The sequence below is a fragment of the Cyprinus carpio genome, chromosome A10, assembly GCF_018340385.1.
Source record: "Cyprinus carpio isolate SPL01 chromosome A10, ASM1834038v1, whole genome shotgun sequence".
NCBI classification, from domain to species: domain Eukaryota; kingdom Metazoa; phylum Chordata; class Actinopteri; order Cypriniformes; family Cyprinidae; genus Cyprinus; species Cyprinus carpio.
In genome coordinates this window covers 6,371,483-6,443,571 of record NC_056581.1, presented here as the reverse complement: position 1 = coordinate 6,443,571, position 72,089 = coordinate 6,371,483, and the positions used below count along the sequence as shown (strand labels likewise).

General features: G+C 38.3%; 4 protein-coding genes and 2 long non-coding RNA genes across 8 annotated transcripts in view; 1 reads left to right on the top strand and 5 right to left on the bottom strand.

The window, feature by feature from the left end:
* Positions 1-12,846: 12,846 nt before the first annotated feature.
* On the bottom strand, positions 12,847-14,839 carry LOC109070556. Its single transcript, XR_006161040.1, has 5 exons — positions 14,519-14,839; positions 14,203-14,266; positions 13,954-14,019; positions 13,705-13,749; positions 12,847-13,610 (listed from the first exon to the last, which is right to left on the bottom strand). It is a non-coding gene; the product is annotated as an uncharacterized LOC109070556 (long non-coding RNA).
* A 4,487-nt stretch (positions 14,840-19,326) lies between these two features.
* On the bottom strand, positions 19,327-23,006 carry LOC122146414 (cell wall protein AWA1-like). Of its 2 annotated transcripts, XM_042764878.1 has the most exons (4): positions 22,846-23,006; positions 22,577-22,632; positions 20,961-22,480; positions 19,327-20,741 (listed from the first exon to the last, which is right to left on the bottom strand). In XM_042764878.1, exons 1-4 carry the CDS (start codon positions 22,863-22,865, stop codon positions 19,374-19,376), a joined length of 2,964 nt encoding a protein of 987 aa, XP_042620812.1. In that variant the 5' UTR covers positions 22,866-23,006; the 3' UTR covers positions 19,327-19,373. The 2 variants fall into 2 exon arrangements, with proteins under 2 accessions (XP_042620812.1, XP_042620811.1); XM_042764877.1 differs by having other exon boundaries at positions 19,327-22,480.
* A 6,068-nt stretch (positions 23,007-29,074) lies between these two features.
* On the top strand, positions 29,075-30,682 carry LOC122146516. Its single transcript, XR_006161039.1, has 3 exons — positions 29,075-29,302; positions 29,427-29,618; positions 29,789-30,682. It is a non-coding gene; the product is annotated as an uncharacterized LOC122146516 (long non-coding RNA).
* A 12,169-nt stretch (positions 30,683-42,851) lies between these two features.
* LOC109053448 (cell wall protein AWA1-like) lies at positions 42,852-46,308 on the bottom strand. 2 transcript variants are annotated; one of them, XM_042764876.1, is made up of 4 exons: positions 46,158-46,308; positions 45,998-46,053; positions 43,248-45,922; positions 42,852-43,127 (listed from the first exon to the last, which is right to left on the bottom strand). In XM_042764876.1, exons 3-4 carry the CDS (start codon positions 45,241-45,243, stop codon positions 42,904-42,906), a joined length of 2,220 nt encoding a protein of 739 aa, XP_042620810.1. In that variant the 5' UTR covers positions 45,244-45,922; positions 45,998-46,053; positions 46,158-46,308; the 3' UTR covers positions 42,852-42,903. The 2 variants fall into 2 exon arrangements, with proteins under 2 accessions (XP_042620810.1, XP_042620809.1); XM_042764875.1 differs by having other exon boundaries at positions 42,852-45,922.
* Positions 46,309-65,215: 18,907 nt separating this feature from the next.
* On the bottom strand, positions 65,216-67,142 carry LOC122146334 (mucin-19-like). Its single transcript, XM_042764553.1, has 3 exons — positions 67,138-67,142; positions 66,509-66,699; positions 65,216-66,379 (listed from the first exon to the last, which is right to left on the bottom strand). The coding sequence occupies exons 1-3, from the start codon at positions 67,140-67,142 to the stop codon at positions 65,895-65,897; spliced, it is 681 nt and encodes a 226-aa protein (XP_042620487.1). The 3' UTR covers positions 65,216-65,894.
* Positions 67,143-69,198: 2,056 nt separating this feature from the next.
* Positions 69,199-72,089, bottom strand: part of LOC109080226 (V-type proton ATPase subunit B, brain isoform-like) — a 13,573-nt gene continuing 10,682 nt past the window's right edge. The window contains exon 14 of the mRNA XM_042764873.1: positions 69,199-70,192. Within this exon, the coding sequence (XP_042620807.1) occupies positions 70,056-70,192 (137 nt within the window). The 3' untranslated portion in view covers positions 69,199-70,055. The remainder of the gene's footprint in view (positions 70,193-72,089) is intronic.

Below are 72,089 nucleotides of genomic sequence, written 5' to 3'. Positions count from 1 at the left end.
TAGGGATACAGAGACATAGTTTTATTCAACTTTCACCTAATTATATATACTGTCTAATCAATGAATTCAATAATTCTGCATTAGACTGCCAGATCTGTCAGTAGTTTCTGAAATTGAAAATTATACATTCTGTTTGTTGTCAATATTCAACAGTTCTGCAATAACTTAATGAACTCAGTACAAAGGAAAATATGTTATTTTCAAAAACCATGTGTAACAATAAATAAATAAATAACTGAATCTGACTTGGGTGGAAGCATACCAGGTCCTACCTTAAAGCTACTGTAAGTTTTTCATCGTGAAATGTCAGAATCATTCTGTTGGTTCACTTACTTCTAATAAAGCGACTGGCTTATGTTTCTTTGACGTTCCCCTCCAAACGTGTTCCGAAAGGATGCAAGTTGTTTGGTACGAAATTCCAGGGAAAGTGCTTATTGCTTTACGGCAAAAACAAATGCACGTGTACAGCTTTGGTACAGCTTTCCTCCATAAAGATAATTACGACAGCACTTCATTTACGACAGTGAATTCCACTCACTAACTGTAGAGGGCTCTAAAGTAGCGAAAATACACAAAACTACATGCAGTTGCTTTGAGTTTACTCGAAAGTGTGTTGAGCAGTGTCGCGTATTACAGTACACTTTAAAAGTATCCACAAATTCCAGACTATAATAAATAATTAAAACAACACAAATTTATAATATATAAATAAATCAATTTACAGTAGGCCTACTTTACCCTCTAACACAAAATGACTAATTTTATGACTAATCTGTGCATTTACTAAAATCATCAACTACATATTTAAAAAAAAAAAAAATAATAATAATAATCCCTACTTCAACTGCTGCCTGCAATTTTTAAGTATACTCAGACTGGCTGTACAAGTCATTTCCACTTAAATTATACTAAACTGACTTAAAATCTTGTTGACTAATGAATGGAATTGGTTGAATTAATTTGATGAGTTAAAGTAATTAAAAAAAAAAAAAAAAAAAAAACACGTTGACTTAATGCTCATATCAATTTTATTGAATTTATGTCAGTGCATACATTGAGGGAAATGTTTAGAAATGTGGGATGTTATTGATAGATCCGGTTGCTTTGACTTTTGGTGGGTAGCTGTTAAATAATGTATATCCGATGCAATCAGTATAAATATACACAAATATACACACTTAAAGGTCATGTTACCCTGTTTTCTAATTGATAGATACATTTACCTTTTTTTCCGCCCATTGCAATACACTCCAGTGATTCCTGAAATAACTATCAGGCCATTAACCTTACTGCCTGTTGTACTGTGTGGTCACCCAATCAATCACTGCTCTACATGGTAATTGTAGTTTAATTGCAAAACAACTGCCCAGAGAGTGTGTTTCTTTATAGCTACCCTGTAAACCCATTTGTAACTATGACATTATGCATGACATTTACCTGCAGATCTTTCAAATAATTTAGACATGGATGTGGGGGAAGAAATATAAGTTCATATAATTAACAGAGAATGTTATAATCGCATCCAAGACACCCATTACACAATCAGAGTGAGGGTGTGTGGTGAGTATCAACACAGCTGCTCAAAACACCCGTTGGTATTCAACACATGTAAACGCTGGTAGACTGACAATTACCATGCACCACTGAAAATGCACACTTCGCTCAAATTCAGATTAGCTGCTGGATCTGCCTCTTCATTATTCACAAATTTTACATTTGAAGATGCTTCTACAACAAAAGCACATGCCTGTTTTTCCTCCTTAGTCTGCTGGCAATTGCTCAAGCCCCTCTCCTTCACCTGTTTGCAGGAGACGAGACCATCAATCAGAAAACTAGAGAGCTGCAGAGGAATCTGACAACACTCACCTGTTCTCTTGAAGGTGAACTGGCAGCATATAGCCAATTGGCTTTCCCTCTTTCTCCTACCATTCTGTATTCTGGTCTTTGATAATTTTGAATGGAGTCTGCATGGAAGTTGTTTAAAAATTTGACAACCCAGAGATCTTGGAACACTGCTGTTGGAAAATCCATCTTAAGATGGTAGCTTAGCAGCTCGACCATCACCTACATAACTTACATTAATGCAATGTCAAATACAGCAGTTGAACGCAAAAATGCATTCTGTGTGAACAGCCACCATGTGTTTTAACTCTGCTGAAGCATATATAATCTGAATCAAGTTCACACACAGAAGGACCCCCATTCTGTGTTGCATTGCGAGCCTCTTTTTCTCTAGAATTCATATACACTTGATAAGATTGTTCACAAAGGCGAGAAAAGAACTCATTTTCCAGTTAATGTCCCTCAACGATATTCCAGCAGAATGAGGGTATGAGATATACCCCCGTTCTGGAAAAGCTGATCACTTTCTATGCTTCTGCCGCCCAGAGCACCCTTCTCAACATCCCATTTATTTAGACTGAATGCTCTGCTTTAAACTGAATGCTCTGCTTTCCTCCATTGAGAGGAAAACAACCTCAGAGCTTTCTCCCTATCTGCCATCCCATTAATCAATATTTGGAAATGATTTTTGGTTTTGCCTGGCAGAGCCAACCTTTGTTTGGCCTCCTGACTGTTCCCCAGTCAGCTACGTGCCTTTTCTTCTGCACAGTGGTTGATGATCGAACGCAGCTCTCTGGCTGATACCCCTTTGGTTTGCAAGGCTACAGCAGCTGTCAGTAGTGCGCTTTTAGGTAGTAATTTGATAATACACTAGAAATAAAATGGGCTAAAGCTGGATTTCAGGCTTAAGTGTTCCTCCTTCCGTCGCCATTGTTTTTGGTCTGACATGTGAACATGAGGTCTCAGCTGTTTGGATGAAAATGTAATTGATTCTGTAATCACATTTAACTCTGCTTTGTGCCCCCATGTATCAAATGAACTAAAGTCGAAGATAAAGAGTCAAAATGTTGATTCAAATGTTGGTGTTTTTTTATTAAAGGCAGGGTAGGTGATTTGGTTTGAAAAAAAAAATTATGCTGGTTGAAAGTTTCTTCACATCCTAATAGCAATTACTAAGTTAAGTGGTCTAAAAGCATTTGTATGTATTTATATCATCTGGTGTAGTACCACAAAATTTTCGTCCAATCATATCCCTTGGTCCAAGAGCTACAATAGGTTGTTCTGCCTGCTTTTCAATGCATGTACAGTATTTGCATTCCTCCCCACACCTTGCTTGTGCAGATATGATAACATCATCAGTGTGGTCCATTACGCTATTGCAGACAGAGCGAGAATGGAAGGCGTAATTATTGTAATATTATGCGTCTTGTACTGTAATGTTTTCTAACCAATGAATGAGGCATGCTAATCTGACAGTGTTGCATTCAACCCTCTGCTAACGCCGTCTCTCATCGTGTCACTGGTTAGCCTCTGTTCTGCCTGTGCATGTTCATGTGTTTTAGAGGAGGCGTGGCTTTGGAGAGTAATTTGCAGAGAGGGTGGGATCTTATGATTTCAAAGCTAGATTGCTACTCCATTTGAGTGTTTATTTGTTTTTGATTTGTGGTGGTTTTTAAGTGTCACCTGGTTACATAAATCATCCAGATTAATAATTGACATGTTCATTGATTTTAAGCTTGGAGTCAAATCCAAGCGTGTGATAATGTGTTTCCTATTGTACAGTGGGTATACAAAAGAATCAGCCCCCTTTAAAATAATCACATATTGTTGCTTTACAGCCTGAAATGAAGATGGAATTTTTTATTTATTTATTTTTTATCTAGCTGTATTTACTCTTGTAGTATCCGAGTAAAAGATATAACACCAACATGTCAGGAAAAAAAAAAAAAACGGAATCATTGAGTTGGAAAAAGAATCACCCCTTGTGTGTGTGTTTTCCTTTCTTTTGAAGCACCTTTTACTTTAATTGCAGCCTTTAATTGTAGTCTGTTCACCCTTTTCTCCTTCTGCCACTGTGTGCTCAGTTTTGCTGTGTGCTTTGGTTCATTGTCATGTTGGAAGGTAAACCTTTTTCCCATTGACAACTTTTTGGCAGAGGGAAGCAATTTTTTGACATTTTTTTGTATCCATCTCCTCCCTTATGAAATAGAAGCTTATTCAAGTGTGCTATTAGTATACTTCTTTTAAACTAAAAATAGGAAAGTATGCTTTTAGTTTACTTTTTATGTACTCCTCAGAAATATACTTAAAATGACATTTAAGTATACTTGACTTATACTTACAAAAAGTCTAAATATATTTGAGCTATACTTGTGCTCCTAGAATCTGTGTTTTCATTGTTAGACAGTAGAGGGCGCTAGTACACATCTTCTGCACAGAATGTCCAAAAAAAAAAACGTGAAAAAAGAAGTGAAAAAGAAAAAGAAACAACAGTTACTAACACGATCATCTGACATGAAACAGCATCAAAACTGTAACATTATGGAATAAAATGTCGACTGATGAAGAGGTAATAATTATAGTCAAGTTTTGGGGCGACTCCATCTACGTTTTGATTATCATTCTGAATCCAATTCATAGTCTTTTTTCAGCTTTTACTTCAAAATGTTTTTTCTTTATTTTTTTATGAAACTTACCCACATTACAGTGTTTAAAAAAAGAATGCATGAAGCCAGAATAAAATGTTTTTGTTTACAAGCAGATACCCTGTTTACTTTGGATGTTTTGTATGTTTAGATATTCATATAACAAAATATATACAAATTAAAACCTAAATAGGGACATAGTAGTATACTTAAAGTATGATTTAAAGGTCATTTAAAGAAAACTTACGAGTATACAGGTGCTGGTCATATATTTAGAATATCATCAAAAAGTTGATTTATTTCACTAATTCCATTCAAAAAGTGAAACTTGTGTATTATATTCATTCATTACACACAGACTGATATATTTCAAATGTTTATTTCTTTTAATTTTGATGATTATAACTGACAACTAAGGAAAATCCCAAATTCAGAATCTCAGAAAATTATATTTTATATTATATTGTGAAAAGGTTCAATATTGAAGACACCTGGTGCCACACTCTAATCAGCTAATTAACTCAAAACACCTGCAAAGGCCTTTAAATTGTCTTTCAGTCTAGTTCTGTAGGTTACACAATCATGGGGAAGACTGCTGACTTGACAGTTGTCCAAAAGACGACCACTGACACCTTGCACAAGGATGGCAAGACACAAAAGGTCATTGCAAAAGAGGCTGGCTGTTCACAGAGCTCTGTGTCCAAGCACATTAATAGAGAGGCGAAGGGAAGGAAAAGATGTGGTAGAAAAAAGTGTACAAGCAATAGGGATAACCGCACCCTGGAGAGGATTGTGAAACAAAACCCATTCAAAAATGTGGGGGAGATTTACAAAGAGTGGACTGCAGCTGGAGTAAGTGCTTCAAGAACCACTACGCACAGACGTATGCAAGACATGGGTTTCAGCTGTCGCATTCCTTGTGTCAAGCCACTCTTGAACAACAGACAGTGTCAGAAGCGTCTAAAGACAAAAAGGACTGGACTGCTGCTGAGGGGTCCAAAGTTATGTTCTCTGATGAAAGTAAATTTTGCATTTCCTTTGAAAATCAGGGTCCAAGAGTCTGGAGAAAGAGAGGAGAGGCACACAATCCAAGTTGCTTGAGGTCCAGTGTAAAGTTTCCACAGTCAGTGATGTTTTGGGGTGCCATGTCATCTGCTGGTGTTGGTCCACTGTGTTTTCTGAGGTCCAAGGTCAACACAGCCGTATACCAGGAAGTTTTAGAACACTTCATGCTTCCTGCTGCTGACCTACTTTATGGAGATGCAGATTTCATTTTCCAACAGGACTTGGCACCTGCACACAGTGCCAAAGCTACCAGTACCTGGTTTAAGGACCATGGTATCCCTGTTCTTAATTGGCCAGCAAACTCGCCTGACCTTAACCCCATAGATTTTGTGAAGAGGAAGATGCGATATGCCAGACCCAAGAATGCAGAAGAGCTGAAGGCAACTATCAGAGCAACCTGGGCTCTCATAACACCTGAGCAGTGCCACAGACTGATCGACTCCATGCCACGCCGCATTGCTGCAGTGCAGTAATTCAGGCAAAAGGAGCCCCAACTAAGTATTGAGTGCTGTACATGCTCATACTTTTCATGTTCATACTTTTCAGTTGGCCAAAATTTCTAAAAATTCTTTCTTTGTATTGGTCTTAAGTAATATTCTAATTTTCTGAGATACTGAATTTGGGATTTTCCTTAGTTGTCAGTTATAATCATCAAAATTAAAAAGAAATAAACATTTGAAATATATCAGTCTGTGTGTAATGAATGAATATAATAAACAAGTTTCACTTTTTGAATGGAATTAGTGAAATAAATCAACTTTTTGATGATATTCTAATGATATGACCAGCACCTTTACTTGCAGTATAAAACTACTAAACTAGTAGTTTACTGAGACTATACTTCAAAGTGTACAAAGTATTTGATTAGCAAACTATCAGTATGCCTATGTTCACTTTTAGTATATCTGCAGTACAAACTAAAAACATAGAGGTAAACTAGTTGTGTACTTAAAGTTTGCTATTGTTATACTTAGAGAATACTTTTGTACACTAGAAAGTGGGCCAATTTAATCCCAAGGAGTACTGAAACAGTACACTTACAAGTATACTACTAGAACATTGATATTTGTATACTTGCTACATAAAGTATACTTAAAAATATACTTGAAATTTACTTAAGTATACTTAATAAATAAACTTGAAGTATACTACTTTTTGGTAAGGGCTGACTTGTGCCTGTCCACATCTTTATCCCGGAGATCTTTTGTAAGTGCGTTGCCACCCATAGTTGATTATTTGCTTCAGTTGCATTACCAAGGACTGAAATGCTCCAGGAAAAGCTCTTTTCATGCTGAGTTAATCAAAATGACCACAGCTGATCACAGGTGAAAGTCAAATGGCTTTGTGAAGGTGATTAGCTACACCCGACTGAGTTTACAGGTCATTTTTAGGAGGGGTTTGGCTTTTTTTCAACTGATTCAGGTTTTTTTTTTCTTCTTCTTCTTACATGTTGGTGTTATATCTTTGACTTGGATGTTACAAGTTGCACTGAATAAATACAGCTGGATAAAACAAAAACTGTGTCCGTCTTCATTTTAGGCTGCAAAGCAACAAAATGTGATTATTTTAAACTTTTCTATACCCACAGTATTATGCAAGAACAAAATGTGTTTTTTAGTTCAGAAAATTGTTATTTTGACCACACAACTCTCTTGTTGGCATGCAGGTTTATTACTGCAATGACCAGCACTAAGCTAATTGTATTACTTTCCCTTTACTTCTGGCCAGTTTCATTACACCCCAAGCGAGCTCTAATGTACCTGCTGAAGGTTTCCATGAATGCCTCAAATGTAAATAATTGGCGGAATCAGGCCATCTAATCAGTCATCTGCTAGGCTGCTTAAAAAGAGCCAGATCACTACTCTCCATATGTTTGCAATACTGAAGCTCTGCCAGCTCTGTAAGATCTGTCACTGTTAAGACGCACTCACATATTTTTTTATCTGAGCATTGTTCCAGCTAAAGCATTACTACACAACCTTGAAACATGTATCACATTTCTCTATGCCTGTGGCACCTTTTCTGGGTGCAACTCGCAGTCAAAAGAGGCTGCAATCTTCTCTGAGTTCAGTTTCAGGGCAACATAAATTTGATTTTTATTGTTGGCTGTATTTTTTTTCTTACCTCCTCTCACAGGCAAATGGACAGTGAACAACACAGGATTGTTACAGAAATCTCATGGCCAAAACATTTAATTTTATTGTACAAAAGGCATTGCTAGACCCTGATTTGCCCCTGTCTTTTATTTTGGAATCATGAAAATCTGTACTTAGTTCATTTGTCAGAATTTTTCAAATCTGTGATTGTCTCACTTCATTTTGAGTAAAAACAGAGGTTGAAACACCCCCTCAGCAAATACTCAACCTTGCTGTAAACTAAAATCTTTGAATCCCCCTGGGCATGAACTTTCAGAAACTGGATTTATTTGTATTATTTTTTGCTTCTTTATTTCATTTCTTCATGTTACATGCAAATACTGCCACCTCAGTTATTTAGATTGCTTAAGTATTTTGTATTAAGTATTTTTTATTTATTTAATATCTATACTGATGTCTCAAATCCTCCACATAGGATTGAAATTAATCAACCTGATTATAACAGCAATACCAACTAACAAAGTAAAAGTTAAATATTTCTTATCATTGCAAGAAGCACATTAATACAACATTTTTGCCAGGGACTTCATTTTAAAATGTATGAGCAAAAGGGCAGCAGACTCACAAATACACTGACATCATTAGAATCACTGAGGATGCTAAAAAATATAAACATAATCCAGGAGGACTATTGCAATGAGAGATTGCACCAGAGCCCCAGGACACCAGGGAAAGTATGTGACTTAAAGTACATGGATATGTGATTAATGTTTTTATAAAGTAGGGCAAATATTGTTGCCAAGAGAGCTCATTGGGATTGTAAAGCTGTTAGGGAGGCCAGAGAAGATAATGATGATAACTGTATCATAGCACACATTAAATATGGTACACTTTACATCTCTCCATATATAGATTGTATTATGATGAATTGACACCTGAGAGGAAGAAAAAAATGTCTTTGCTTTTCCCTCCGCTCTTCTCATGTACTTCTACACCCACCATGCAATTTGTTGTTATCATATGACAAATCAAAAGGTGATATGTCATGACAATAGTCCATTGCTATCTGATATTTGCCACCAGAATGTGGCCACCTCCTGAGGACTACTGATACATCTGTTCATGATAGTGACCTTAGTGTTTGGCAGACGCATGCTGACCTATGGGACATGACAATGAGGTCACACTGAAGCAGCAGGACGAATGATTCTAATGATGATTACAAAAAAGAGAGATGAGCTGCCAAGCGGAGCAATGTATGCCAGGATTTGTCCCATTGCAAAAGACAAGAGTGGTACAAGAGCCTTTCTCATTCACAAAACCTGTTGGTTGGCTATAAAGAGCCTGACAGATGCTCTGAAGTGAGCATTTAGTCAGAGAGTGGGAAACAGTCTATATGCTGATTGTGATTTATCAGATTCAGATTCAGATTCAGATTCAAGTAGCTTTATTTGCAAAAAAAAAGGGTCACAAAGTATCTTTACATTGACAAAGCATAGAAACATTTAAATAGACATTTAACACAAAATATACATAAGAATAGAAGTATATAGCATATAGAGTCTATATATATATTTATACAGTAAAACGAAATTAATAATAAAAATTATTATAAAGAGACAGGAGAAGGAATGGATCCTGTCATGTCAGTGTATGTGTTTTCTTCCGGCTGTGACTTGTGGTTCTGTTCTACTGCTTGTCCTTTTATCATGGCAGGACTTGACATACTGTACCTTACAGCCAGGTTAGAGCTTGTTGAGGTTTCTCCCAGAATGTACGGCAGTTTGTCCTTTTGTTGTATCTGGCTGAAGTCTTTGTGCTGTTTTGTGAATTAGGGGAAGAATGTTTCCCCTTATTTGTGTATTATTAGGGCATGTTAAAAAGTGCAGTTCTGTTTCCACTTCATGTTGTGTGCAGTGTGGACACAATCTGTCTTCTTTTGGTAGCCAGGTCTGTCTGTGTCTTGCTGTCTCTATATTGAGGTTATGGTCACTGGGTCTGTACATGGTCAGGACTTTTCTTAGTTTAGGGTCTTCCACTGTGTTTAGGTATTCTGCCAATTTATATTATCTGTTTAGAGACAGATAGCATTCTAATTTACTTTGTTGAGCTGTTGCTTCTGTCCAATGTTTCAGATATTTCTCTTTCTGTGTTGCAGCCAGTTACCTCAAAAAGGAAATATTTATGATTAATTATAACTGGTTATAATTAATAATTAATATTTAGACTGGATTTTAGAATTAACCTTAGCAGAATTGATATTACAATTATTTGATCTGTCCGTCCACCGAGCAGACACTATAATCATTTATCAATTGTAGGAATGGTTATTTTCCTGGCCAAGGAAGAATAACATTTCTACTTTATGCAGTACTTTAGCATGTAGCAAGGAATCAAAAAATTTACTAACTTCAAATTGTGAGCAGCACCCGGAGACAAATCAATTGTGTATATAAGGGATTTAATAAATGAACCTATAGCTAACATATAACTAAACCAAGCAAGACACATATATGTATATATACAGAATGAAGGAAAGTAAGGAAGAGAGAGGTAAGAGCAAAAGAATGGCAGTATTTCACATCAATTAACCACAACCTAATGAGAATCAGCAAAGAATCCAAAATCACCTTAAAAGGGGCTCAAACTTAAACATGCATCTAAATAATTGTAAACGGTTACTTGCATTGGCTTCATTGCTGAACAAGAGTCCTGATGCGGTAGACACCCGGGGTTCTTGAGTTATGGCCCATTTGCACGTTTATTGCTGGTCTGGAGGATTGGTGCAGTTTTACCCCAAATATGGTACAAATAGTATGATGCATTTCACGATCACATACAGTTGTGTACCTAATCGTTTGAGGAATAAAGAGCAGGTCATTTTGATACCACGATCAAAACATCTAGAAGGTCTTAAAGCAAAGATACACTCATATACCTGAATATATGCATTTAGAGTCTAATTAATACAAATAAAGAACTATAACTAGGCTAATATAATAGGAAAAAAATACAGACAACACATGCATATAGCAGATACAATTGTAACTGATGAATTATAGTCTAAATATAGAAAATGTCTTTATATGTGTGTGTTATGTGTATTGCTTGCATTAGGGTAGTTTGCTGGTCAGCCAGGCCATTGGAGTCTGACACCCGGGGTCATTTACGCCTCTCTGGGAATGTGTTTAAAGTTCGATGGAGAGACAAGAGTGGTGAAGCTGTTTAGCATCTCCTTGATAGTGGGGGGAACCATTTGCAATTCAGCACTCATATAAATGTAGAATGTGGGACCATGTCTGTAATTTATATGCAAATGTCAAAAGGCTAAAAGGAATCTCTAAGCCATAAAACCCAAACAATCGTACATGATCCTAAACAGATGCTTCAATGTTTTAATGATTTGATTTAGTCTAGCTGGGGTTTTGGATTGTAAAGACAGTTCTGACAGCAGCTGGCTGAGGGGGCTTTCCTCTGGGTTCAGTTCTCGGTAGTTTAAGGCTTTATGGTGGAGGGTCTAAGTATGACTGCTTTTTAGGTGCGCATGGAATTGTATTATTTTAATTATTAGTGGGTACAGCCCTAATTCTGCTCTGCAGGCATTGTGTGGAGTTTTTCGTTGTACACAAATAATATTTTTACAGAATTCTGCCTGCAGAGTCTCTAATGGGTGTATGTCCCATTTGGTGAAGTCTTGGTTTGTGAGTGGACCCCAGACCTCACATCCATAGAGTGCGATTGGTTCTATAACTGATTGGATTATTTTCTCTCTCTATCTTTTAGACAAGTTATTTTTTCCACAGTTCTGCTATATATATACTGAGCACAGTGCCAGAAGTCTTACGGCAGTTCATATAGAAAGCATTCTTGTGTTTAAAAATTGTGTGATGAATAGTCTTGTTATGCATTTAAAAGTGGGACTTTTAATTTGACACAACAGTTTAAAAATGCAGCATTCAATCATGAGCAAGAAGCGTTTGTGTAGAAAACAATTAAAGCAATGGATCCTCTGCAGTGAATGGGTGCCGTCAGAATGAGAGTCCAAAACAGCTGATAAAAACATTACAATATTCCGAATCCACAAGTAATCCACATGACTCCAATCCATCAGTTAATGTTTTGTGAAGTGAAAAAGCTACATGTTTTCAGCTGTTTGGACTCTCATTGAGACGCCACCCATTCTCAATAGAAGATCCATTGGTGAGCAAGGGATGTAATGCTAAATTTCTCATTTAAATTAATCTACATCTTGGATGGCCTGATGGCATTTTTGGGAGAACTATTCATTTAAAGAATAGAGCAATGGAATGAAGTAGTCCACCCTCTTATCATTATTGTGTTATATTATTATAAGACATTACATATATGGTAAACTTTTAAAGTGGTAAATTTGAGGCGACAAACAACACATTCATCAGTATTTTAACCCAGGAAATAAAAAGTGAAGATGCGTGAAAAAATTCACAACTTTTCTTCAGTTCATTATAGTTTAAGAACACTGCTGTCCAGCTTCAAAGGATACTAAAATTACAATTCTTTCATTTTCTGTCGTCATCATTTTGTCACCTTGGAACGTAAAAGTGTTTTTTTTTTTTTTTCGATTTTAAATTTACCCAATCCAAAATTCAGTTTAACCATGTGGCTCATACTTGGAACCTCATGAGGGTGAGTAAATGTTGAAATCATTTTTAGTTTTGGGTGTTTTGGTCATGGAAGTGTTTTTTTGGGGCAGTTTTGGTCATTCCATGATCATGACTTCTAATTTTTCAGCCGTTCAGTTTTCTGGTGTCCTTGGGGTCATTGTCCTGTTGTATAACCAATTTCAGCCAAGCTTTAGATGTTGGACAGATGACCTCAAATTTGTCCCTAGAATACTAATTATACAGAGGAGTTCATGGTGGACTCAGTAACTGGAAGCTGTCTGGATCCTGTGGCTTCAAAACAAGCCTAATTCATCACCCTTCACCAATATGCTAGATATCTCATCCTAACTTTTGCTGCTTTTTAATGAAACATTTTGTTAGGGTTGTGCTGAAAATGACATTGATCCCAAATGACATATTATTTCCATCACTTTGTATCTTTAGATGCAAACCCATGGAAAAAATTCCAGCAAAACTCTAGCAATTGCCAGCAATTTTATACACACAGCTGGACACAATGGAAAACATACACTGCATGTCCTATAAAGCAGCATCTTGACACAAGATAATTATATAAAAATGAGAAAACCGGGCTGAACCAGATCACAATTGTCAAATTTCTAGTAAATGCAAAGCAATATTTAGGATTCAGTCTTTAAATTCAGCTCATGTTCTCTCTGTTTATTGTACAGTGTTATGACAGTATCATCAGACATTAACATTCTCGTATTATTTATTTAATCAAATCAATACCAGAGCTGCATAATTTCATATGTACAATGCCATGTTTATCCACACTGTTGCCCACTAAATGTCTCAGAAATGGTAAACGACAGGATAGCCCAGTGAAAAATGGATTCTTTGTTAGATTTTATGACTAATTTATGATTTTAATGACCACAGCGCCACTCTGTGGTAGCACCCTCAATGTCATGTACAACTGTTCAATTACAGTGGACAAATGTAATAAAAAAGATAGAATTTGAGAATTTTAACCCAAATTTAAAAGCCAGATCTAATATTACTATGGGTCAAACACAGAGGGTAATGTTTTAATATATTTGTCTTTTGTCCTCTGACTGAGAGTCTTTTGCAGTAAGGTATATACGTATATATATAAAAAAAGTTATTAGCCAGTCAAACACTGTGGCATTACCAACTATCACACGGACAACATTTATGGATTAATGCTGTCTGTCAATGTCCCAGAAGCTCTCCATCGGCAGTAAACTTCAAATGTCATGAAGCTGCACACCATCTCTCCACAGTCTGTGTGAAAAGAAATGTTCCAAAGAGGCCGGAAAGTCGGAAAAAAATACCTTGAGGAAAGAAAATAAAATAAAATAGAAGAACAACCATTGTGTGTAAACTTTTGACCACATCTGCATCGCCTAAGAGATTATTTAACATTACCTCAATCATCAGGGCAACGTGGTTGTAGAATCCTGAGAGATGTTCCTTCACATTTCCCATAAACAGCAAACAAACATAAACATTTTTACAAACATTTATTATTCCTACTTTACAGGGAATAAAACACTATCAATTATCAATTAACAAAAATAGATAAATATCGCAAAATTTATTTAAAATGTTAAATATTAAATAATAATAATAATAATAAATAAATAAAATAAATAAATAAATCTCATTTTGCCTTACAAGCTTCTCTGTATTTATCACGACTGGCACAGAAAAAATTACTGTCCTCATCCTTTGGTTTGTTACCTGTAAAATATACGATTATTAGAGGGGGTCTGTAAATGCACAGGTGGGAATATTACTTGTAAATGGAAAAGATTTAAAGCAGTTAAAAATCCATGGATAGTGACTTAATGGCATTTTTAGCTTATCATGTGTGATCAGGGTGAGCTGACTGGGCAACAGTTCATTAAAAACTTCTAATATTACCTCTTCAGTACTGGTCTGTGTTTCCACACTGTAACATATCTCCAGTAACAAAACTGTACTGATCCTGCAAAATGAATGAATAACTCCAGATAAGTATAAAAATATTACATATTATGTACATTCAATATTACAAGATCGGATCTATGAATTTTGTTCAGTAGCGTTAAATTTAATCTTAAATCGTTTCGTTATAATAATTAATTTTAATAAAATGTTGTATTTTAAGCAGCCATTTTTTTTTTTTTTTTTTTGGTCCACACACGCGATCACATTCTGATATCAATGCAGTCAGAGATAAATTAAGCGATTAATTCACCTCCTGTGTTCATATAGTAAGAACTGGCGCGTTATGGTGAAAGCCGCACGAATGTCAAGACTAAATTAAAAATAAAGAAAGCTTCTATCAAGAAATACTTGATTCATCGTCTGCAGTTCAAATGTCTCATCTGTAATCATTCAAACGTGGCGCTCCTTTGTTCTCTTCTTGTTTGTTCCCTCATGGAATGCATCGCGATTACACAAACATGCTAATTATGAAGTAGTGCGCCATCATGACGTAGTATTTTGGCGCATGCGCATTAAGCAAAAGACACTGTGTGGCTACCTATTATTTCTAGTTTTCCATTTCTATTCATGTTCAAGTTGTTCTAATTCGTTGTGTAGTTAGTCCAAAGACTATGGTTAGACTCATTCACCTAACTTAAAGTCATTTTTACAGTGCAGTGTAGCCTATAATATAAACCAAATGTAGGCTATTTGAATGCAAATTAATTTGGTTGAGATTTGTTGAACTTTTGCTTGCAATTAATGCACTTAAAGGTGTGTTTAAGTAACTTAGAACAACATAATGATATTGAAAGTATTACATCTGTACACAGATGTAAATTACAGGTCTATTACATACAAATACAGTACAGTACAATTTCAACAATAAGTTTTATTGGAGTATAAAGAAAGTGTATTGAAATTCATTTTTATTTTTATTAATTGCATTAATGGACATAGTATATATTATAGACTAAATAGTAATACATTTAAAATACATTAACAAATGTAATTTGGAGAACACACTTAAGTTGAAATTAAAATCAATTATTTTACATGTGCTTTAGTATATTGATAAATATTTCAAAATAAGTGCACTTATTTAAAACAATAAAATCATAATTATGTAAAATGTATGTTTAAAGGTGCCATGTGTCATGTCTGGCAAAAAAATCAAGTCATACTCCACATTCCATACCAGATGGGGGCAGTATGCCTCAATAAAGTGAATTGGTCTACTCTAGAGTAACAAACGAGAAACGGCATAGTCTCTATGCTCCGCCCCTACCTTCACAACAACCCTAGAGCCATAGCTGAAGCCTAAGAGGACGTTTTGCCTCCATCACTTGGGTGATGTCAAGTGATTTTGAAACATGACATCTTCTAGCTACTCCCCTTCACCTTTACCAGTGAATATGTTCATATTCGTTTTGTTCATATTACATTTTGAGTTGTATATACACATTATTTGAATTAAATTAATTTGACAGACAGCATTCTGTCAACATCATTGGTCAACATCAGACAGCTGATGTTGACCAAGCTAGCACCAACCAACGTAACCAGAGCTGCCAACTCTCAAGCATTCACCGTGAGACACACGCAATTTTCACACGCTTTTTTTAGCTGCACATATACAAGTGAAAATAGGGACAACATCTATTTAGAGTGTTACGTATGCTGCCCGCCTGATGCTAATTTAGCAGCATATATCAAGTTTGATTTTCATTAGCAAAAACTTGACCGCTCTGAATATAGTGAGTGAGTGCACGCGCGGCCGGGGTGCTCTCTCTTTCTCTCTCTCTCTCTCTTGGGTTCATTATCATCGAAGACATTTCAAGCTTCTTAGGTAATGTTACATTTTAGCATCAGCTTGGTAGAGATGGGCTTTGGTAGATAACAGGTGAAAACCGGATCGGATCTGTGGGTAAGTTATAGCTAGCTAATTATCAAATGCAGCTACGGTTAGCCATCGCTAACATTAGCACGTTTATCGAACAGCCTTCGATACATTTCTACGTTATAACTTCCCGAAAAAAATACGCAAACATATAAAACAAACTTCTAGCGAAATACTAACAGCATCTTACTTACCAATCCAAAAGAAATGTTGCAAGTTCGGAGTCGAACCTCATTTCTTTCAAGTCCATCAGTTGTCTCCAGCGATGGAAAGCAGTTCCGATGTTTACTCTGGTTCGGCTCCTTTTCTTATCGGATTTGATTTGTGATTCCGAGCGCGGTTGTGTCCCTGTAGCGGGTGGTGGTGGTAGGTGTCTCTTGCCAAGGGCTTCAGCCATCCTTCCACTCTCTTCCCTGAACTGAAATGAAGTAGTGGGCTGTACTTTCCACACGATTGACATCAGGTTCAAGTACGCCCACAAGCCATGCGAGTTATTCGTGTATTGCAGGTTGGCTGGTGGTTATGTTGCCTGCATACTGCCTCCCATGTAGCCTAGTAATGCTAATGCTAATTAAGGTTGATATCTCTGCAGCACTATAACTTGACATTTTTTTAATGACATCATCGCCCTTATTTCTTCTCATTCTTTTGATGCGTGTAGGTCATTTTTTGGATATTTTTTACCTCAATTTTTACACATGGCACCTTTAAGTAATACTTAATTAGACATTCATAATTTTTTATTTTTATTTAAACTGTTTTATTTCAAATCAAAGCTAAATACATGTAGAAACATCCTTGTGGCGTGGATGACACAGAAGAACATACACAGTCGTTATTTTTGTTTTCTTCACTCACAAAAAGTGTTCCCGTCGCTTCATATAACCCATATAACTTCATATAACCCTATGTCCACTACGCTTTACTTCCGCCACCAGTCTGACAGAAGAGCGAGGCAAGCAAGGTTGTAGCAATGGCGAGTAAAGCCTGTGTTATACTTTCAATGTGCGGAATATGGACGCGTATGCGGACAGCGGAAGTAAAGCGTAGTGGACATGGTCAACCAGTTCCTTCAATCAAGAGTGACCAATAGAAAAAGGCCTTTCCTCCTGGTGGGTAAAGACCACCCACTGAGATACAGCTTCACTCGCAAGCAAAAGATTTAGACCTGAAAAAAAAAAGAACAGCAGAAAAGGGCAACATTTGCGGTTTTGTGCTGAAAAGTGTTTGAAGTGCACAAAAAAAATAAAGATTTTCAAAGATTTACAAGCACTGCAAATATTTTTATCAGTTTCTTTATTTTTGAGCCTTAAAAATGTTTTTTTTTTTTTTTTCTTTTTTTGCAATCTTTTAAAATGACAAAATAATTAGTTTTACTCTCAAACACAGTATGTTTGATCAAATAAAAAAAGAATGAAACTCCATATTCGTTTACCTTTTCTCATATTTTTATAAGCTTGTATTTTGGATTAAATTTCTCTTAGACAACCCAAAAGATAACACTAGCACGAGGCAAAAAAAAAAAAAAAAAAAAAAAAAATGGATAGTTATGACTTAAATTCTAATAGAATGAGCTACTCAAGGCCCTGATATACTTCAAACGAAATCGAACAACAAACTTATATGACGTCATTTCGAACAAAGTCAGGCTGAAATGAAGTTCATTTTGAGTTCGTTTCGGCAGTTCAAAACAGCTGACCAAAGCTAACTTTCTGGGGGAGTTTGTTTTGGCTCTTAAACACCTTTGAGATACCATTGGTCCATGGCGGTTACGCAATCGGTGGGTGTGTTCTGAAACTCCACCTTCTTTGATGTGCAACTTTTTTTTTTTGCTGGTTCATATCTCATTCAACGGAGGTCAGGCAAGAGAACAACATTTCCTAGTCACTAGCAACATAAATACAATGTGTCAAATAGCTGAGCTGGCACAGATATATCCGCACCTGCACGATCGCTCGCAGACATACTTCAAAGATTCAGAGAAAGCATTTAATTCCTAGAAAGAAATTGCAACGAAGCTTGGTGTCGACGACCCGTAGTTATGCAAAAGCGACACAGAGAAACATCCGAGACAAGTTTTCCAAAGCCATGAAAAGAATGAAAGGAAAGAGTAAAGATAAGGTAGCAAGTACCAAATACATGTGTTTCAAATAAATGGTACACCATACTGCTGCTGCTGTTTTTCTTTCAATAAGCAAATTTAAAGGGTATAGCCTACAATAAATGAAATGCCAGACGAACATACAATAATAAACCTTTGTTTTTATCAAAAGTAAATCATGACACCACATAAAATATAAAAAGGTATACCAATTTATCCAGTTTAATATAATAAATGAACACTAATAAAATAAAGTAACAAATCATGACTATTTATTTACAGTATTTATCATGCTAAAGTTTTCAGACTAAAACATCCCATAAAAGACTGATTATGGAAATAGAATGGTTCTTTCGTATTGCAAACATGATACTTGACTCTGAACTGCTGCTAATCATTATTCTTTAGTCTATAATATTCTGACCATTGGTGCACGTCTCACACCTAGATTGCCTACACTTCATCACTGTTGTGTTTAGGGCATAGACACAAGCAGCGTGACATGTTTACATTAATCTACACCCCACCTCCAGCAGCATGGGGGTGTTAGAATGTTTAAAAACAGTCTACCGTCGCTCAGCCATTTCAAATTTCGTTTTGCTCCCAAACAAAGAACGAAAACAAACTTTATCATTTGAAGTACATCGAGGCCTTTAACCATCCTATAGTAGCATATATATATATATATATATATATATATATCTAAGAATATATATATATATATAGACCCTGTGACCGCTCATTTTGCCCTTAACCTAATGTGTATAAAATTCCTACTGGATGACACGTCGCTGCTGCACAAAACAGATTGTTATCACAACCAGGACTGCCTGTCACAGATTATTTTATATAAAAGCTATTACTTTTACTACTCAGAATTTGAAATGTTGCAGTAATGAAAATAATTTGAGGCTGATATAGCCTCAAATAACACTGAAATTTTAACACCATGATTGAACCTACACCAGTTTCACTGATATTTTTAAAGTGGCCCTTGCCACACATTTAACATGCTGCAAAAAAAAAAAAAAAAAAAAAAAAAAACACAACCCACACACACACACACACACACAACAGCTTAGCTTCCAACCTTTATTGGAGTTTCAATTCTGAAAGACATTTGCATCATAGCAGTTTACCAGAGCTGCCTGTGGAGGTAGAAATAAACTGCTTCTGTGAACTCTGAGCAGTACCAGGACCAGCAACAGCTTGGGGTGAGGACAGTGATACACTTGCATAGGAGGAATGAGGTCCAGGGGCAGACCGACTTGTGGCATCTTGAGGTTGAGATGATCCACCATAAGCAGTGCTTCCCTGTAGGATAGCAGTAGAGGACCCTGCCTGGGTGCCAGAGCTGCCTACAAAGGTAGAAGCCAGCCGCTTCAGAGAACCCTGAACATTAGTAGATGGACCAGCTTGGGGTGAGGACAATGATAAACCCAGATAGGAGGATGGAGACCCAGGGGCAAACTGACTTGTGGTACCTTGAGACTGGACAGAACCACTGGAAGAGCTGCTCATTCCCTGTGAGGCAAAACCAGTAGAGGCCCCAGACTGAGCCCCAGAGCTGCCCTGGTAGGCAGATGTAAACTGCTTCTGAGAAGCCTGAACAGTAGATGGACCAGCTTGGGGTGAGGACAGTGATGCACTTGCATAGGAGGAATGAGGTCCAGGGGCAGACCAACTTGTGGAATCTTGAGGTTGAGATGATCCACCATAAGCAGTGGTTCCCTGCAGGATAGCAGTAGAGGACCCTGCCTGGGTGCCATAGCTGCCTACGAAGGTAGAAGCCAGCCGCTTCAGAGAACCCTGCACATTAGTAGATGGACCAGCTTGGGGTGAGGACAGTGATGCACTTGCATAGGAGGAATGAGGTCCAGGAGCAGACCAACTTGTGGTATCTTGAGGTTGAGATGAACCACCATAAGTGGTGCCACCCTGCAGAGCAAAAGGGGTAGAGGACCCTGCCTGGGTGCCAGAGTTGCCTGCGAAGGTAGAGGTAAGCTTCTTTAGAGAGTCCGGAATAGTAGACTGACTGTCAACACCTTGGGATGGGGTTAATACACTTGGATATGAGGGAGAAACAGGGGCAAATTGACTTGCACTACCTTGAGGCAGCAGTGATCCATCATAAGTGATACTTCCTTGCAGGGTGAAGGGAGTAAAGAACCCTGCCTGGGTGCCAGGGTTTCTCGTGAAGGTAAAGGAAAGCTGCTTCAGAGAACCCAGAACAGTAGATGGACCAGCTTGGGGTGAGGACAGTGATAAACCTGGATACGAGGATGGAGACCCAGGGGCAAACTGGCTAACGGTATCTTGAGGCTGAGGTGATGCACCATAATCAGTGCTTCCCTGCAGACTGAAGCTGGGTGATCCTGCCTGGGTGCCAGAGCTGCCCATATAGGTAGAGGCAAGTTGCTTCCGAGATCCCAGAACAGTAGATGGACCAGCTTGGGGTGAGGACAATGATAAACCTGGATATGAGGATGGAGACTCAGGGGCAAACTGGCTAGTGGTATCTTGAGGCTGAGGTGATCCACCATAACCAGTGCTTCCCTGCAGGATAAAAGGAGTTGAGGACCCTGCCTGTGTGTCTGGGCTGCCCATTAAGGTAAAGGTAAACTGCTTCACAGAACCTGGATCAATAGATGGACCAGCTTGGGGTGAGGACAGCGATAAACCTGGATACGAGGATGGAGACCCAGGGGCAAACTGGCTAGCGGTATCTTGAGGCTGAGGTGATCCACCATAACCAGTGCTTCCCTGCAGGGTAAAAGGAGTTGAGGACCCTGCCTTTGTGTCTGGGTTGCCCATTAAGGTAAAGCTAAACTGCTTCACAGAACCTGGATCAATAGATGGACCAGCTTGTGGTGAGGACAGCGAAAAACCTGGATATGAGGATGGTGACCCAGGGGCAAACTGGCTAACGGTATCTTGAGGCTGAGGTGATGCACCATAATCAGTGCTTTCCTGCAGACTGAAGCTGGATGATCCTGTCTGGGTGCCAGAGCTGCCCATATAGGTAGAGGCAAGTTGCTTCCGAGAACCCTGAACAGTAGTAGATGGACCAGCTTGGGGTGAGGACAGTGATACACTTGCATAGGAGGATGGAGACTTTGGGGCAGACTGACTTGCTGTATCTTGAGGCTGACGTGATGCACCATAAGCAGTGCTTCCATGCAGGATAAAAGGAGTTGAGGATCCTGCCTGGGTGCCAGAGCTGCCCGTGTAGGTAGAGGTAAGCTGCTTCCGAGAACCCTGAACAGTAGTTGATGGACCAGCTTGGGGTGAGGAGAGTGAAATACTTGCATATGGGGAAGACACAGGAGAAAACTGACTTGTGGTACCTTTAGACTGTACAGAACCACTGTAAGAGTGGCTCATACCTTTTGAGGCAAAATCTGTAGAGGCCCCAAACGGAGCCCCTGAGCTGCCCTGGTAGGCAGAGGTAAACTGCTTCTGCAAACCCCGAGTAGTAGATGGACCAGCTTGGGGTGAGGACAGTGATACACTTGCATAGGACTGAGACCCAGGGGCAGACTGACTTGCAGTATCTTGAGGCTGATGTGATCCACCATAAGCAGTGCTTTCCTGCAGACTGAAGCTGGATGATCCTGTCTGGGTGCCAGAGCTGCCCCTGTAGATAGAGGTAAGCTGCTTCCGAGAACCCTGAACAGTAGTAGATGGACCAGCTTGGGGTGAGGACAGTGATAAACCTGGATACGAGGATGGAGACCCAGGGGCAAACTGGCTAACGGTATCTTGAGGCTGAGGTGATCCAACATAAGCAGTGCTTCCCTGCAGTATAAATGGAGTTGAGGATCCTGCCTGGGTGCCAGAGCTGCCTGTGTAGGTAGAGGTAAGCTGCTTTCGAGAACCTTGAACAGTAGTAGATGGACCAGCTTGGGGTGAGGACAGTGATACACTTTCATAGGAGGATGGAGACTTAAGGGCAGACTGACTTGCTGTATCCTGAGGCTGACGTAATGCATCATAGGCAGTTTGGGCATGAGATGTTGACTGAAAGTTGCTGGAACCACCTTTGACAAACTGAAGTAGATTCAACTTAGACTTGCTTTTCAGGGGTTTGTTAGGGAACAAACTGGAGCCCACTTCTTCAACAGGCAAAATCCCAGTCACATGGACCTCTGACACAGAAGACTGGACTCCATGAGGTGAGAAAGCATCAGAAGGCAGACCCCACCCATGATGGGCATCGGAATATGTTCCATCTATAGAATTAAACAAAACAGAAGACTTTTGTACACAAGTCCCACTAAACGCACATTCCTTGAAATAAGATGGGGGGTGGGGGGCACAAAACTCACCTTTAAATCCATCAGCATTCCTCCAAAACAACAAGAAGATTACTGGCAAGGGTAACCTAATTATCACAAAAAAATAAATAAAATAAAAAAAAAAATAATAAAAACACACACACACACACACACACACACACACACACACAAAAAAAAAAAAAAAAAAAAAAAAAAAAAAAAAAATAACACACACACACACACACACACACACACACACACACACACATTACCAAATTGGTACAGTCATTCACAAACACAGACTGAATGAACAAACTCACCTTGTCCACCTTTGATCCATGACAACAACAACAACAACAAAAAACACAAATACTCCAAAAATCCAATGTTCACGTTTTCAAACCACCAGATAAAATCAACAAAACCAAGCATACATGCAGCTGGAGGTAAGTGTATTTTACAGGCCTTCACCAGTCCAATTAGAGCAAATGACAAATTATATGAAATACTGTTCACCTGGGAAACTGGTTGTTAAAAGATAATTGATGCTTGTTTTGTGAAAGCTCTGATACCCTCTCCAGTTTAAACATTTTAAAGCAGCTAATTAATCCCAGAACATTACTTTTACAGTGTAAAATATTCTCATACACCTTATACAAAATATACCACATCATATTATATAAAAATGTGTTAATTGGATTATGTGTTAATTATATTAATTTTATCAAACTAATTTTGATATTAAAATCATTAGTTTGCGATTAATTATACCTTTTGTGTCTATTTTGTTATTTGGCTATTTTATTTGTTTATTTATTTTTTACTTTTTTTGCTCAGTACTCTCTTTTGCAAATATGGAGCATAGATTTGACAGAGTTATGCTAAATTATGTGGAGATTAAAAACAATCCTTTACCTTCTGTTATTGTCTGTGGCCCCGTCCACACGGAGACGCATTTAACTGTATACGTAAACATTTTGTATCACCTAATAATGTCGAGGCAACAAAGTACATTGCAGAGAGCTTTAATAGGATCCTGACAAAGTCAGCAGATCAACCAGTGTTCATACAAGGATAAAGGATAAAGTGGACATGTTACTGGATTGTTTTGATTCATGCAGAGACCCTCATGAATTATCAGACTGTATCACTTCTTAAATCATGTGAAGACACTGTAATTGATGCTAAAGTGGTTAAAATATTTTCAAATAACAAGACATGGTTTATTAAAGATCTGAAGAAATACCTTAATGAGAAAAAACCCAGCCTTTTGTGATTATGACTTTGAGGGGTTTGAGATGAAAAGAAAGGAATTAATAGCTATAATACAAAAAGCAAAAACTGATTTTAAAGTAAGGCAGAGGATCAGTTAGCAAATCATGATGTAAGGAGTGCTTGGCAAGGGTTAAATAAGATGATGGGGCTTGACTTAAAGGGGTCATATGATGTTGCTAAAAAGAACATTATTTTGTGTATTTGGTGTAATGAAATGTGTTTATGTGGTTTAAGGTTCAAAAAACACTATTTTCCACATACTGTACATTATTGTTTCTCCTCTATGCCCCGCCTTTCTAAAACATTTTGATTTTTACAAATTTCATCGGTTTGAAAAGCTAGGTGTGCTCTGATTGGCCAGCTATCCAGTGCGTTGTGATTGGCCGAATACATCAAGCATGTGACGGAAATGTTATGGCCCTTAATATACTGTGATGTCATATCCCAGTGTTCTAACAAATAATGCTACCTATGAGATTATGCTACCAACACTGTATTTATCCAACTGTATTTTGATGAAATAGGTTTTCGAGATCGATTCCGTATGCATAAAGTAAATGCAGTGGAGATAATTTCAATCTTAGAACCCGGGCTTTCATCTGTGACCCAAAGAGGACAGCCTATTCCAGTTTGTCTCCAGGTGCTCATAACTTTAAGGTTCTTGGCATGTGGCACCTTTCATCGAGAAACTGGGGATTTATGTGGTGTCAGTGAACCAACAGTATGTAAAGTCACTCACAGAGTGTGCAAGGCCATTTGTGAATTAAAAGCACATTACATAAACTTCCCTGATGCTACAACCCAGGCTAACTACAAGGTACTATTCTATGAATATGTAAATTTCCCAGGAGTCATAGGTTGCATAGATGGAACCCATATTCCCATTAAGCGTCCCTCTACTCCAAAAGCTGAGGAACACAGGAACTGAAAGAAATGGTTTTCCATAAATGTCCAAGATGTATGCACTCCCCAGTTAGAGTTTTCAAACATTGTTGCACGTTGGAAAGGTGCAACTCATGATTCCTGAATTTTCTTCAACTCATCTCTGTATACTCAATTTGAAAGAAGAGATCATAATGAAATATTGCTTGGTGACAGTGGGTATGCTCAGAAGGATTTCTTGTTTACAACATACTTGCACCCAACAACTGTGCTACAACCAGGTTCAGATGAGCAGAAGGGGTTTAGTCAAGCGCATGTTTGGAAGAGTCGCTTACAGTGCTTTAAAAACACTTAGATTCAAACCAAGTAGATGCTGCACTGTCATCATTGCAACAGCTGTTCTTCACAACTACCTAAAAAAGCAGGGATGCCCAGATCCCCCAATAGAAGAGGATGACAATCCAGATGTGCCACCATTTACAACAAACCATAGAGAAGGACTTGCATACAGGGATGCTTTTGCATTGTGCCACTTTAAATAGATTTTTATATTTTTTACCTTTCACCCTTCCGCTCAGATCTGATACATGTAATGATAAAAACCAAATATGTGTTAGAAGTGTCCACTTTTGTCTGGTATGTTACTGAAACCACCACAACATCCATCTTTTCGTCATAAAACAATATTTATTTCACAGATTCATGTACTGATGTGACATTTGAGCCTGCTCTCTCCTTCATCTTTATCTCCAGTTCTACTTGTATCTTCATGCTCCTCAAGATACTTCAATTTATGTTCATGAAAATCATCATCCAACTTTTCATGAACAGTGAGTCTTTTCTTCTGTTGACCAGTACTGGCAGACAATGCAACCCTTGCTTCTGAGGATGTGGAGGGTAAGCTGCTTTCCAATTCTTCAGTTCTGTTTTGACCTCCTTGAAACATGAACAGTTCATATATGGTCAAATAAATACAGATTAAATGGGAAAATGTTTCACATCATATGACAGAAGCAAATAGAAGTTTGAGAGGAGAGAAACAAAAGCCAAAATCAAATTCAAATACTTAATATAGGTGCATGTGATCCATCATCTGAACCATCTAGATGGTCATCATCTGGTATGTTCTCCAAGGGTTGTTGATTCTCCAGTATTCTTGTCAGTAACTCATCCAATACAATCACAGGCTTTATTTGCAGGTCCTCCTCCAGTCTTAAACCTCTCTTTAGCAAGTTTTTTGAGGTTTATTTTGATATTTTTCCACAACACCTACATTAAATAACTACTACAATGACAACAGTGATTGTAAAAAGCCATAATAAAGCTAATGAGCTTACTTGAAGTTGTTGTATTGTTCTTGTAAATGTGTGTTCATTTGCATTAAATTCATTACAAATAGATTTCCATGCATTCCTTTTTTGGATTCAACAGCTGATGTGTGCAGTTTTATCTTCGATAACAGGATGTCTCGAAACTATTTGCTTTAAAAGACTTTTCTCATGTTCAGAAAAGTTCTTTGATTGCACTCTCCTTTCAACTTCCATTGCCATTTGCTTCTCAGTTGCATACAATTTTAATCTTTTCTTGGTTCATTCCATGTTTTATAGGCAACACCAATCCAGCTAATCCTGATTTGCACAGGTGGTATTAAATTAATCGAGTGTTGAGTTAAATTATCTTAGTTGAGGACTCCATAGTCCAGGTGTTAGTAATCTGTACTTAATCTGTGTTTCAGAAAGCCATTTTTTAAGACATGATTAAATATTCTAGATTAAGGCCTACTCCTGTCTTAATTTAAACTCTGTCCAGGAAACTGCCCCTAAATCATACATATCAGAGCACCTAAATGTATTGCAATTTGCATATAAGCCACAAAGAGGGACAGAGGATGCTACACTCACTATGATTGATTGTAATTGGATTTTATCTGTAAGAAAGCAAATCAGAGGTTATATTTCCTACAGAAATTAAGAGAATTTTCTGTTAGCCAAGGAGTTATACAAAGAGTTTATATTAGTTTCATAGAAAGTGTTTTAAGGTATAATACAACAGCTTGGTTTGGATGAATAAAGTCTGTAAATAAAGTAAAATTAAACAGGATCATAAGGATGGCGAGCTAAATAATGGCAGTTAGGAGGAAAGCTTTGGCTATAAGTGGAGATAAAATGCACCCTCTGAACTATGCCTTTGAATTGTTACCATCTGGGTGCTGTTATACAGGTCCTTCTCAAAAAATTAGCATATTGTGAAAAAGTTCATTATTTTCCATAATGTAATGATAAAAATTAAACTTTCATATATTTTAGATTCATTGCACACCAACTGAAATATTTCAGGTCTTTTATTGTTTTAATACTGATGATTTTGGCATACATCTCAAAAAATTAGCATATCATGAAAAGGTTCTCTAAACGAGCTATTAACCTAATCATCTGAATCAACTAATTAACTCTAAACACCTGCAAAAGATTCCTTAGGCTTTTAAAAACTCCCAGCCTGGTTCATTACTCAAAACCGCAATCATGGGTAAAACTGCCGACCTGACTGCTGTCCAGAAGGCCATCATTGACACCCTCAAGCGAGAGGGCAAGACACAGAAAGAAATTTCTGAACGAATAGGCTGTTCCCAGAGTGCTGTATCAAGGCACCTCAGTGGGAAGTCTGTGGGAAGGAAAAAGTGTGGCAAAAAACGCTGCACAACGAGAAGAGGTGACCGGACCCTGAGGAAGATTGTGGAGAAGGACCGATTCCAGACCTTGGGGGACCTGCGGAAGCAGTGGACTGAGTCTGGAGTAGAAACATCCAGAGCCACCGTGCACAGGCGTGTGCAGGAAATGGGCTACAGAGAAGCAGCACTGGACTGTTGCTCAGTGGTCCAAAGTACTTTTTTCAGATGAAAGCAAATTTTGCATGTCATTCGGAAATCAAGGTGCCAGAGTCTGGAGGAAGACTGGGGAGAAGGAAATGCCAAAATGCCTGAAGTCCAGTGTCAAGAACCCACAGTCAGTGATGGTCTGGGGTGCCATGTCAGCTGCTGGTGTTGGTCCACTGTGTTTTATCAAGGGCAGGGTCAATGCAGCTAGCTATCAGGAGATTTTGGAGCACTTCATGCTTCCATCTGCTGAAAAGCTTTATGGAGATGAAGATTTCGTTTTTTTCAGCACGACCTGGCACCTGCTCACAGTGCCAAAACCACTGGTAAATGGTTTACTGACCTTGGTATTACTGTGCTCAATTGGCCTGCCAACTCTCCTGACCTGAACCCCATAGAGAATCTGTGGGATATTGTGAAGAGGAAGTTGAGAGACGCAAGACCCAACACTCTGGATGAGCTTAAGGCCGTTATCGAAGCATCCTGGGCCTCCATAACACCTCAGCAGTGCCACAGGCTGATTGCCTCCATGCCACGCCGCATTGAAGCAGTCATTTCTGCAAAAGGATTCCCGACCAAGTATTGAGTGCAGAATAACTGAACATAATTATTTGAAGGTTGACTTTTTTTTTTTTGTATTAAAAACACTTTTCATTTATTGGTCGGATGAAATATGCTAATTTTGAGATAGGAATTTTGGGTTTTCATGAGCTGTATGCCAAAATCATCAGTATTAAAACCATAACAGACCTGAAATATTTCAGTTGGTGTGCAATGAATCTAAAATATATGAAAGTTTAATTTTTATCATTACATTATGGAAAATAATGAACTTTTTCACAATATGCTAATTTTTTGAGAAGGACCTGTATGACATTGAAGGCAACTAAAGCAATTTATAAACAAACCTTTGTGCCATATGCAATAATTCACTTGAATAAAGGGTAGGACTGCAGTGTTTTTAGGAGGGATGAATGTATTAACTATTTATTTGATGTGATATGTGAATTGTATTGATATGTGGATTGTATGGTCATTGTCGAATTTTAAACCAAAGCTAAACAATAAAGTATAACAAACAAACAAGTCTTTGGGAAAAACAGTTATTATCTCAGATGGATGCAGTCACCATATTACTAATGTCTGTATTGTCAAAAATGTACAGTAGTACAGTACACTTCTTTTAATGCACCACCTCAGTTTAGGCATACATACATATTGTCACACCCCTGGACTTATTGGCCCGGTTTCCCGTTAAGGGCTTAAAATAAACCAGGACTAGGCTAATTCTACTTAAATTAATCCACACTAAACAACTGACTTTCTGAGATGTTGCTTATGTTTGGATTAACTAGTTCTAGACTACAGAGTCTCAGATTAAGGTAATCAAGGGACCAGTGAGATCATCTTTTGGAAACCCGATTAGATTAATGGCATGCACATGTGGCTAAGGAGAGGTTGCTATAAAAACCTCATATGGAATACTTGTAATTCATTAGTCTTAAGGAGTGTGTGGAACAGGAGTCACTACACTTAACCAAAAAATGGATAAAGGCCGAAGAAAACGCTCAAAAAACTTAAGTGAATTTGAGAAGATCCTTTTTAAACAAATTGTATCAAACTATCATGTAATTGAAAACAAACAGCATGATTCAGGTACAGAAAACAAGAAGAAGGCTTGGATTTCCATATTGAATGAATTCAACTCAAATGAAAAAGTAACCAAACGGACACTCCAACAAGTTCAGGTAAGATTTATTGTTGCCCCATTCTTACAAATCAGTCAATTATAAATGTTTTCATTAATTAAATGTAAAAAGAAAACAATATTATATAGAACTCCTACTTCAGAGTATATATTATACTGTAAAGGTCCTGTGGAAAAACATAAAAATAAACCTGAAAAAAAAACAACTGCTGCTACGCGTCAAGAGAGTTTCAAGACAGGTGGGGGACTTCCAGTTCCACCAGACACAGAGGAGTTGGGGGACTTGTTAGCTGGGATTATTGAAAGTCAGCAACCCCTGGAAGGTATTCCAGATGATGACCACTTGGACAGTTCAGGTGAGGAATCTTTCAAAGACTCATTTGATAGGACACGTCTCATTTACAGTAACATGTGCTATCACATCTAACATAATTAAATGCAAGTCATGTCTTGTAACAAAAATTATGTAATGACCTTTATTGTTGAAGTCGAATGTAATGCTACATTTTTTTTTTTCCATACAAAGATGACCTGATCTTCACACAGGACTTGGGGGGCGCAGGGAACAGTCAAGCTGCTCAAATGAATCCAGCAGCAGCCAGCACCAACATGCAGCAGCATCCAGTCTCCTGCAGTAGCATTAGTCAGCATCCAGCAGTCTCTAATCCAGGCAGCAGGTCAAGAGGGAAAAGGATGACCATTCATGAGAAACTTGCCATAGAGTTCCATGAACGTAAATTACAATATTTAAAAGAAGAACATGAAGTCAAAATGAAAATTCTTCATCTTGAGTTGTCTATGAAAGAGAGAGACATGAAGCAGCAGCAGTGTCAATTGTCTTTGGAACAAAATCTCAGTTAAATAAATAATTTCCTGAATTTTTTTTACCTGTCTATGCCAATCATTTATGTATCACTCAAGGCTCATTTATGAGAAGTGCTGCAAAGCAAAAGCATCTCTGTAAGCAAGTCCATTTCTGTCATTGGCTAGCTCAGCGATAGGGACATGTTGGTCATCATCATCTTCAATATCAGGGTCTGGGCAGTCACACTGTTTAAGAAAATTATGAAGCACTGCTGTTGCAATAATAACAATGCAGCACCTCCTAGGTTCAAACCGCAGTGTATTTCGGAGACACTGGAAACGATTCTTCCATACACCAAACATGCGCTCTATTAGCCCTCAGGTGAGCATGTGAGCTTGGTTATAGCGCTGTTGCTCTGGTCTGACTGGATGGAGATAAGGGGTGAACAAGAAGTTTGTCTGTGCATACCCACTGTCACCAAGTAGAATTCCAGAGTGTTGTCTTGTTTCAAACTGACCGTACAAAGAGGAGTTGTGGAAAATCCTTGAGTCATGAGTTGAACCTTTCCAACGTGCAACAATATTGGAGAACTGCATAGTGGGAGTGCACACTCCTTGTACATTTATAGAAAACCAGTTTCCCTTTTCTATATTCATAGAAATCTACCTTGTAGGTGGCCTGTTCAGCAGCATTTGGGAATTTGATGAAATCCTTTTTCAGTTCACATATAGCACTGCAGACTTTGTGTACTGTTTTGCACACTGTTGATTCACCTACACCACACAAATCCCCAGTTTCATGATGGAAGGTTCCACATGCCAAAAACCTTAAGGTAATTAATATTTGTAAGGAAGGAGAAATAGGGGTGCCCCTGACTAAGTCACCTGAAAGCTTGGGCTGCAGCAAACCAATTATTTCTGTTGCATTTTCCTTTGACATGGAAACGGTCAAGAAAATGTAAATCATCAAAATCATTTAGTGGGTTGCTCCTGTCTTTCAGCAACCTTCTTTCTGGTCTTGGTGGTGGTCTCTGATTGTCATTGAAATAGTCAAGGTAATCCATTTTCTGCTACTGTGGACGTGAGCCTTGAGGCAATAAGTTTTAATCTGAGGTTAAACCTGCTTCTGACCAGGTTTAATTTAAGACTTCATTTAGATCTGAATTAGGTCTAATCCTACTTCTAGAAATCCGATTGTTTAAGTCTAGACTAGTGCAAGTCTGAGACTATTGTAATCCATGTGTGAGAAAGCTATTTCAATAAATCCAGGTTTAAAATGACATTTAGTCTACGACTAGGCTTAATCCCCGTACGGGAAACCGGCCCATAATGTTGTGTTTTCCCTGCATGTGTTCCATTTCCCATGTTCTGTGTGACCCAGTTTCTGTCCCTCCTTAATTGATTATTTCCCAGGTGTGTCTGATTAGTTCCCATGTGTGTCTCCTTAGTCCCTTGTTAGCCTGTCTTTAAAACCCATGTCTGTTCAGTCTGTGTTTGTTGGGTCAACCAGTTACATATGTGTGTCTTCCGCCCGTGGTCCATGTTGGATTTACACCTCCCCCCCCACCACCCGTGTTGGATTAATAAAGACTCTCTTGATTACTCTTGACTTCGTGTTCCTTCTGGCAGCGTAGCGTGACAGAAGACCTGACCTGCAAAAGTTTAAATAGTGCGTTTACCCTCTGTTTGTTTTCTGATTTTCCTCAGTCCTTTTTCTTTCTGCAGTGTTGTGTAATTAGAGGAAATCGTGGCCTAGTGGTTAGAGAGTGTGACTCCTAACCCTCAGGTTGTGGGTTCGAGTCTTGGGCCGGCAATACCACGACTGAGGTGCCCTTGAGCAAGGCACCAAACCCCCCAACTGCTCCCCGTTCGCCGCAGCATAAATGGCTGCCCACTGCTCCGGCGGTGTTCACTACTATTTTGTATTTTAAAGCCTTTGGAAAAAATCTAATGTAATTTGTATTTAAATACATTTAAGATTAGTATTTTTGTATTTTCAAAATACTTAAAATACATTGAGCCATTCAACCTCTTTGTCAGGGTGCTGTTTTCATGCATCAACTAGTTCAGACCAGACCCCCCCCCCCCCCCCCCCCCAAAACCCAACATTCATGCACGTGAGCCGTAGCTGTACAACCCAGCCTTGGATCGGCAAATTTTCTGGAATAAGGTGAGGATGTGCTACTTGTTGATTAAAGCTGCAGTTGGTAACTTTTGGGGCTCGCGTCTGGCGGAAGAACATTGTAGCCGGAGCTACTTCTCTCAATATAAACAAAATCCACCACTCCCGGCTCTTCTGGTCCAATCAGTGCAGTGCTGTGCCACAGTGTTGTTTTGTGTTGAAAATGTAAAAAATATATATAATGAGCGAGTACATCATGAATCCATTTTCCAAACCGTGTTTTTGTTTATATTGGAGAGAGGTAGCTCCGGCTATGTTCTTCCGCCAGATGCGAGCCCCAAAAGTTACCGACTGCAGCTTTAAAGTAGCTTGTCAAATGTGTCTGAAGCATTAACGTTACTGCATGTTAGGGATGGGTGATATCATATGACAATATCGTAGATTCGTAGCGAAGATATAAATTGTGAACCGATGGAACTTTTTCTAAATCGTTTACATAGATAGGACTTTCAACTTTCTCTTTAGCTTTGTGCAGTTGAAGCCTTGTTTATACTTTCGCAATTCGCATGGCTCTACGCCATGAACCTGTTTACTGCGCGCTCCTTAGTAAACCTACGAGGCTTTTATGCTTGACGTGCTCTCCGTTGTATAATTCTGTGAAACGACAGAGGGCGACTCTGAGTAATTGTTCTCCAAACCACCAATAAGCAGTGATGAGAGGAAGTAGTTTGCCGAATAATTTGTCAAACACCTCTTATACTTTCTATGTCAAACACTCGTCTCGTGAGACGTTTGTGAATAAATGGATTTCTTCACATGTAAACTGATTAGGTTGTGGGTCATTTTCACGACACACGTTAAAAAGTTTTTTAGTACTCTTCTTAAACCCTAACCAAATAATCAAGTTAAACCCAGTAAACTTGAAATTGTGACTTGTGACATTAGAACAAAACATATTAATATGATAACATATGTATAACACTAAATTGAACAATACTGTGTTATATATGTTTTTTAATTCATTAATTATTTATTTTCAATTAATGATTGTAGTAAACACCGACCATTACTTTATTCGTTATTTCTGCTATGCAGGCTCATTTTGTATTCAAATCATTTTAAATTTTAAAAACATGGTGCTTTATGAAAATGTAACTGGACACATTTCCAAATTGTGATTGTGTTTACCCATCTATGCGATTTTTTGTTTTTTTAGTGGTGAAATAAAAAAATGTTTGTTTATGTAGAGATGAAATAATTAGGTTGATCGTCTCCATCAGTTTAGTGTAGTGATTGTGTGCATTTGTGATTTTTATTGTTCACCAAAAAATAGTGGCAAATGATTTCTAATTAAAAAAAATATATATTTTAGATAAACTTTATATTTTCTAATTATGTATATAGAAACAAATAAACTTTACATTAAATAAATATAAAAGTTACTATACTACTTGCGTAAAGAAAGCATCAAAAGAGTTTGAAATTCAGTTTTTGCTGTGGTATCAAAACTGATATTGATAATTGTGAAACCATGACATATATTGTTACTGTGAAGTAAAATTAAGATTTTGGTCATATCACCCATCCCTATTCTTTGCTATATAGCAGAAAATGTTCCCACAGTTTTACAGTTTTTTTAGTAGTGTTCACCATAAATAATAGACTACATTGTAACCTTGTCAGAAGTAAGTATATAAATGGCTGCTATTTTGCACTACATAAGTTTATTTGTAATTACCAGCAAGGAAGCAAGCACTTAAGAAAGAGAGAGAGAGAGAGAGAGAGAGAGAGAGAGAGAGAGAGAGAGAGAGAGAGCAGAAATGAGGTAAGGAATTAAAAGTCAGTAGGCCTATGTAGTTTCTTAATTCACTGTGACTATTTATAATTAGCTTAACGAATTATATATAACATTCAGTGTCTAAATGAGAGATTAGTGTTTTGTTCTTGTCCCATAACTTTTCTATGAACTGTTCTATTTAAAAATGTGAATGTTTCACATATAATTTCATGCATAATATTAATAAACAGTATCCAGAACAGGATGATGATGATTCACCAGAAATTCCATCAACTAGTTCAACTGGGTGGGTTAGGTCGGCAATATTGGATGGCAGATACTTTAAGATTGTGAAACAAACAGAACTGGGCCAAGTTGGACACATTGGAACGCCAGTCTGCCACATTGGCTTTTAATGATGGTGATAAAACATAATAAAAGTTAAAAATTTGTTTTTTTTTTTTGAGTTTTTTATTTCCTACAGGGCAGGGGAATGGAAGAGGTATATAAAATTAAAACGAAAGTTTCTAAGAAGTTGCACAAATCTAAATGCTTTTTGGCATTCAGAATAGGCCCAGATAGATTTCAGCCTAATAGGGATACCTGCACTGATTCTTCAATTTCACATGTATTTTGTGTATTTTCAAAATACAAAATACTGTGTTTGTATTTAAATACATTTTTCCAAACAGTATTTTGTATTTTAAATACATTTTTCCACACAGTATTTCGTATTTGTATTTTAAATACATTTCCATGTATTTATGCCCATCTCTGCATATAGTAATCTTACCGAGAATTTAAAAAAAAAAAAAACTAAACACTGACACAGAAGCTAGGATAGGTGTGGTTTGTGTTGGGTATGTCTCATTATTACATTATTATTAATATTACTGTTGCCGTCATCACAAGGTATTATTGTTATCATCACCATCTTTAGTATTATCATTATTATGCATGCTATTATTAGCATGCATTTTTTTTATTGTTATTCAGATTGTCAGATTGTCTCTTTTTTTTCATTTCTGTTATTATTGCTGTTCTACTGCTGTTTTGTGTTCACCATATGTTTTGCACTCTTAATTTTTTTTTTTAAATGTACAGTAGTCAAAGGCATTTCAAATCAATGGATTTATTAGATACAAAATAGAAAATATTAAATTCAGTTTAATACAGCTAATTTGACACTCCGAAAGGGACTACGAATTATCTATACAAATATCAAAATAATACAAATTAACATTAAAAAAAAACAAAAACAAATTATTACTTTGACCTGCTGAAAGTGTTTTTGTGGTCTAAAGTATTCATCGGCAAAGCTTACCTTTCCCCTGAGGTCTTTCAACTAGTCAATAGACAGTGGTAGCGCTCCTTTCAACCACCCGCTCTATCTCGTGAATTCCACAACCACATTTTTATCTCACTTTCAACTTCAGAATCAGGAGAACTTGGTTGAAAGGAGTATTTCTTACAGCCTCAGAAAAGCAAATATAGGCCTATATGAAAAAACACTGTGTGTGGTAAGTAATTTATATATGCTATTACTAAAACTGCATACTAACTTATCTGCTACAACTGTCCTTGGCCTCAGGTTCTGAAAAGGTCTCTTTTGGTTTGAGCCATTCCAGTTCAATTAAGTGGCCAAAGAGTAATGTGGTTAGTATTCTCCTAATTGCAACTTGGACATTACACCCACTAATGGTATGATTTGCATTGGTAAAAAAAAAAATAGGTTCAGGACAAAATATTTTTTAAAGCCCCTGTATGTATAATTTAAATCTATATAATTCTCAAATTCATTTAGAAAGCATAACGATTTGACTGTGAAAACAGTAGGTTCTCTTAGTTCAGACCCCCTGGTGACTATTTCTCAAAAGCAATTTCTTTTAAATTTCTCTGCAACACTTTGAGAAAATACATTTGTTAGAACAGCGCATCAGCACGCAAATGAAACGTTTAACCGGCAAGGCTTTAAAGCACATGCAAATAATGAAATTTTGTGAATTGAAGTGGCCCGTGAATGTTACTCTAGCGCTGTGTTAACATGATGTAAATGTAAGTCACGTTGTACAATATGTTAAGACGGAGGCGCTAGAAATGCAACTGATAGAATGCGCTGTAGCAATACTACGTTATTTCTTCAAGAACAGATCGTGGAAACATTTCAATCATCCACCATGAAAAATCATGTTATCACACACCCCTACTTCATATATATTTATCTCGATGTCTTTCTCCTCTTCACCTGCTTCTGTAATCCAGAGGAGAGGGGGAAGGGGAGGGGGCACATGCTCCGAGCACAAAGTAAGATATGTTCCTGGATCAACATCTTTTGTTGATCCTGGATCCACATTACTTTCCAAAAATATAGACCTAACCCAATCCCTACCCCTAAACCTAACCATAATTTATTCCTAAAATCAGAGAGAAATAAAAAGGGTGTAGAAGCATTTAACCCTGATTGTAAGACTTGTTCCAGGAACATGTTGTACTTGGTGAAATCACGTTCACCCGTGCACAGCCGTAGAAGTTTACTGTGGCAATCCAACGTGGTATCACATACAGAAGAGGGGTAACAAAGTATAAAGGACTGACCAATATAGCGAACGTTACTCCATTGTCGTTTAACAAAGTCCCTATTTGTTCAGGTCTGGATTAACAAAACATACTGAAATACAATCCCAGCAGAACACACACACTACGGAAATATTTACTGTTAAATGCCAAAGGTAATACTCAACTTACAATTAAAACTCACCTCAGAATTAATTAGTTCAAGTAGACTGAAGACAGAAGCAACTCCGTTAGGCATAAGTACACGGCAAGGTGGTATGTGACTCAAGTGCGTAGTGATATATGGCATTCTTCAGCAAAAAAAAAAAAAAATAGTTACAAAGTACAAAGTTATAAACAAAGTATGACGCCGAGCTCTGTACCGTCAATAACACATTTTGAGCTTCACAAATAAAGTAAAAGCCTATGATTTTATTCCCTGATTCAAAATGAACTAGGTGGGTAGATTTTTTACCACCAATTGTCATGATATACTTAATTTTGGACCCTATTTCAAACATCATGTCCAGTAAAAATTATCAGCTTTTTAAAGTAAAATTCATGTTCATTTAATTTTATTCTGTGCAGCGTTATAAGGTCTTATTGAATTTCACATTAAATTTTAAAAAGCAGACAAACAGAGCATGGGAAACAAAAGTGGGCTTCCTACACAAAACCTGCATGGGCCAAAAGGTACAAAAGTAGCTCTGGGCCCAAATGAGCTGGCCTCACACTGGTTCATCATGGGATTAATGTGGGCAGTCCACTAGTGTGTACTGCTCACAGAGAGCCTGCGGTGAGCCCAAAGCTGTGGACTTCACCTGTGCAGGTCTGCACTGGGTTTGTTTAGGTTTGGTGTGGGCTGGCCATAGTCCACTGTGCCCGCAAAAAGCCAGCATGGGCCCCACAGGGGCATGTTTGCAGGGCTAATATTGTCAGACTTCCTGGTTCTGGTAAGAATTCTTGCTGCTGCGTTTTGGACCAGCTGGAGTTTAAGTATGCAGAGCAACCACCCAATAAAGCATTAAAACAACATAACATTGAGATGATGAACGCATTAACGTTTCAGCATTTGAAATTGAAAGCATAGGTCATAATTTGATTTTTAAGATGAAAAAATTAAAAACACCAGAATGCGGCCACCTCCTGAGGACTGCTGACACATCTGTCCATGACAGTGGCCTTAGTGTTTGGCAGACGCATGTTGACCTATGGGACGTGGCAATGAGGTCACACTGAAGCAGCAGGATGAATGATTCTAATGATGATTACAAAAAAGAGAGATGAACTGCCAAGCGGAGCAATGTATGCCAGGATTTGTCCCATTGCAAAAGACAAGAGTGGTACAAGAGCTTTCACCAAAAACATTTCTCATTCACAAAACCCTGCTGGTTGGCTATAAAGAGCCTGACAGATGCTCTGAAGTGAGCATTTAGTCAGAGAGTGGGAAACAGTCTATTTGCTGATTGTGACTTATCACGGTAAATTTAAGGAGACAAACAACACATAACATATTATGCTTCATCATTATTTAACCCGGGAAATAAAAAGTGAAGATGCATGAAAAAAATTGACATTTCTTCAGTTCATTATAGGTTAAGAACACTGCTGTCCAGCTTCAAAGGATACTAAAATTAAAATTTCATTTTCTGTCATCATTTTGTCACCTTAAATTTATCCAGTCCTAAATTCAATTTAATCACGTGGTTCATACTTGAAACCACATGAAGGTGAGTAAATGTTGAAATAATTTTTAGTTTTGGGTGTTTTGGTCATGGAAGTGTTTTTTGGGGCAGTTTTGGACATTCCATGATCATGACTTCTAATTTTTCAGCCATTCAGTTTTCTGGTGTCCTTGGGGTCATTGTCCTGTTGTATAACCAATTTCAGCCAAGCTTTAGATGTTGGACAGATGATCTCAAATTTTTCCCTAGAGTACTAATTATACAGAGGAGTTCATGGTGGACTCAGTAACTGGAAGCTGTCTGGATCCTGTGGCTTCAAAACAAGCCTAATTCATCACCCTTCACCAATATGCTAGATATCTCATCCTAACTTTTGCTGCTTTTTAATGATACATTTTGTTAGGGTTGTGCTGAAAATGGCATTGTGCATTATGCCCAAACACCTTCACTTTGGTCTTTTTGGAAAAAGTCTTTTGGACTGTGGTCTTCACTTCATATCTTTAGATGCAAACCCATGGAAATAATATTCCAGCAAAATTCCAGCATTTGCCAGCAATTTCATACACACACCTGGACAGAATAGTAAACATACACTGCATATCCTATAAAGCAGTATTTTGACAGAAGAACATTACATACAAGTGAGAAAACAGGGCTGAACCAGATCACAATCATCACATTTCTAGTAAATGCAAAGCAACATTTAGGATTCAGATTCAACTCATGTTATCTCTGTTCATTGTACAGTGTTATCACAGTATCATCAGACATTAACATTCTCATGTTTATTTCATCAAGTCAATACAGCTGCATAATTTCATATGTACAATGCCATGTTTATCCACACTGTTGCCCACTAAATGTATCAGAAAGTAGCCTAGTGAGAAATGGATACTTTATTAGATTTTATGACTAATTTATGATTTTAATGACCACAGCGCCACTCTGTGGTAGCATCCTGTCATGTACAACTGTTTTAAGCAGTGGACAAATGTAATAAAAAAAAAGGTATTTGAGAAATTTAACCCAAAAGTCAAATGCCAGATCTAATATTGTTATGGGTCAAACACAGAAGGTAATGTTTTAATATATTTGTCTTTTGTCCTCGAGAGTCTTTTGCAGTAGGCTAAGGTAAAAAAGTTATTTGCCAGTCGAAGACTGTAGCAACTATCACACGGACTACATTTATGGAGTTTAATTTGTGTCTTTTTTTATTCAATCAAATATACTGTGTTTGAGAGTAAAACTAATTGCCGCGCCATCAGACCTTTATTAACAAAATTTATGATAAATGCCTACAAATGTCCTGTGTTGTGGTATATAATGTTATTTATTTTGTTGAAATGTACTTTTTAAAACAGCAGTCCCTGCTGTTAGAAATGCCTATACAGCAGCAGCTGCTGGAGACAGACCCTGGCTGCTCGAGATGCCGATATCACCAACTAGACAGGCTTAGATTGGAGAGTATAAGAAGAGAGAATAATTAAGTTAACTTGTCTCTGAGATTAACATGTTAAATTAGTTAGTAAACTAGCCAGTAAACTAGGATGGCTTGACGCGAAACTGTAGTTTCGACACAGTGTCGAGATCCAGAAGCGTAGATGTTTCGAAACACTGTTCTGAAGTGTGATTCAAAACACCCATGTCACGTGACAATGGCTAAATTAAGCTTCGGTGCGGTTCACAAGTGTTTGAACAGACAGGTGGCAAAATAAAAATCTCACAATGTAACAAATGTGACACATTGTGGCTTGATTCCTTTTATTAATGTTCACTTCTTATGACCAAAATAACCTATAATTATTCACAATGAAGAGCTTAAAGGTTACAAAACCAAGCTCATGTAGTAGTCACGTTAACAAACAAAAAAAGAAAAAAAAGAAGTAATTTCTCTTATAATGATGTGGACACACTTTATTGTTTGACATAAACAAGGTTATCATTCATAAATCATTGCTGCAGAGCAAGTGACCACTAGGTGTCACAGGGGAGTGTCTGATTGTTTCGAAGCCTCGATACAGTTCGGCACATTTGCTTCAACTGTTTCAGTGATTCATAAAGCCTCGTTCTGCCCAGGGCAGCGTTATCCTAATGGGCAACATGGGCTGCAGCCAAGGGCCCCGAACACTAGGGGCCCCAGAGTCAATTCTCGGTTGCCAACCGTTCCGTATAATACGGAATTGTCCCGTATTAAAGGCATCGGTTTCTCCGTATTTGCAGGCATACGCTGTATGACCACCTAGACCATACAAATAACAAATATATATATATATATATATTTTTTTTTTCCAAAGCATTGTTTGATGTAAGAACGTAGCCGCTCAAGGAAGGCTTTAAGAGCAAGCGGAATACTCTGCTGCCTAGTCGCTCCCGCTTCACAGTGAGCGGGACTCGTGTTTTGATTTCTGCAAACTTTGTATGTTAAATTATCTTTTGAGTTTACTGATGTTATTCTTTTTACTGGTTTTTATTTTATTTGTACAGCACCATGGTCAACTGCTGTGTTTATCGGTGCTTAATAAATACAAATACCTGAGGGAAGATGTCTTTCCCTATTGTAAGTTAATGTTGTTAAACAGAGAAACAAAATTCAACATTTTTAAAATGTCTATAACTTAGCGCAGTATAAGAAGAGCAGGAAGCCCTTTTAGTGGTGAGTGATATTTAATTTTATTTGCTGGGCTGTTGTTAATTTGTAAGATTATTACTTGATAATATTGTTTAATTTATGTAGGAGAGCGCAGGGCACAAAGTAACGCAGGGTTAGTTGTAACACACGTGGTTTGAATATTTCCACACATGCTGGCATAACAAAATTTACAGTATTTATTAGTTACCATATCAACATTATATAGAAAAAAAATGTGAGCCAAAATTCAAAAATCTTTTGAAGATATCGCTGAAAATTTATTTTACCATAGTAAAATAACAATTCTGGCTTAAGTAAATTTTTAATCTCAATTTTTTTTAATTCATTTTAAATGAGACAAATCTGCTATTATTTTAATCTCCAAATTTGTTATTTTTCAGTTCAGATCGTTTTTTAATGCTTTAACTAGCAGAAGACACTAACCAGTTTTAAATTCCTTTTGCGCAGATTGTATTTTTTCTCATTTATGTGGGTCGTCCCAAGCATTGGTTGTAATGTGTTCATTGTCAAACTCTAAAATCAGATTATTTTTCATTCTTAAAAAAAGCCATTATTTTATTAAAAAAAAAAAAAAAAATTATATATATATATATATTATTTTATTAACAAAATATTTTAGTTTGTCTTGTATATTTTTTCATTCGATCAGATATCATTTTAAGATGTCATATGGTCATGTTACAACGTGCCCCTCAGATGTTACAATGCCCCCCAAAGTGTTAGCCCAGGGCCCCTCAAAGGCTCAATGTGGCACTGGTTCTGCACATCATCACCTTCACAGTAAACGACCTGTTACTCGCCATTGTTACAACCTCGCTCTTCTGTCAGACTGGCAGCGGAAGTATGCAGTGCCAGGAAAGCATAGTTGGTGTGGTCATCCAGTCCCTTCAGTCGAGTGACCAATAGAAAAAGCCTTTCATCCTGGTGGGTAGAGACTGCCCACTGAGATACAGCTTTACTCCAAGTAAAACTTTTCAATTCACAAGCAAAAGCTTTAGACCTGCACAAAAAAAAAAAAAAAAAAAAAAAGAAACACTGGTTTCGTGATGAAAAGTGTTTGAACTGCGCAAAGAAAAATAAAGATTTTCAAAGATCTACATGCACTGCAAAGAATTTGATTAATTTCTTTACTTTTGAGCCTCAAGACTTTTTTGCAATCTTTTTTTTTTTACAATTACAAAATAATTAGATTTACTCTGAAAAAGTATGAATGAAACTCCATATACATTTACCTTTTCTCATATTCTTTTAAGTTTGTATTTTGGATTAAACTTATATGAAACAAGACAACCCAAAACATAACACTAGCACTAGGCAAAACAACATTAGAAAATGGGTAGTTATGACAAATACTGATAAAATGAGCTACTTAACAGTTCTGTAATAGCACATATATAAAAGAGCTGTGACTGCTAATTTTGTCCTAAACCTATTGTGGTATAAACTTCCTACCAGATGACATCTCTGCTGCACAAGTCAGTCCGTTATCACAACCAGGACTGCCTACACAAGTTATCACAGATCATTTTATATAAAAGCTACTGCTCTTACTACTCCGAATTTGATGTGTGCGTAATAGCTCCGTAACCTAGGCGACACCTTTCAATAAATGGTGTAGATCACTGACATTTTAAGACTATGCTTGAACCTATACCATTCTCACTGGTATTTTTTTTTTTTAAGTGGGCCTTGCCACCTAATATGCTACAAAAAAAAAAAAAAAAAAAAAAAAAAAAAGTGAAACACCTGTTTAAGTGATAATTGGTTGTCACTATCAGCAGCAAGTAGTTGGTGGTCACTTTGTAAACAAGTACACTGTAGCTGTATATAAATGCATTCCTATAGCCTGAACATGCAATGTTTCACATTTTACACAACTCTGGTTTTCCAAAACTTAGAACACTCAAGAGTTCATTCCCCAAATCATGTAAACATGTTTTCACCCACTCCAAAAAAAAAAAAAAAAAAAAAAAAAAAAAAAAAACCCACATACACTGCTTAGCTTCAAACCTTTATTAGAGTTTCAATTCTGAAAAAGACATGCACCAGTTTACCAGCGTCTTTTACCAGTGCTACCTGTGGAGGTAGAGATAAACTGCTTCCATGAACCAGGACTAGCAACAGCTTGGGGTGAGGACAGTGATGCACTCGTATAGGAGGAATGAGGTCCAGGGGCAGACTGACTTGTAACGTCTTGAGGTTGAACTGATCCACCATAAGCAGTGCTTCCCTGCAGGATAGCAGTAGAGGACCCTGCCTGGGTGCCAGAGCTGCCTGCGAAGGTAGAGGAAAGCTTCTTCAGAGAGCCCCTAATAGACTGACTGGCAACACCTTGGGATGGGGATAAAACACTTGGATAGGAGGAAGAAATGAGGGCAAATTGACTAGCAGTACCTTGAGGCTGTGGTGATCCATCATAAGTGATACTTCCTTGCAGGGTGAAGGGAGTAGAAGACCCTGACTGGGTTCCATAGCTAGAGATAAAAGGCTTCTGTGAACTCAGAACAGTAGAGGACCGGTCTACACCTTGGGGTGACAACACACAGTTGCAGTATAAGCCTTCATATGGAAAGCTAGGGGCAAGTGGACTTGCCATATCTTGAGGCTGATGTGATCCACCATAAGCAGGACTTCCATGCAGGGTGAAGGGAGTAGAGGACCCCACCTGGGTGCCAGAGCTGCCTGTGAAGGTAGAGGTAAGCGGCTTCCAAGGACCCTGAACAGTAGATGGACCAGCTTGTGGGGAGGACAGTGAAACACCTGCATATGAGTAAGACCCAGGGGCAAACTGACTTGTGGTACCTTGAGACTGGACAGAACCACTGGAAGAGCTGCTTGTTCCCTGCGAGGCAAAACCAGTAGAGGCCCCAAACTGAGCCCCAGAGCTGCCCTGGTAGGCAGATGTAAACTGCTTCTGAGAAGCCTGAACAGTAGATGGACCAGCTTGGGGTGAAAATGGTGATGCACTTGCGTGGGAGGAATGAGGTCCAGGGGCAGACCAACTTGTTGTATCTCGAGGTTGAGATGATCCACCATAAGCAGTGCTTCCCTGCAGGATGGCAGTAGAGGACCCTGCCTGGGTGCCAGAGCTGCCTACGAAGGTAGAAGCCAGCCGCTTCAGAGAACCCTGAACATTAGTAGATGGACCAGCTTGGGGTGAGGACAATGATAAACCTAGATAGGAGGATGGAGACCCAGGGGCAAACTGACTTGTGGTACCTTGAGACTGGACAGAACCACTGGAAGAGCTGCTCATTCCCTGTGAGGCAAAACCAGTAGAGACCCCAAACTGAGCCCCAGAGCTGCCCTGGTAGGCAGAGGTAAATCGCTTCTGTGAACTAGATTGACTGGCAACACCTTTGGGTGAAGACTGTGATAAACCTGGATATGAGGATGGAGACCCAGGGGAAAACTGGCTAGCAGCATCTTGAGGCCTAGGTGATCCACCATAAGTACCAATTCCCTGTAGAGTGAAGCTGGATGATCCTGCCTGGGTGCCAGAGCTGCCCATGTAGGTAGAGGTAAGCCGCTTACGAGAACCCTGAACAGTAGATGGACCAGCTTGGGGTGAAGACAGTGATGCACTTGCATAGGAGGAATGAGGTCCAGGGACAGACCAAATTGTGGTATCTTGAGGTTGAGATGATCCACCATAAGCAGGGCTTCCCTGCAGGATGGCAGTAGAGGACCCTGCCTGGGTGCCAGAGCTGCCTACGAAGGTAGAAGCCAGCCGCTTCAGAGAACCCTGAACATTAGTAGATGGACCAGCTTGGGGTGAGGACAATGATAAACCTAGATAGGAGGATGGAGACCCAGGGGCAAACTGACTTGTGGTACCTTGAGACTGGACAGAACCACTGGAAGAGCTGCTTGTTCCCTGCGAGGCAAAACCAGTAGAGGCCCCAAACTGAGCCCCAGAGCTGCCCTTAGAGGCAGAGCTATATTGCTTACTGGAACTCAAGACACTAGTGGACTGACTGGAATCGCTCTGGGGTGAGGAAATGGGCTTGGAGTAGCCAAGAGCATATTGACTAGAGCTAGCTTGAGACTGTGGAAGCAATCCCCTGTAATAGTACCCTCCCCGAGATGTAAACTGACCAGAAGCTCCCATTTGAGAGAGAGGACTAACCGGTGATCCTGCGCTATGGGAAGACCCACTATTTGTGGTTGCTTGGGGAGCACTTACATATTTGGTAGGAGACATGGGAGCATACTGACCCAGAGTGCCCTGGGGCTTGAGAGAGACACTAACGGAGCTACTACCTCCTTGCACAGGGATAAAATAACTGGAAGTTGCCAACTGAGTGCCAGACCTGCTCTGGGTGCTTGTAGACACACTAGGGGAACTCTGAACATTTGTGGACTGGCTAGAAATGGAAGAACTGAGCATGGTATTGGAGTATGGGGTATACAGATTAGAGGCCCCTCGAGATAAACCACTGTAACCAACTTCACTCTGAGAAGATACAGGTTGACCCAAGCTTACTGATAGTGCAGGGCTACTTCGAGAAGTGGAGATGGCACCTGGAGCAGATGAACTGCTGTAAGGGACCTCTTAGAGAAGATGGGCAAAGAGGCTCCTGCCAGTTGAACAGAGGGTTCCTGGGAGCTGGACACATGCAAAGCATCACTGGAGGATTGGCCAGAAACACCAAGCTTAGCAGGGTAGCTACTACCCTCTCCTAGGGTAGAAACAACTTGTCCAGAACCACTTGCGGCATATTGAGTCCCCAAACTAAATCCACCAGCAACAGCTGATCCAAAGGATGCCAAACTGCTTGAAGGCTGTTGATTCAGGGCCTGAGGCAAGGAAGCGGAGCCAGAGCTGCTTTGAACAGTTTGGGCATGGGATGTTGACTGATAGCTACTGGAACCACCTTTGACAAACTGAAGTAGATTCAGCTTAGACTTGCTTTTCAGGGGTTTGTTAGGGAACAAACTGGGGCCCACTTCTTCAACAGGTGAATTCTCAGTCACATGGACCTCTGACATAGAAGACTGGACTGCATGAGGTGAGAAAGCATCAGAAGGCTGAACCCACCCAAGATGGGTATCAGAATACACTCCATCTATAGAATTAAACAAGACTTTTGAACAAATGTTCCATTATTATTTTTTAAATGGGGGTGGGGATACAAACTCACTTTTAAATCCATCAGCATTCCCCCAAAACAACAAGATGATTACTGGCAAGGGTAACCTACAAAAAAAAAAAAAAAAAATAAAAAAAAAAAAAATTATTATTATTATTATTATTATTATTGTGTAGTCATTCACAAACACAGATTGAATGAACAAACTCACCTTATCCAACTTTGATCCATGATCCCCAAAAAAACCCCACAAGCACTCCAAAAACCCAATGTTCACGTTCTCAAACCACCACACAAAATCCACAAATCCAAGCATACACAAAACTGGAGGTAAGTGTGTTTTATAGGCCTTCACCAGTCCAATTAGAGCAAATGACTAATTATATGAAATACTATTCACCTGGGAAACTGGTCGTTTAAAAAGATAATCAATGCTTGTTTTGTGAAAGCTCTGATATACTCTCCAGTTTAAACATTTTAAAGCAGCTAATTAATCCTAGAACATTACTTTCACAATGTAAAATATCCTCATACACTGTTAATTGGATTATGTGCTAATTATACTATTTTTATCAAACTAATTTGATATTAAAATCATTAGTTTGCAATTAATTATACCTTTTTGTCTTTTTTTTTTTTTTTTTTTTTTTTGCAAATATGTGGCATGGATTTGACAGAGATTATATATAAATTATGTGGAGATTAAAAACATTATCTTTTGTTATAAGGTGTGGCCCCAACCACATGGAGATATGTTTAGCTGTATACGTAAACATTTCGTATCACCTAATAATGGTGAGGCAGCAAAGCACATTGCAGAGTGCTTTAACCCTTGAAGTCGGCTAACGCGGATACGCGTTTTTAGGCAAATTCTCCTGATAACCCCGAAAAGAATTTAAATTACACTTTCAGTTTTGATCGTACTGATAAAAGCAATACATCAATCGAATCTGTAAAGGGTCTACTTTTATTTGTATACACACGATAAGTGCATTTATAAAATAAAGAAAACAAACAGAGTGCGCTGTCTGCAGTATTCTGTGATAAAGTAATCCACATGAAAACAACGCGATGTCTGTCTTTCACGTCTCCCTTCATTATATCCAAAGCTCGCGCAGGTAACCGCACTCATCACAGCAAACAAAGCAGCGAGACTGTACTTCACGTTTTTTTAAATGTTACTGTTCGCTTCGCGCTGAGAGGAATAAGACATAATTCACCTCAATAAGACCGCTGAGAGGAATAAGATTTGGATTACCTCAGAAAGAAGAAGGAAGCGGCTTGACCCAGCAGAGATAATAAACATGAGTACGGTAAGTCTTTTTTATTATTAATCTACTTGTATTAGATTTCATATAACTTGTACACATTTTACTAGTTAGACTTTTTCCAGACTATAATAAATATACTAAATGTATAATCAGTTGAAACAATATGAAGTTTCATTTACATCATCTCAATGTTTCACGATGCAAGGATGTTGTTTTTTTTTTTTTTTTTTTTTTTTTTTTAATGTTCTATAACATAGACAGCAATACGATATAAAGTAATATGAGTTATAATATTGCTAGCTTAATGTCAGTAAGAATTATTAAACTGTGATAGGCTATTCTCTGTTCACGAATATAGCCACATATTTTTATAACTATATATATTGTATAGGCCTTCATACAAAGAATGTAACCAAGCTTCGTTCATCAATATCTGCTCTTGTGTAAATATTTTTAATGTGTTATACCCCCTCACTGGTGTTTGCAATCGTAAAAAAAAAAAAAAGTGTATCAAGTAAGCTGTAAATATCACTGACAATAAATGTGCTATGTGGTAATTGTGTTATTTTTTTCCTATAAATTACTAATAGTATCAGTGACCATCACAATAATGTTAATAGTGCAGTTTATTTGCGTAAACAGCATGCTTACTTTTTTTTTATTTCAGATAAATAATAACCTGTTGCAAATCGAGCCAATGCAAATAAGCAGCCCACTCAAGAACCTGGAACACAGCTAAGACCAACCGAGGCACACATATATATATATATATATATATATATATATATATATATATATATATATATAAAATCTTATTTAGCACGCAAGTGATGATTAATACAATAATCATGTTAGAAACGATGCTGTTCTTTCAATTAATCAAAAAAATCATATCTTTTCAAAATTATTAATAATAATAATAATAATAATAATAATAATAATAAATGTTTTTTGAGTAGCAAATCAGAATATTAGAATGATTTCTGAAGGATCGTGTGACTGGAGTAATGATGCTAAAAATTCAGCTTTGAAAGTCAGCTTTGATTGTTCCTAATAAACTGTTTAACTGCACTCACAAGTGAATCTCAAGTTATTTTGGAGGATAATTAAATAGATTCGAAATAAACTACAAACCTAAAAATATATACATTTATTTTGTCCTCACATTCTTTCTTGTAACTCTTCCCTCTCAGTCACACACCTGACTGAAAGGCTCATTATGTAGCTCATTATGTGGGTCTTTGTCTTCTCAGGTGTGAATCACACAAATATTCATGATAGTTGATGCCTACTCGCATATGCCATTTTGAAACAAAAAGTGTCTTAGAAAATTTAAATTAAACTATTGTTTTCTGTGAGTGAGTAAACAAGATGATTTTCACATCATTTTGAAGCAAAAATTCTAGGCTACAAGCTCCATGTTTTTCAGTCTTGTGAACAAATGTTCTCTAGGTGTTTTGTGACCTTATTTCAGTGACTTCAAAATTTTAGTTTTTACTAACCACGCATAAACGTTGTTTTCTCAAAAACACAATCATGTACATACATGCTATTTACATATCATTGTAGCCCAGTTTGTACTGATTACAGTGTTATTAGACTTTAGCCATGTAACTATTTATAAGCAAGTGAAAAAAGCGCCAATTTGCCAATTCCCCACACAGTGAAATAATAAATAATAGAAAACCGCTTTGCCGCGGCGGCGCAGAGGATTTTTTATTTTTATTTTTTTAACTGCTCGTACCGCCCCCTTCCTGAAAAAAATGCTGCCCTTGGCGGCTGCCCGGTTCTCCCGTGCCAAAAACTGCTACTGCTGAAAAGCGAAGTGTATGCTGATTGGCCAGCTTTCCAGTGCATTGTGTTTGGCTGAATACCTCAAGCGTGTGACGGAAATGTTACTCCTCTTAACATACTGTGATGCCGTCTCCCGGGTGGGTTTAAATGAGACCTTTTAGAAGGGCATGGACAAGTCTTAACTTTTATAAAGAATATATCTTTGGATTTGAGACTTTAGTCTTTGCAACATTAAAGAGTTTGTAACACTCCAAAGAGAAAGGAAAAATTTAAATCACATCATATGACCCCTTTAAGCAAATCAGGTGCTGTAAAGTGCCAGATCCAGAAGGCCTTAGGGGCCATGTTTTAAAGGTTTGTGCGAATGAATTAACTGACACTATTTCACTATTTCAGTTCACTATTTCAGTTTTTATTAAACACTAAGATTGTGCCTAATATGTGGAAATTGGCCCATTCCTAAAAAATAGGGGCAATTTTTTTTTAAAACTTTCTCCCCGTTGTCGGCGCCAATAGCCTTGCGGTTAGTGCGCCGACATATACAGCGCAACTGTGCTGACGGCGACCCGGGTTCGAGTCCCGGCTCGTGGTCCTTTGCCGATCCTGCTCCCCTCTCTCTTCACCAAAAAACACTTTCCTGTCTACTCTACACTGTCCTTTCCAATAAAGGCATAAAAAGCCCATAAATAAATCTTAAAAAAAAAAAAAAAACTTTCTCCCCGTAGCCTTGATATCAATACTTGCTAAATGCATGAAAAGTGTCATTAGTTATCACCTTAAATCGTACATATCAGAGCACCTAGATGTATTGCAATTTGCATAAGCCACAAAGAGGGACAGAGGATCCTACACTCACTATGGTCAATACAATTGCTAGTCAAGTGAACTTTGCAACAAGCAAAGTGTCATGATCCTGTCTCTTTCTCTGTCTCCCTCTCCTGGTTACTCACACACTCTATTCCCCATCACTCTCTGGTTCATTACTGACAGCTGTTTTCACTTACCATTAGGCTCGTTCCTCCCCACCTGTTCCTCATCCCGTCTCATTATCTTGGCTTCTTCTAACCCTCTCTTTCCCCATCTTGTTGTCAGATTGTTTGATGTCACAGATGTGTATTGACCAGTGTCTCTATCACTCCTGTCCTGTCGAGTTGTGCTACAATATTACTTCCACTGCTGGAATTACTCTGTGCTCGTCATTGTACATCCACAGAACCTTACCTGCTAAAGACTGCCACAGTTCATCTGCTCGGTGTTCTCCGACTGACTGCCCCTTCCTGGGGTACGAGTGTCTCCGCCTCACCAGACCTCTGGTCACCCCTGCCACAGAGGAGCTTTGTGTTCACGTTATTATAGCAAGCCTATGGGTCTCTTCAGTTTGTCGTTCTCTATTGTTTCTGTTTGGATTACCTGTGGTCAGACTTTGATACGATTAAAGAACTGTAATAGTCACCCTCGCGTTTGAGTCCTCTCTACACCTTCACACAAAGCCCTATGCACATGTTCTCTTCATTGATTTAATACGATGCAGATACATCTACTTTTAGAACGTCTTTTAGTTTTAGGAGTGAACGGAGTAATAATTCACTGGATTAAAAATATCTTACCAGAGAGACCACAAGAAGTCTGTGTCAGGGGGTTAAATCAGACATTTTTCTAAATGCAGGAGCACCTCAAAGATGCGTTTTGCCTCTTTTCTTTCTATACAAATCAGATGCAAATGCAGAGTACAAATTATAAATTATGGAAATATGCAGACAATATGTCACTGGTTGTACTCTTATGGAAAGATTGCTTTGATTATGAGTATGAAGAGCATGTTTTGTCATTTGAAAAACTTCTCAAGTTGCAGGAAACACTTTGGGAACACCCCTGTGTGCCCGCTCTCTGAACCAAATGTGAAATCAGTCCAATGGAATGGCGAAACATCACAGGCGGGGTGACGCAGAGACCAGAGAGCTTAAAAGCACATTTGAAACAAGCAGCGTTAGCTTCTGTGTTTTCAGCAAGCGCTCTGTGTGAAACGTGACAGTTTTATTTACTGTTGTTTCTATTAACAGTGCACAATAACCTCTATATGGCGAGCTAAACAGACAGCACTTTAGATTGTGTGTTCTTCTCTGCCCGTGCTAAACATTATGGGTGTAAATGCACACGATTGTTGCACTGTTGTTTGGGAGCGGAGCACGTAGTCAACTCTCGAGGGGGCTGATTGTGCATTGTGCTCCCTCCGCTCCACTCTGCCCAACTAATTAGGATCTGAAGGAGTACTTGATAATTACAGACAGGTTTGTTTAATCAGGGTTGGAACTGAGCTCTGTATGAAGGTAGATCTCCAGGAACAGGATGCACCCCTGACTTATAACAATAAATCTGTTTCACTTTAAATACTTCTCAGCTACTATACCTTACGTCTTTGGAAAAAAAAAAAACAGTATGAAATGGATGCAGTCACCACATAACTAATGTCTGAATTGTCAAAAATCTACAGTAGTAAAAGGGATTTCAGATCAATGGGTTTATTGAATATAAAATAGAAAACATTCAATTCAGTTTAATACAGCTAATTTGACACTCTGAAAGGGACTACAAATGATCTATACAAGTATTAAAATATTACAAATTAACAAAAACAAAAAATATTACTTTGACCTCTGCTGAAAATGTTTTTGTGGTCTAAAGTATTAATCGGCAAAGCTCACTCTTTCCTCGAGGTTTCTCAACTAGTCAATAGACAGTGGTAGCGCTCCTTTCAACCACCCGCTCTATCTCGTGAATTCCGCAACCACATTTTTATCTCACTTTCCACTTCAGTATCAGGAGGACTTGGTAGAAAGGAGTATTTCTTACAGCCTCAGAAAAGCAAATATAGGCCTATATGAAAAAACACTGTGTGTGGTAAGTAATTTATATATGTTATTACTAAAACTGCATATACTAGCTTATCTGTTACAACCCTCCTTGGCCTCGGGTTCTGAAAAGGTCTCTTTTGGTTTGAGCCATTCCAGTTCAATTGAGTGGCCAAAGAGTAATGTTGTTAGTATTCTCCTAGTTGCAACTTGGACAATACACCAATTAATGGTATGATTTGCATTGGTAAAAAACAAAAACAACCAAAAAAAAAAAAAACCTTTAAAGCACATGCAAATAATGAACTTTTGTACATTGAAGTGGCCAGTGAATGTTACTCTAGTGCTGTGTTAACGTGATATAAATATACGTCACGTTGTACAGTATGTTGAGACAGAGGTGCTAGAAATGCAACTGATAGAATGCGCTGTAGCACGATACTACGTTATTTCTTCAAAAGCAGATCGTGTAAACATTTCAATCATCCACAATGAAAAATCCTGTTCTCACACACCCCTACTTCGTATACATTTCTCTCAATGTCTTTCTCCTCTTCTCTTGCCTCTGTAATCCCAAAGAGAGGAGAGGGGGAAGGGGAGGGGGCACATGCTCCGAGCACAAAGACATGTTCCTGGATCAACATCTTTTGTTGATCCTGGATCCACATTACTGTCCAAAAATATAGATCTAACCCAATCCCTACCCCTAAACCTAACTCTACCCATAATTTATTCCTAAAATCAGAGAGAAATGATAGGTAAATAACAAGGGTATAGAAGCATCTTACCCTGATTGTAAGCCTAAAACAGACATTTCTTGAAAATGTATCCCTCAATTCTGATTGGTTGATTGGAATGTTGTTCCAGGATCAACAAGGATGTTAATCCAGGAACTTGTTCTACTTGGTGAAATCACGTTCACCCGTGCACAGCCCTAGCAGTTTACTGGGGCAATCCAACGTGGTATAAAGGACTGACCAATATAGCGAATGTTACTCCATTGTCGTTCGACAAAGTCCCTCTTTGTTCAGGTCTGGATTAACAAAACATACTGAAATACAATCCAAGCAGAACACACACTATGGCAAATATTTATTGTTAAACGCCAAAGATAATACTCAACTTACAATTAGTAAGACAAAACTCACCTCAGAATTAGTTCGTTCAAGTAGACTGAAGACAGAAGCAACTCTGTTAGGCATAAGTACGCGGCAAGGTTGTATGTGACTCAAGTGCGTAGTGATATATGGCATTCAAACAAAAAAGTTGCAAACAAAGTATGACGCTGAGCTCTGTACCGTCAATAACACATTTTGAGCTTCACAAATAAATTAAAAGACAATGATTTTATTCCCTGATATGCAGGATTCAAAATTAACTAGGTTGGTAGATTTTTTACCACCAACTGTCATGATACACTGTTAATTTTGGACCCTATTTCAAACATCATGTCCAGTAAAAATTATCAGCTTTTTAACGTTAAATTTGTTCATGAGGTTAAGGGATCATGCGTTGTCTTGTAGACACAATCCATTGCAAATAATGATTTTTTTGTCCTTTTTATTCTGTGCAGAATTAGAAGGTCTTATTCAATTTCACATTAAATTTTAAGAAGCAGACAAACAGAGCATGGGAAACAAAAGTGGGCTTCCTACACAAAACCTGCATGGGCCCAAAGGTACAAAAGTTCCTCTGGGCCCAAACGAGCTGGCCTCACACTGGTTCCTCATTAACTAGTGCGGACTGTTCACAGAGAGCCTGCGGTGAGCCCAAAGCTGTGGACTTCACCTGTGCAGGCCTGCACTGGGTTTGTTTAGGTTTGGTGTGGGCTGGCCATAGCCCACTCTGCCCACAAAAAGCCAGCATGGGCCCCACAGGGGCATGTTTGCAGGGCTAATATTGTCAGACTTCCTAGTTCTGGTAAGAATTCGTGCTGCTGCATATTGGACCAGCTGGAGTTTAAGCATGCAGAGCAACCACCCAACAAAGCATTACAATAATGCATGTTGACCTATGGGACGCGACAATGAGGTCACACTGAAGCAGCAGGATGAATGATTCTAAATATATATATATATATATATATATATATATATATATATATATATATATATATATATATATATACAGTCATGGCAAAAATATTGGCCCCCTTGGTAAATATGAACAAAAAAGGCTGTGAAAATTAATCTGCATTGTAAATACTTTTGGTCTTTTATTTAAAAAATTCACAGAAATGTATCCTTTCATTGGATAATAAGAATTTAAAATGGGGGAAAATATCATTATGAAATAAATGTTTTTCTCTAATACACATTGGCCACAATTAATGGCCCCCTTTTATTCAATACTTTTTGAAACCTCCATTTGCCAGTTTAACAGCCCTAAATCTTCTCCTATAATGCCTGATGAGGTTAGAGAACACCTGACAAGAGATCGGAGACCATTCCTTCATCCAGAATCACTCCAGACCCTTTAGATTCCCAGCTCCATGTTGGTGCTTCTCCTCTTCAGTTCACTTCTCTCATTTTCCGTAGGGTTCAGGTCAGAGGACTGGAATGGCTATAGCAGAAGCTTGGTTTTGAGCTCAGTGACCCATTTCTGTGTTGTTTTTGAGGTTTGTGTTTGGGTTATTGTACGGTTGGAAGATCCAAACATGGCCCATTTTCAGATTTCTTACAGAGTCAGTCACTTACTGATTTTATATCTGTTGGTATTTGATAGAATCCATGATGCCATGTATCATACAAGATGTCCAGGACCTCCAGCAGTAATATAGGCCCACAACATCAAAAATACAGCGGTATATTCCATTGTACACATGGGGTACTTTTTTCTCTGTTTTCACCAAACCCATCTTGAGTGTTTGCTGCTAAAAAGCTCATTTTTTAGTTTCATCTGGTCATAGATGCCATTCCCATTTAAAGTTCCAGTCATGGCTGATAACTGAATATGCTTTAGTTTGTTTTTGAATGAGCTAGGAGAATTTTTCTAGTAACCCTCCCAAACAACATGTGTTGATGTAGGTTCTGTTTGACATTTTTCTCTGAACCAGAGACTCAAATATTTTCTGCAATTCTCCAGCTGTGACCCTTGGAGAGTCTTTAGCTACTCAAACTCTCCTTCTCACTGCAAATTAGGACGATATAGACACACGTCCTCTTCCAGACAGTTTTGTAACATTTTCTGTTGATTGGAAATTCTTAATTATTGCACTGATGGTGGAAATGGGAATTTTCACTGCTCTAGCTCTTTTCTTAAAGCCACTTCACCAATTTGTGAAGCTCAATTATCTTTTTCTGCATATCAGAAATATATTCTTTGGTTTTTCTCATTTTGATGGATGATTAAGGGAATTTGGGCTTTGATTTGGGCTTTGTTTTCCCTCCTCTTTATATTTCTGGGAAACAGGAAGCAATGGCTGGATAATTTCATGTTCATAATCACCCTGGAGTACTCAAAATTGTGAATATGAATGGGAATATACTAAAGAGATATTTTAGTCATAAGAATTTATAGGGGTGCCAATAAATGTGACCGAGTATTTGAGAAAACATTCATTTCATAATGATATTTCCCCTCCGTTTTAAATTCTTATTATCCAATGAAAGGATACATTTTTTTGTGAATTTTTAAAATAAAAGACCAGATTAAAAGACCAGATTAACAATGCAGATGAATTTTCACAGCCTTTTTTGATCATATTTACCAAGGGGGCCAATATTTTTGGCCACAGCTGTATATATATATATTTATTAAGCACATTGCCAGAAGTCTTATGGCAGTTCATATAGAAAGCATTTTTGTGCTTAAAAATTGTGTGATGAATAGTCTTGTTATGCGTTTAAAAGTTGGACTTTTAATTTGACAACAGTGAGCAAGAAGCGTTTGTGTAGAAAATAAAGCAATGGATCCTCTGCAGTGAATAGGTGCCGTCAGAATGAGAGTCCAAACAGCTGATAAAAACATTACAATATTCCAAATCCACAAGTAATACACATGATACATTCTTGGCAAATTTTCAATTTTGGGAGAACTATTTGTTTAAAGAATAGAGCAATGGAATGAAAAAGTCCACCCTCTTATCATTATTGTGTTATATTATTTATTAAGACATTACAAATATGGTCAATTTAAGCCCACCGGCAACTATAGTTGCTGCAGTGTATAGTTGTCATTTTCCTTTTGTAAGTATTTTTCTAGATGTTATCCATGATTTATTTCTACATAATCATGAAGGTCTCTAGAATCATTCAAACAAAACAAATCTTTTTTTTTTTTTTAAATCATTTATTTATAAACTTTTTCAAAGCATTAACAAAAAGTTTGATACAGTTTCAGTTATAGCTTTTCCCCCCTTTATAACCCTTTCCTCCAAAGTAATTAACCATACATTACATAAAGGTTAACACAATAATACTAATAATAACAATAAAAATAAATAAATAAAAATAAAAATATACACAAATACATAGCCAATAATAAAAGTTTCCTGACATGTTCGTGGTCCGTACACAATTATAAAACAAAACTCCAATTGGTGATAATATTTAAAATTGATCAGTAAGTGGTAGATTCTTCATCTTCTCAAAATATGTAATCATGGGTTGCCAAGTCTTATAAAAATTTTGGATAGATCCTTTCATTAAGTATTTAATTTTCTCTAATTTTAAGTATGATACTAGATCACATAACCACATTAAGGCTTTAGGCGAGCTTGTTGACTTCCACTCCAATAATATTCTTCTTCTTGCTAATAAGGTGGCAAAAGCAATAAAATTTTTCACTTTATTTGTCAGGAATACTCCGTGTTCTGGTACTCCAAAAATAGCAACTTCAACACTGGGTTTTATATTCAAACTAAGGGTCTCATTTAATGTTTTAAATATGCATGTCCAATAGTCACTCAACATTTCACAAGCCCAAAACATATGAAAATGGTCTACCTTGTCACCTTTACAGCGATCACACAAATCATCAACATTTGGGTAAATTTTTGAAAGTCTACATTTTGTGTAGTAGGCACAATGGAGGACTTTTAAGTTGTATAAGGCTGAGGCGTGCACAAGAGGTTGATCCATTTACTCTATTAAGAGCCTCGTCCCAAATTTCGTCAGGTATTTAACTTCCTATGTCCTTTACTCACTCACCTCTTATTCGGTCAATTAAAAAAATCATTTGAGGACATAATCGTCTTATATATTGCTGCAATTTGACCTTTAAGAGACGTAGGAGATTGTAGAATTTTATCCAATAGTGAAGTAGGTGGCAAGTCAGGAAAAGTTGAGCTCTGAGATTGAATGAAATGTCGGACTTGAAAGTAACGGAATAGGTTGGACTGTGACAGTTGGAATTTCTTTGAGGGGTCATTAAAACTGGCAAATGTGTTGTTTATATAAAAATCACTACACCTGGCCAAGCCTATCCTCTGCCATTGTGCATACGTGCGATCTATTTTACCAGCTGGAAACAAATGTTTATTACAGAGAGGGCTTAGCATAGAAGAGTTGCTGAGTTATGAGTTATGCCTTTGTCTAAACTGTGACCATATTTTAAGTGTAGAACGTACAACTGGGCTCGATGAGTATTTAGAGGGAGAGAATGGTAGCTTCACAGTTATTAGAGCAGAAAGCGATGCAGAAATACAAGTATTTGCCTCCACCTTACACCAATCAACCTCAGGGGAATTATACCAACAAATAATTTTTTGAAGATTTGCAGCCCAGTAGTAGCCCATGAAATTAGGAAGAGCTAAGCCTCCCTGGGGCCTTTGCCTTTCGAGAAGCTCCTTACGAATTCTAGGGTCCCCCCCCCCCGCCCCTCACATATACATATATATATATATTATATATATATATATATATAAAAGCAACCATGAGAGTAGCACCTGCTTATGAAAATTACTTAATCTAACTGGAATCTTACTTATTTCAAAGTTGCATTGCAACAGAAAAGCAACACCACCCATCTTTTCAAAGATTAGATTAGGAATTAAATACCAATTTTTATTTTTATTTTGTATTGAAAGTAATTCTTGATCCATCTATTCTTTAAAATTGCATTTGATGTGCTGAAGTCAAGCATATTTAAGCCTCCATTACCAACCGAATTAGTTAAGGTACCTTTTTTTTTTATTGTAATGAGATCTAGTTCTCCAAATGAAATTATAGAGATTTTTATCTACTTCTTTAATGATGTTATTAGGGACTTCTAGTGAAATAGCAGGATAGAGCAGATGAGGTAAACATTCAGTTTTTGATAAAATAATTCTACCGTTCATTGACAGGTCTCTCGTTAACCATAAATTAAATCTATTTTTAGCTTTGTGAACCACAGGTTGAAAATTAAGCTGTCCCCTTTCCTTTTCATCTTTACATACGTTGATTCCTAAATAGGTAACAACATTCTTTACAGAGATGCTATTAATATCAAGAAGTTCACAGTTTTTCAGAGGGAACAACTAACATTTGTTTAAATTTAATTTTAACCCTGAAACCAATGAAAAGTCATTCAATCAATCATTTATTCAATCAATCACATTTTTAATTTCTAATGAATCTCTAACAAATATTGTTGCATCATCTGCTAAGTAATACAACAATCCTGTTTCTGTTAATGTAAAGAGTCATTGTCTGGGTTACAAGTTAAAATAAAAAAAGGAGATATTGGGCATCTCTGCCTTATGCCTCTTACTAAGAGAAATCTAGGAGTAGTGCCATTTGCAAGTTTTATTGAGCTATTACACCCATTATATAAAGTATAAATGGCCCTTTTAAAGAAATCCCCAAAGCCAAAAAAAAAAAAAAAAAAAAAAAATCCAAAGTCTCAAACATAAATTTGTGGTTAACGGTGTCAAATACTTTATAAAACTTTCACTATCAATATACTCATTATAATCAATTAAATCTAGGACCAAATGGATATTATTACTTATGTGTCTACCCTTCATGAATCCTGACTGGCAATCATCTATAATTTGTTCTAAGCATTTTTTTTAATCTTACTGCAAAAATAATGGCAAACACCTTAACATAGTTATTGAGTAATGTAATAGGTCCCCAATTGTCTAGGGTAGTGTCCTTATTAGCTGTATCAGAGTATCAGACTAAATCAATCCCTGACAGAATGATGGAGGTTACTCACCACGTTCTATAGCTTCATTAAACACACATAGTAAAAATTTATTTTTGAAATTCCTTGTAAAGTTTGTTAACCAAACCATTGATACCGGGAGATTTATTGTCTTTTAATTTACTGATCCCAAATCTAACTTCTTCTATAGAAATATCTTTGTTGCACGACATTATTTTATCCTCATCTATACATTTGGCATTTGCATTAATGCTTTCTAAAAAAAAAGTCTTTAAAATCTCTTTAACATGATCTTCAGACACCTCCCCATTTATATTAAGTTTTAATACAGAATTCAGCTCAACATTTCTTTTTTTCTAAATTAAAAAGGTACCTCCCCTTCTTCAAGCCATTTTCCTCTAGACCTTACAAATGCCCATATGGCTTTATATTCATACATCTCATCTAATTGTAACTGTAATTCAAATAACCTGAGTTTGTCCTGCTGATTCATTGCATTAATACTTGTCAAATTAACTATTATACTGTTATTACAGTATTATATTACACTCTTATTACTTGTTCCTATCTTGCCCTTTTAGACTGTGCTATTATTTTTCCTCCAACAATAGCTTGCTTACTTATAAGGTACTTCATGTACTCCCAATTGGTACCATACTTATGAAAACTTTTTGCATTGTTTAAAAATTGAGTTGCTGGAACAAGTCATCTTCCAGTATTGCTTTATTTAATTTCCAGTGTGTTTGTGTTCTTATATTTTTATTAATATTTTCAGATAAGTCAATAACTAGATAAATGACTTTATGGTCAGTAAGGACAGATGTTTCCACAGTAACCTGACTTACTTGATTTTCTAATACACTGGATATGAGCCAAAAGTCTATTCTAGACTGTTTACTCCTGTCACCAGAACACCATGTAAAATTCTTGCTTAGTTAGGTTTCTGATCCTCCAAATATCACTTAAAATCCAATCCTAAACACAAATTATGTAATTCATTGAAATTGTTTAAACTATTTCCACGAGGAGGAATAAAATCTAAATTATTATCCCAAATAGAATTATAAATCTCTTCCAAGAATTAGTTTAGCATCTGGAAAACTGTACGAGATGTTTCTGATTTTTTCTTCAAATTCTTGTAGTAAACTTTTATTCCTTACAACACTGGTTCTTACAATGAGGTGGACACACTTTATTGTTTGACATAACATCTCGGTTACATATGTAACATTGGTCCCCTGAATAGGGAATGAGATGCTGCGATGATGTCATCGCTATGGGAACACCTCCGGTGTGACGAATATCTGAAGCCCTTATACCATCACGCCAATTCATTGGCCAATAGCACTTAGCACTGCCCGAGCATACGTTACGTATGCTCATACAGGTGCTGGTCATATAATTAGAATATCATCAAAAAGTTGATTTATTTCACTAATTCCATTCAAAAAGTGAAACTTGTATATTGTATTTATTCATTACACACAGACTGATATATTTCAAATGTTCATTTCTTTTAATTTTGATGTTTATAACTGACAACTAAGGAAAATCCCAAATTCAGTATCTCAGAAAATTAGAATATTGTGAAAAGGTTCAATATTGAAGACATCTGGTGCCGCACTCTAATCAGTTAATTAACTCAAAACACCTGCAAAGCCTTTAAATGGTCTCTCAGTCTAGTTCTGTAGGCTACACAATCATGGGGATGGCTGCTGACTTGACAATTGTCCAAAAGACGACCATTGACACCTTGCACAAGGATGGCAAGACACAAAAGGTCATTGCAAAAGAGGCTGGCTGTTCACAGAGCTCTGTGTCCAAGCACATTAACAGAGAGGCGAAGGGAAGGAAAAGATGTGATTGAAAAAAAGTGTACAAGCAATAGGGATAACCACACCCTGGAGAGGATTGTGAAACAACCAATTCAAAAATGTGGGGGAGATTCACAAAGAGTGGACTGCAGCTGGAGTCAGTGCTTCAAGAACCACTACACAAAGACATATGAAAGACATGGGTTTCAGCTGTCGCATTCCTTGTGTCAAGCCACTCTTGAACAACAGACAGAGTCAGAAGCGTCTCGCTTCAAAAAGGACTGGACTGCTGCTGAGTAGTCCAAAGTTATGTGCTCTGATGAAAGTAAATTTTGCATTTCCTTTGGATATCAGGGTCTGGAGGAAGAGAGGAGAGGCACACAATCCATGTTTCTTGAGGTCCAGTGTAAAGTTTCCACAGTCAGTGATGGTTTACGGTGCCATGTCATCTGCTGGTGTTGGTCCACTGTGTTTTCTGAGGTCCAAGGGTCAACACAGCCGTATACCAGGAAGTTTTAGAACACTTCATGCTTCCTGCTGCTGACCAACTTTATGGAGATGCAGATTTCATTTTCCAACACGGCTTGGCCCCAGCACACAGTGCCAAAGCTTTCCAGTACCTGGTTTAAGGACCATGGTATCCCTGTTCTTAACTGGCCAGCAAACTCGTCTGACCTTAACCCCATAGAAAATCTATGGGGTATTGGGAAGAGGAAGAGGTGATATGCCAGACCCAAGAATGCAGAAGAGCTGAAGGCCACTATCAGAGCAACCTGGTCTCTCATAACACTTGAGCAGTGCCACAGACTGATCGACTCCATGCCACGCCACATTGCTGCAGTAATTCAGGCAAAAGGAGCCCCAACTAAGTATTGAGTGCTGTACATGCTCATACTTTTAATTTTTAGGTGAAAAATTATTTAAGAATCATGATATTTTATGATAGTTAACAAGTCGGGAAAATTCTGGATTTAAAAAAAAAAAAAAAAAAAAAAAAAAAAAAAACAACACACAACCACACCCAAACTGCTTAAGGTTTCAAAGTTATCTGACAGACTTAACCCTTTGAGCAGTACGGTCACACATATGGGATTTTTATTACCATGCCCCTGGGAGTACCTCATATGGGATTTAGAACATTCGGTGACGTCACATAACTGAAATTCAAATTGTGCTTTTGCACTTTAGCTGGCGCTGAGCAAGAGAGAGACATGCACTGCTCTTGTCATATCACAACTATGCAGTGTTCTTAACCACATAATGCATATTTTAGGTTTCAGACATTTAAATACACATAAGTACTAGTAAAACAATACATTTAGATTTTGAAAAACACGTCTATGGAAGCAACACCAACAATCCATTCAAAATTAATTGCCTGATGTATTTTATTCATTGTATTTCGGGAAAAACTGATGAATTCACGTGCTGTAAATCCGACTGACAGGACTCTCTGAACTGCAGCGTGAACAAACATGGCGGCATATCTCACATTACAGATCACGCTCAAGATCATTTAGAAAGTTTTTTTTTTTTTTTTTCGTAAACGAGAAAACACTCATGTACACATTTGTGAATCAGAATATCATGCAAGTTTGTGAATTTAAAAAAAAAAAAAAAAAAAAAAAAAAAAAAAAAAAAAAAAAAAAAAAAAACACACACCACACACCCTCACTCTAGGGGGACCGCTAGAAATTTTTACACTCACCACTGAAAAGGTTAAATGGTTCAATTGGAAAAAATAAGTCTCAAAAAGGAGTCTGTGCTGGGCGGAAAGTCCTTAGCCGTCTCATCCCTGGATGAAATGGGAAACCAGAGGGTGACATCCTGCTGAAACATCTCTATGGGTAATGGTCAGCAGATATGGCAGCCACATGAACCTTAATAGTGGCAGTCCTCTACAGGGTAATGGACTGTGTCCAGATTGTGTCCACTTAAGGGCATACAGCGTCTTGTGGAGGTAGCCCTAGAATTAAGAATAGTGTTGGTAAGCTCTGCCAAGAGACCGGAACACATTACAACTCTGCTAAGGGGTCACATCCATTAGTTCCAAAAATCCTGATGGGGATGTCCAAATCATGCCCCGAGCCTGAGTCAGCAGGTCATGTCTGAGCAGAACATCCCAAGGGGGTCGGGTAACAGACTGACCAATTCTGAGAACTACGTAAGAGCGGCCCAAAACGGCACCACCAACAACAGACGTTCACGGACCAACCTTACTTTGAACAGAATCGTTTGGGAATAAATGGGTCAACAGGAAGCATAAGACTGGTCCTGGGCCATTCTTTGGCTAGATCATCTACACCCAGAAGCGACGCAAGGAAACCAGAGCAGGCAATGCACATGCTCTAAGCAAACAAATCCACTTCCACTCGGCCAAAGCCCTGCTCACCACCTGAGGGTGCAATCTCAATTCTCCAGCCTCCAAACTCTGTCCCAAGAGTAGGTCTACTCCTGAGTTCAGGTGACCCAGGACATGAACTGCTCTGATTGACAGGAACCTGATCTGCATCCAAAGAAGAACACGTCTCACCATCCTGACAGGGGGCGAGAGTGTAATACTCTCTGACAATCCATGTATGAGACCACAGCCAGGTTGTCAGTCCTTCACCTAATGTGACAACCACTCAGTTGGGTAAGAACTGAGTGAGTGCCAGAAATGCTGCTCCAAACAGTTTGTGGGATTAAGCTAATATCAGCACTTCTAGAAAACTACAGACCGGTATCCTTTCTTCCATTCATTGCGAAGACACTTGAACGAGCTGTGTTCAACCAGCTCTCTCTGTTTCTTGTACAGAACAACCTCCTGGACAGCAACCAATCTGGCTTCAAAAGCGGCCACTCAACTGAGACTGCCCTGCTCTCAGTTACTGAAGCCCTGCGACTGGCAAGAGCAGCTTCAAAATCCTCAGTACTCATTTTGCTGGACCTGTCTGCTGCTTTTGACACCGTTAAATCACCAGGTTCTCCTGTCCACCCTCAGAAAGATGGGCATCTCTGGAACCGCACTCCAGTGGTTTAAGTCCTACCTTTCTGATAGATCCTTCATGGTGTCTTGGAGGGGTGAAGTTTCTAAGTCACAACAACTTGCTACTGGGGTTCCTCAAGGCTCAGTACTTGGACCACTTCTCTTCTCCATCTACATGACGTCATTAGGATCTGTCATTCAGAAGCATGGCTTTTCCTATCACTGCTACACTGATGACACTCAACTGTACTTCTCATTCCAACCAGATGACCCAATGGTAGTTGCTTGCATTTCAGCCTGTCTGAGTGACATTTCTAGCTGGATGAATGACCATCACCTTCAGCTCAACCTTACTAAGACTGAACTGCTGGTGGTTCCAGCTAACCCATCGTTTCATCACAATTTCTCTATACAGCTGGGTTCATAAACCATAACTCCTTCCAGGACAGCCAGAAAGCTAGGAGTTGTGATGGATCATCAGTTAAGCTTCAGACCATATTGCTACAATGACCCGGTCCTGCAGATTTGCCTTATACAACATTAGGAAGATTAGACCCTTCCTGTCAGAGCAAGCCACCCAACTTGTCCAAGCTCTTGATCTCTCCCGACTGGACTATTGTAATGCTCTCCTGGCGGGCCTTCCTGCATGTACGATCAAGCCTCTGCCACTGATCCAGAATGCAGCAGCGAGGGTTGTCTTCAATGAGTCAAAAATCGCTCACGTTACTCCTCTCCTCATCAGGTTACACTGGCTACCAGTAGCCGCTCGCATCAAATTCAAGGTACTGATGCTTGCCTACAAGACAACGACTGGCACGGCACCAACATACCTAAGCGCATTACTTCAATCTTATGCGCCCTCCAGAAGTTTGCGCTCTACAAGTGAACAACGCCTTGTGGACGACACCCAGCTGGTAGAATGACCTCCAGATCTCAATTCGAACAGCTGAGTCTTTAGATGTTTTTTGAAAATGAGTAAAGACTTATCTTTTTCGCCAGCACTTAACCAACTTTTTCTATTATATTCTTTAAAAAAAAAAAAAAAACTGGCTACGTGTTCTGTACTAGACTAACTGAGACTTGTCATGGCACTCGTATACCGTTGTTCTCTTGTTGATCTGATTGCTTCTATTGTTCTCATTTGTAAGTCGCTTTGGATAAAAGCGTCTGCTAAATGATTAAATGTAAATGAAGTGAGTGTTGGTTGCAAAAGCGCTGCAATGGGAAGTAGGCCGACCATGGTGAGCATTAATAGCTTGCCATAAGAGATACTCTTACACGTGAACTCATTCACACAGTAGCTCAGCTCAGTGCATCTCAGTTGGAATGTGTGGAATTGTTAGTTATGTAGATTGTTTGTGATGAGTGGAGTGATTAGTTATGATGTTGGTCGTTGGTTGTGTGTTGTGAAAATAAACATGTTGAGCTAAAAATGTGTTTCACTTTGCTCCAGCTCAAGACAGCAGTGGAGCTGAAAGAATAATTATTAGCTGGGCAGACTAGTGTTTGGTAGCATGAGGCACCAAAAACCATAGCCCATGGCAAATGTCAACTGTGGAGTCTGCGCTTAAAAACAGTCACATGAACAAGAGTTGGAAGTGTAAGCGCCAAATCAATGTACGTGCCTTAATGCAGTGCAGGAGCAGAGACAAGAAAAACCCTGCTTACTCTGCAGCCTAAATCAATATGGCATTAGGTGTAAAACAGCTTGCCATAGTAATTTACTCTAGATGTGAGCTCGCCCACTGATTTGTTCCACCTCAAAGCAACAGCAGCGCTGAAAGTGCAGCAGAGAAGTAGAGCGAGCGAGAGAGCGCGCGATAGGAAAACCCGTCTGCTCAACTCCACAACCTGAGCCATTATAGCATTAATGTTAAAACAGCTTGCCACTTAATGTTCCAGCTCAACTCAGCAGCAGAGCTGAAAGTAGTATTATATTACTCCGGCAGACCAACGCACTGTAGCATGAAGCGCCAAGACCAAGGTGCACAACAAAATATCTGCTGCAGGACTCCTCAGAGTCTGCATCTAAAACCAGTACACGAACAAGAGTTGGAAGCGTAAGCAGCAAGTCAAATGAACATTAAAAAAATAAATAAACCCTTTCCTTCCAACCTTTCCTTCGGTTTCAATTCTGAAAGACACTTGCGTCACAGCAGTTTACCAGAGTTGCCTGTGGAGGTAGAGATAAACTGCTTCTGTGAACGGAGCAGTACCAGGACCAGCAACAGCTTGGGGTGAGGACAGCGATACACTTGCATATGAGGAATGAGGTCCAGGGGCAGACTGACTTGCCATATCTTGAGGCTGATGTGATCCACCATAAGCAGGGCTTCCATGCAGGATAAAAGGAGTTGAGGACCCTGCCTTGGTGCCAGTTCTGCCCATAAAGGTAAAAGTAAACCGCTTCTGTGAACTAGATTTACTGGCAACACCTTGGCGTGAGGACAAGGATAAACCAGGATATGAGGATGGAGGCCCAGGGGCAGACTGACTTGTGGTACCCTGAGGCTGACGAGATCCACCATAAGCAGTGCTTCCATGCAGAGTGAAGGGGTTAGAGGATCCTGCCTGAGTGCCAGAGCTGCCCGTGTAGGAAGAGGGAAGCTGCTTCTGAGAACCCTGAACGGTAGTAGATGGACCAGCTTGGGTGCGCACAGAGAGAGAGAGAGAGAGAGAGACAGAGAGAGAGAGAGAGAGAGAGAGAGACAGAGAGACAGAGAGAGAGAGAGAGAGATATGGGGAAGACCCAGTGGCAAACTGCCTTGTGGTACCTTGAGACTGAACAGAACTGCTGTAAGAGCTGCTCACTCCCTGTGAGAGCAAACCAGTAGTGGCCCCAAACTGAGCCCCAGAGCTGCCGGGGGCAGAGCTATATTGCTTACGGGAACTCAAGGCACTGGTGGGATGACTTGAAGAGATTTGGGGGGAGGAAATAGGCTTGGAGTAGCCAAGAGCATATTGACTAGAGCCAGCTTGAGAATGTGGAAGCAATCCCCTGTAATATCTTCCTTCCTGAGATGTAAACTGACCAAAAGCTCCAATCTGAGACAGAACAAACCTGTGAAACTGCTCTATAGGTAGACCCGCTATTTGTGGTAGCTTGGGGTGCAGACATGGGGCGCTTACATATTTGGTAGGGGACGCAAGAGCATACCGACCCAGAGTCTTGAAAGATAAACTAACAGAGCTACTACCTCCCTGCACAGGGATAAAATGACTGGAAGTTGCTAACTGAGCGTCAGTCCTGCTCTGGGTGCTTGACATAGATCCACTAGGTGAACTCTGAACATTTTTGGACGGGCCAGAAACCCCCAGGGGGTAAATAATCAAGCTTGTTAGCCATCAGGAATCCTGAAGTATAAAGACTAGAGGCATCTTGAGACAAACCACTGTAACCAACTTCATGTTTAGATACAGGTTGACCTGAGCTTTCTGAAAGTAGTGCAGGGCTACTCTGAGAAGTAGAGGTGGCACCTGGAGCAGATGAACTGCTGTAAGAGACCTTCTTAGAAAAGAGAAGCAAAGAGGCTTCTGCCAGTTGAACCAAGGTTTCCTGGGAGCTGGACACATGCAAAGCATCACTGGTGGATTGGCCAGAAACACCAAGCTTGGCAGGATAGCTACTACTCTCCTAGGGTAGAGAAAAAAAAAAAAAAAAAAAAAAAAAAAAAAAAAAAAGGAAAAAGAAAACTTGTCCAGAACCACTTGCAGCATATTGGGTCTCCTAACTTAATCCACCAGCTACAAATGGAATGGTTGACCCAGAGGATGCCAAACTGCTTGAAGGCTGTTGATTCCAGGACAGAGGCAAGGAAGTGGAGACAGAGCTGCTTGGAGCAGTTTGGGCATGGGCTGTTGACTGAAATCTGCTTGAACCACCTTTGACAAAAGTAGATTCAGCTTAGATTTGCTTTTCAGGGGTTTGTTAGGGAATACACTTGAGCCCACTTCTTCAACAGGCAGAGTCCCAATCACAAGGATGTCTGACATAGAAGACTGGACTGCATGAGGTGAGAAAGCATCAGAAGACAGACCCCAACCAATGATGGACACTGGAATATACTCCACTTAGAATTAAACAGACTTTTGTACACAAGTCCCACTAAACATGCATTCCTTGAAATAAAACTGGGAAGGACACAAAAACTCACTTTTAAATCCATCAGCATTTCTCCAAATTAAGAATATTACTAGCAAGGGTAACCTATAAATTTTAAAAGACACATTAGCAAGCGTTTGCAGAGTCATTCAAACACAGATTGAATGAACAAACTCACCTTTTAAACCCTTGAGCCATGGCCCAAACCCCCACCCCCACAAACCCAATGTTCACATTCTCAAACCACCACACAGAATCAACAAATCCAAGCACACACACAACTGGAGGTAAGTGTATTTTATAGGCCTTCACCAGTCCAATTAGCACAAATTTCTAATTATATGAAATACTGTTCACCTGGGAAACTGGTCGTTAAAAGATAATTGATGCTTGTTTTGTGAAAGCTCTGATACCCTCTGCAGTTAAACATTTTAAAGCAGCTAAATAATCCCAGAACATTACTGTCACTGTGTAATGTCTGCATAAGATATCATCATACACCCACTTTATACAAAATATACCACATCATATTAAATAAAAATGTGTTAATTGAATAACGTGCTAATTATATTACTTATAATACTAATTTTGATATTAAAATAATTAGTTTGCAAATAATTATATCTTTTTGTACATATATAATTTTTGCAAAAATCCAGCATCGCGTTAGTTCAGGCAGGCCACGTTAGTCAAGCTTGCATTAGCCGACAGTCAGCTGTTCCTGACGTGTACCAATCAAGTGTTGACACCTATCACACGCGGTCTATTTAAATTCCCATTCTTCAGCGTGTCTTTCATCGCATTGCTACTTGCAATTAACTCCCTCCTCCAACCCCAACTCCACCAACTTACCCTTTAATCCGATCTAACTTTGTTTCTTTCTTTACAATCACTTCATTGGAAGCATTCTCTATCACGTTTCGTTTACAACTCATGTAATTGTGAATTGTAATTATGCATGCATATAATGGTTCTGTTCTGTACCCCAGGGGGGTTTGTTTTGCTGCTCTTCCCACTCTGTCCAAGCATGGCTGCATGGACAGGTGTGTGGAGTGTTGCCCAGAACATAACCATACCGCCAACACTAACTGTATGCAATATAATTGTCATAAATATTCTTGACGGAAGTGGTCCTGATTGAACTTTTACTTTGTTTGCTCAATACTTTCTTTTGCAAATATGTGGCACATATTTTATGGCAAATTAGGTGAAGATTAAAAACAATCATGTGCCTTTTCTTATTGTCTGAGCTAGCAAGTTACATGAACAAAGCTATGCAAAACTACACCATTTTCTGGTGAAATTAATATGTATCCTCTTGCACAAATTACATCAATATTGAAATTAATCAACACCAAACCATCAATAAGTATATGTCTTTACTATCAGCATGATTATTCATTTATACTACATCAAGGTTTATTTCATGAAGCAAGTGTTTACATAAATATTTTCAATATAGCGTTCATGCATTGACAACAACCACTTCAATATGAATTCACTTGATATCACACACTTTACCACTGTACATATTCATGGCACCAATATAAATTATAATAAACATATTGCTGACACAAACATAAATTACAATTTTTTATACAAAAACAGTACATAACTAACAATAAATCTATGCTCAGTGTTTTGTTTTTTTAATCCTTTGATTTGATAGGGCCACTGTGCTTTTCTATTCCTTTATAATGCATTCTATGAACATATGGGTTCTTTTCATACTTAAATGATAAATATGTACTTTTATATATAGTGTATTCATTATAATGATGAAAATTTAATAGAATACATAAAGCCATCATACGTTTAACTTGGCACTTCTAAAGTACAGAAATGGACTGCTTTGTGATGCATACTAATAGCTTAGTCAGTTGTTCTAAAATTTTGCCCAGCAAAGGGAAAAATTGGCTTTTTCCAGATTGTATAGCACTTGTTCAGAACACATTTTGACATACTGAGTTACACTCACACACAAAAATACTTTCACACTACGGTGTAGCAACAATATTCATACAATATTTGCTGTACTATTCAGCAACACTTACATAATAAATAAATACCAAGAGCAAAAATGAAACAACTTTGTATTACATTAATGTAGACTCAGTGTACTTGATTTGAGCAGAGAGAGTGAGTAACATCTAGAAGTGTAGCGGACAGATTTACGGCTTATTGAGAGACAAAGTGAATAAACGAGGAAGGAAGTAAGACTAATGTTTGGAGTCCCTGGGATAAAACTCAGCCACAGTGTTCTGAGGAATCCTTTTCAGCATCTCCTTGGGGAAGATTCTCAACAGCTGCCAGCCAATGTCCAGTGTTTCAAACACAGTTCGGTTCTCATATGCACCTGTGGCACAAAACATGTTAGGCTCATTCTGAAGTTAAATATAGAGCAGCCCATTTTGCTTTTCATGCAATCATATGCACAAGCTGAAAAAGTGTGGTAACCCCTGCAGGTACACATTTCAGCAAAGAATAAAACAAGAGACAGACAATCAGAATTAAAGCGTTAGTTCACCCAAAAATTAAAATTATGTCATTAATGACTTACCCTCATGTCGTTCCAGACCCAGAAGACCTCCGTTCGTCTTCGGAACACAGTTTAAGATATTTTAGATTTAGTCCGAGAGCTTTCTGACCCTCCATTAAAAATGTATGTACGGTATACTGTCCATGTCCAGAAAGGTAATAAAAACATCATCAAAGTAGTCCATGTGACATCAGAAGGTCAGTTAGAATTTGTTGAAGCATCGAAAATACATTTTGCTCCAAAAATAACAAAAATTACGACTTTATTCAGGATTGTCTCTTCCGGGTCTGTTGTGAACGCGACTGCTGTGACTGTTGACGTACGACGCTGCTGACGTATTCTCTGGTGCCCCAATACCAAAGAAAACCCGTCAGCAGCGGCTTCACTGCAGTGTTGTGAACGCGCTCACAACAGACCCGGAAGAGAAGAAAATGCTGAATAAAGTCGTAATTTTTGTTATTTTTTGGAGCAAAATGTAAATTCGATGCTTCAATAAATTCTAACCGGACCCTCTGATGTCACATGGACTACTTTAATGATGTTTTTATTACCTTTCTGGACATGGACAGTATACCGTACATACATTTTCAATGGAGGGACAGAAAGCTCTCGGACTAAATCTAAAATATCTTAAACTGTGTTCTGAAGATGAACAGAGGTCTTACGGGTTTGGAACGACATCAGGGTGAGTCATTAATGACATAATTTTCATTTTTGGCTGAACTAACCCTTTAACTGAAAGTTACAATTAAAACTATAATTAAACAAACTTTTAATTTATAATTATACAATATTTTTTATTTGTATTTTTTTCACTGATATTACATTCAGCACCTTGAGAAAGTATTTGTTTCATGTTTGGTGAGAATAACGATGTTAATGTGTTAAAGGATTAGTTCACTGTCAAATTAACATTTTCTGATAATTTACTCACCTCCATGTCATCCAAGATGTTTACGTCTTTCTTTCTTCAGTCGAAAAGAAATTAAGGTTTTTGATGAAAACATTTCAGGATTATTTTCCTTTTAATGGACTTCAATGGCTACCAAACGGTTAAAGGTCAAAATTACAGTTTCAATGCAGCTTCGAAGGGCTCTACACAATACCGGGCAAGGAATAAGGGTCTTATCTAGTGAAACGATCGGCCATTTTCTAAAAAAAAATTAAATAAATAAATTGTATATGCTTTATAAACAGAAATGCTTGCCTTGCACTGCTGTGATGCGAGTCTATGACTTCACGTATTACGTAATTACGTTTAAAAGGTCAGGCTTAACGTAGGCGAAAGTACCGACTCAGTGTTTACAAATGTGGAGAAGGAGGACCGTTCAAAAGTTGTTGTATGTTCAATGACACATGCAAATTTTTTTTTAAATGCATTTCGAGGCTTTTGGATAACATCCTGATCCACCGCTTAGCATAAGCTTCTTCTGGCCGGAGGCCTCAGCCTCAGCGCACTGAAGAGGAAACATGTAACTAGAGGGTGTCTGCCCACTGACTGGCCACGAGAGGGGCGCGGTAGGCCGCAATGGCCACCATGTAGACCTTCAGTGGATCAACCCTGCGGAGAAACGGACCTGCAGGAACTCCAAAACTGTACCAACCGGGCAGTTAACTGGGCCGAGCTGGCCGTCTCTGCACCAGGAGGTGAAAAGTTTCCACCTCAAGGCATACAGTTTCTCATGGAGGGAGCTCTGGATTGGAGGATGGTCAC

What these genes read in the sequence shown, in the direction of transcription:
- LOC122146414 (XM_042764877.1), bottom strand. Translation starts at nt 22,865, where the DNA reads ATGGATCAAAGGTGGACAAG. An exon ending in ATGGATCAAAGGTGGACAAG is followed by an intron (nt 22,633 to 22,845) that starts GTGAGTTTGTTC and finishes TGTGATAATTAG; the next exon opens with GTTACCCTTGCCAGTAATCT. An exon ending in GAATGCTGATGGATTTAAAG is followed by an intron (nt 22,481 to 22,576) that starts GTGAGTTTTGTG and finishes TTAATTCTATAG; the next exon opens with ATGGAACATATTCCGATGCC.
- LOC109053448 (XM_042764875.1), bottom strand. Translation starts at nt 45,243, where the DNA reads ATGCTCAGTTCTTCCATTTCTAGCCAGTCCACAAATGTTCAGAGTTCC.
- LOC122146334 (XM_042764553.1), bottom strand. An exon ending in CAGTTCTGTTCAGTCTCAAG is followed by an intron (nt 66,380 to 66,508) that starts GTACCACAAGGC and finishes TGCGCACCCAAG; the next exon opens with CTGGTCCATCTACTACCGTT.